The sequence below is a fragment of the Botryllus schlosseri genome, chromosome 1, assembly GCF_051294905.1.
Source record: "Botryllus schlosseri isolate E-star chromosome 1, Bs_hap1, whole genome shotgun sequence".
NCBI classification, from domain to species: domain Eukaryota; kingdom Metazoa; phylum Chordata; class Ascidiacea; order Stolidobranchia; family Styelidae; genus Botryllus; species Botryllus schlosseri.
In genome coordinates this window covers 19,219,693-19,291,781 of record NC_137236.1, presented here as the reverse complement: position 1 = coordinate 19,291,781, position 72,089 = coordinate 19,219,693, and the positions used below count along the sequence as shown (strand labels likewise).

Genomic DNA, 72,089 nt, shown 5'->3' with positions numbered 1-72,089 from the left:
GTCTTTGACAAATGATTTACATTTTAGGGGGTGAAAAGTGAATTTGGATCGACATATATATTTTTCTATATCACCTTCCAGACTAACAAACCCGCAATAATTTTTGATGAGAATTATAGGGCTTGTATCTGGGTATATAATGATACATATTAAAGATCTACTTGAGTAAGTATCAGAAGTAGAGGAAAACTACTTGAGTGTTTGGAAAAAGTAGAAGTACTTCGTTACTGACCACCTCTGAGTATATCATACTGGGAATTGAAAGCGAAATATAAATACTACTTCTGAAAGCGGAAAATGTATTCCATGTCTTTAGACCAGAAAGTTTCAAAGGTGGTATGCTAAAACAGCTCTGAAACTAAAAAAAAGTTGGAGTCCACCTTTCCAGATTAGGACGCGCCATGGTCTGCTAGATTATGATATGATAAGTAAATGCTAGATTGCGAAACATCAGTTTCAAATGTTATGATGAGCCATATATACTGTGATGAAATATTTCGTATGGGCGAAGGGCGACAATGCGGTGTGAACGGAACCACACCAACCCGTTACCTAAATTATATTCACCGATACTTTCGTGAAATCATACTGGTAACTCTGTATCCACTGAGCGCGATGCGCGACGAAAATTCTGGGCTTTACTCAACTTTTATGAAAATTAAATGTTGATACTCCATGAAAACAGCCCCGAAATTCCTCAGGCTGTCTTCCTGATTGGAGGATTAAAGTACTTCTACTTTACCAACTGAAAATAGCGAAAAGTAAGTAAGTAGATCACAAAATATTATGAAGTAGAAGTAGCGAAAGTACCAGAGTAGATGAAAACTACTTGAGTACTTCGAAAAAGTAGAAGTACTTCGTTACTGACCACCTCTGTTTGTAATGCAATATGGCTTGAAATGGCAGGTAACCGCAACACAATGGCCATAACAATTACCAGTTGCGACTCTCCGATTGTTCGAACAATGCCGATATTTCCGACTTGGAGGACTGATTCTAGGTGGATCAGTGCCTGATCATTATTTTAATTTATATCTCCGGAATCGGTGCAACTGTAGCTTTCGATCAAGACTAGATTCAATAATTTCTGTGCTCGGGAAGATAGCTTTTGGATTGCCAGAAATCCCACAGTCGCTTACGCAAAACAATTCTCTACTCCAGCCTCGGCGAAGCGGAACGAAGCTGCAAAATCGGTCGTTGCCGTTACATGTTTAATTTATATAGTTCCATACTATTACCGAGAATGCTATTACCTATAATGGACATTACCGAGAACGGACAATGCCAAGAATCTAGCTTACTGGGACGGATGTTGTCGAGAAATTTATACCTGAGAATCGATACCGAATGTGGCCACGCCGTGATGCACACACACGACCTGTTCATATGCATAACATGCCTGCATTGCATATATTGCATTCTCGGTAATGTCCATTCTCGGTGGTGTCCATTCTCGGTAATGTCCATTCTCGGTATTGTCCATTCTCGGTAATGTCCATTCTCGATATTGTCCTTCTCGGTAATAGCATTCTCGGTGTTGACCGGACACCACCGATGACGTGGGGTCTTTGGGGAGTATGGGGACCAGAGATGAGCATGGATTAAGATTAGGATTTTAAAAAACGGATTTGTGAGATTTTGTCGGATTCGGATTGGACTAGGATTAGAGATTTTCTCTGAACGGATTAGGATTTAGATTGGATTTACCGATTTTCCGAGAGATTGATATGTCGAGTGGCGAATGGCAACGAAATTTTATCAGATCAGTTAATAATGAACTTGTACACTACACTGAGTTACACTCGGTGCCAATGAACATAAGAGGTGCAGCCTATGCTAAGTTATCTTAAAGCAAGAGAATTGTTGGCTGAGAAAGAAAATTTCCAATTCCTTCCTTGCATTAATTATAATTTTTTCTAAATTTCAAGTTAGAATCGGATTAGGACAGTACGCGGATTTTAATATGCAAAAGTCATGGATTTGGATTGGATTAGCACAGTGGTTCCCAACCGGGGGGGATTTTGGAATTTTTAGGGGGGAATCTGGCTTAATTTTTTTAGGGGGAAACTGGCTAAGACATTGTATCGGAAGATACACTGGGTTTGCAAGGTTTTCAGATTTTTATGGTATAGAACTGTTAAGTAGAATTTAGTTCTTTACAATTGTATGTTTCTTTGGCGGATTTCAAGCCTTCCATAGATATTACACCCTCTGATAAAGTGAGACTCGCGAGACAATTTTGTTGGGTCCGAGACAGCCTCTCGACCAAATCGCTGCTAAGCAGGAATACGTCAAGCCGAATTCAGCACAAGGCCGCTAGTGAAATTGTTTAACTTTTTAAGCCAACATATGAGATGACGTGAAAAATATACCAAATTCATCGATTCAACTCAAGCCCATAGCAAGCAGACTTGGTGATTTATTTTTCGTAAGCGGCTACCCGACTGGTCAAAAACATGTCAAATTTGACTGTACTTCACCAAACTTTAGTGCGGTCCGCATTCGCCATGGTTCGGACATGTCTGAATATGTTCGGTCATTAATTGCTCAGTCAACAAATGGTTGCGCGTTAAAAATCACATGTTTTTAGTCGCAGGCAATTTTTTAATAGGGGTGGAATTTTAGCTCAAATATCGACCAAGGGGGGCACGAGACGAAAAAGGTTGGGAACCACTGGATTAGGACATATAAATTCCAAATCCACCAACACCAGCACCAACCAAAACTCTGTCAACAAAAGGAGTTCGTGTACCACCTAAAAATAGTACATTGAACGCTCTCTCATTCACGAAATTTCACGCTGATGACGTCATATTTTGTGATACGATTGTTGATATACAATGTTCTTTCCAATTCTCTACTAGTTGCTGACGATTACCCCTGACGAGTTTCAGCCGAAAGTATTCGGGTTTATTTCAATATGAATATACCATCCTGTACCTGCGAGATAGTGCAGGTTATGCGTCCGGCTTCTCGAGCGGTAGGTCGTGGGTTCGATCCCCGGCCGCATACCAAAGATTCGAAAAATGGTATCCGCAGCTATCCTGCTAGGCGCTCAGCAATCACGGATAGCATGGAGGAGAAAAAAAAACGGGGGCGCAGACTAGATGACCTCATGGGGCCGTATCGCAACTACGTCGCCAAAGCATCTCGATGGTGCAGGCGAGAAAGAATATCATATCTCTCTCTCCAAATTCCAAACCCGCTCATCTCTGCTTGGGGATTTCCCTACGAGGATACAAAAGCGAAAGCGCAGCTTATAAGAGGAGGTGTTCACGTGCTTTTCACAGTCAAAAAGGTGTTTGTATCACGTATTGTAGAGAAATTCATGTTCGTGTCAGCCAATCAGGTTTCAGATGAGTGATTTAGTTACATATTCATAATACAGCCAACGTTCACCGCGGAAACCGCGGCTATTTTAGACAATAAATTTCGCGTGACAGAAGGGTTTCTTTAATCATCATCATCATTGGTTTATTAGCAACTTTATCAGTTCAATACACCACAAAAATGCGATAGAACAGTTACTTGCTTGTTTGCTTATAGAACAGTTGAGTATTTGCTTGGAAAATTACTAATGACGTTGCCACTAATTCCACTCTGTGTCAAGCCGCCAAAGGTCCTAATGCGAACCTCATTTGTCAAAGTATTTGCTTGGTAGCCAGAGTGGAATGGTGGTAACGTCACGTGCAACTTTCCGTTTAATTATTCTATGCTAGAAACCATTCCGTCACGCGCAACTTATCGGTCCTAAACAACCACTATTTGTCGTCCAGCTTGAGTACCGTACATGCTTTCTAACAAATCGAAATCCATCATCGTGTATTAACAAAAAAAATATCAGTGCTAATTCTCGTTATGTCTTGGGTCTATAGTTGCAGCTGCGAGTCACCATTATCAAACATGATCTTTATACAGAATAAATTTCTGATCTGTATTAGTATAAAGTATTTTCAGTGAAACCTTCACTACTGCCTTCGACTCCATCCCACCAATTTATAACCAGGATTTAAAGAATTCGCAAGAAATAGAAAATGTCAATTCCCCCTTAGTTGAGACTATCAGAAGATTGGTTACGTTACATCAGGGTTCGCCAACTCAAAATGGGTCGTGGGCAACTTTTCAGAATTCGTCGAGGCCGCGGGCCGCATAACTTCAATATTGAGATAAAAATAGGCAACGCTGTATAACAGCCACGGTTTGATAACTATACGTCAGTACAATGCTAACATGGACGGCGGGCAAATCGTGAGTAGCCATGTTATGAAGTACCAGGATCCGTATCCATATTCTTGAGTGAATTTCGTCGTTAGTATTAGTATCGTATCACATATTACTATCAAATATTCATCCTTTCTCAGTCCATGTGATCATATTCATTGGTGGAATTGATGCAGGGGGCGTTTTCGAAACGTTAGGGAAGTTATTAGAATGCTGTGCTGCATCGTTGGGTTGGCCAATTGTTATTAGACCCCGTTGTTGCATGCTGTTGTTTCTCGACATCTCATCAGGATTGTCGATATAGTGGGAAGATATTGGATTCGCCCAAACAACTACCAGAAACAAATTTCCGTTGTGGTGAGGAGACCTAGATTACAAATTGGTATTTATTTATGGGGAGCATCATTTTCCTCTGCAGTTCGCATCTGTACTGTGGGGCTCAGATTACAAAGTACGCTACAATACAAATATCGAAAGTCAACTCGCACTGAATCGCGCGCGGCGCGAAGAAAATTTCAGGAATACTTCAAACTTCTGAATAATTAGGGAATCGATTCATAATTCAATTTGAATATTGACGGCCGCCAACACATCCTATTCAAAATAAGTGTCGATGGCCGCATAATTTTCCTTCTACTATCGCAGATTCGCCACCGCTGGACTAAAGAATCGATATGCTGGTTAGCTATACACACGGTACTTGCTGGAAAACTATCTCCTCGTAAAGCTTGGTCTTTTGGGGGTCCGTAGTAGTTTTTTCAGCGTCTTGGTCTGGGCAGTGGTCGGTGATTGCACGTCCAGGCAATATGCCAATTCATATCAGCAAATTTTCCCCCACGGAATGATATTACCATCGCCGAGGCCGTATCAGCTGGTAAGGAATAGTGACATTGGGCACAGGAATAACAACAACAATATGTTTGAACTGAAATCAATTTCACCATGTGTTTCAAAATGCTTTACTAAGCGCTCTTCAGAAATTTCAAATCAGGTCGCGGGCGGCATGCGGGCCGCGTGTTGGTGACCCCTGCGTTACATAGTATTATTCAGTTATTGCTTAATTGTTATGTTACCACGTTACTTGATTGAGTATATAGTTACACCGTTTCTCATTTGTATGAGTGTAAATTATTTCATGAGAATTATAACGGATCAAAGCAAATCTCAAACTTTTGTAACTAGACCGCTGCATAAATAGTTCAGTAGCCTGGCTGTAGGTGATTGTTGCTATCGTTGATGTGTGATTTCGTCTTCAAGGCATTCTAGGAACTGATTCTGACTCATACAAAGATATCTCTAATGCACTTTGATCCCTGACTGAATAATTTTGTTGTGCATTTGTGATTCATGAAAGAGTTTGTTGTGTACGCACTCCAGACTATGGGTAGTTACACTGGATATGAACAGGTGGGTTGCACAATGATTGAGGAAGGTCTATAAAATTTGGCTGATTGGTGCAATAGTTGGCTATAGGCTATAACACTGAATCAAAAATTTCTCTTGAAAATTCTCAAATCAGCTCGGAGTTATGAGGATTTCACTGCAGATATGATGAAAATTGCATAAGCGTGACAGGTAAAAACCACAATTTTGTGAGGATAACTCGTGAATTTTTTATAGTTTTCATGGTGATGCCAGAAGAATCAGTGTGTCAAGTACCATGGTGCTTATATGAAAATAAATATGCTCATTTGGCACGGAATCACGCTTTCTGAGACTGTGAACTCAGTGTGCATTATAAATATGAATTGTGATGGCGATCATAATTTAAATCACAGCATGTAGGCCTATGTGTAACATACAGCCTTAAAGTTACTATTGCATATACGGTGGTGGCTGAAGGTAGACCTCAACAAATATCTGCTATATGCACGAAATTGTTTGGGTTATGTTTGTGGTCGTATCTTATGCTCAGCATATTAGCAAACATGATTTATTTTGTGTTTTTAGATGTACATAGTATTTTGAGAAGTGTTCCCAATCACGACAGTACAGTAGGGACATGATTTGGTGCACATGGCTAACCAAAAATAGAAGGGTCGAGCGCTACAAATGCGTCAGCCAACTGTATGTGTAAATTTCTACATCGATATACAGCTATTTCACAGTCTGTGTATGTAGAACGAATGTCCCATGGGACTATATGGAAAGATATTGATGCACTGATATATTCGAAACCAAAATTACAGAAAAGAGTCCATCTTTGCGATAACGACGACCGTGAATGCTTTATGCTATATCACTCAAAAGTCTAATTTGTTCCTTGAATAGAAAATGGATCATGTTATATCACAAATGAACATTCTGTGTACCGGTACATAGTTTGTTGGCAATGCATCGCAATTTCATTCATATCTGCTTTATGATCCGTTTCCAATGACTATATTACTGCAAGATAGCTTAGCCGTCCGCTGAAGACAGAGCATCAGTCGTGTTCATTCAGCCGTGATAAGCCGGCATCGCCGTCGGATAACGCGCCTACTGAAATTCTGCACAGTTAGGTCAGCATTTCGTTCGTAATAACGAGATGAATAATGCTAGAGCATTGAGTAATGTTTTGTTGAAAAGATAATATCATAATCTTTGAAGTAGGTTATGTTCGAGAACGCAGAACGAGGCTACCAGAGTTCACACTAGGTCATAAACACAAAACTGCTGATCAAAACAGACAGTATTCTACCTTCAGCAGACCATGGCACTGTGATACCTCTAGTGGATAGCTGTTTCATAGGCGTTAAGCGCTAGAGGGCAATCTTCTCGTTACCATGATACCAAACACGCCTTGCTCCAGCGTATAGATGTATCTTAATCGCAATTTTAGCAAACCGATTCAAATTCGGTGAAAAGTGCCGATTTTAAAAGGGTTTAAAAGGGCGCATGATTTTCAAGGCGGGGCTGACATGTAATGCTGACTGCTTTGCTCCGCCTCATAGACTCATCTTATTTACCAGTTACTATCGAAATAACTTCCTCTCTAGGCAGCAAGCAATGGCATTCATAATCGTAGCTTAACCCTGACCAGAGTCAGCGACACACATGAATTAGGAGTCGAGAAGAATTGCAGACCAGCAGGCAATCCAGGCATAGGTGATCGTTGAATTGATTAATGGGTAATAATCTAGTCTGGTACAATATTGTTGCACTAATTGTGAATGTGAAATACAATTTTTAACTATGCAAGGATACCAGAACCCCCTTAAAAATCTTGAGATTCTGTGTAGTGCAGAATAGTTTCGGTACTTGCATTTACTGATATACGGTAGATGTTATTTGCCTTCCATACCTGCTTTTTTAAATTTCATAGCCATTTTCGTTATGCAGTACATGTTCGGCCAAACTATTTGGTAAATCGAAGGATTTCAACTAAGTCACAAGTCAATCTCACTTTCATTGTTTCGACTCGAGTCAAGTCAAGTCGTTTTCAATTCACCAAGGAGACGAGTATATGTCAGTGAGTAGAGGGCCGAGTCCGAGTCATAGTGTTTTGACTCGAGTCCAAGTCATTGTGTTCACTGTTGAGTTTTCAGTTCAATCCCGTTCAACCCACTTTTATCAACTCTGCTCGAGTTACCGGTATATAGACTGGCTCGCATTCATATTATGAAGAGCTTCTTGCAGGAAAGGAAAGGAAAGTACATAGTTTATTTTTGTCCTTGATGTTTTTGCGGCATATACACCGACTCATGATACACATACACACGATCTGCGCATATGCATACCATGAGTGCATGATGTGCATATGCCGCTGGACAAGGAAGTGCAGATATAGCCTTTACGGCTTTCTAAGTCGTGCACCACCCCTCCATGCTATCCCATTATTGCATGAGCGCCAAGCAGGGAAGCCATGGATACCCGTGTTACTAATCAGGTCTTTGGTCTGACCCGGCCGGGAATCGAACCCACGACCTACCGATCAAGAAGCCGGACGCTTAACTATTACGCTATCTTGTTAGTAAAGGTAGGAGGTACAGAACTTCAATATACAATTGATTAGTAGGCCTACGGTATATTCATATTGAAATGAACCCGAATACGATACTATTCTTCAAAATTACAATGAAATGTCTGTCTTGACCGTCCTTGTCTCTAGTCATATGACTTTGTTCGAGTCATGCACAATAACCCGAGTACAAGTCGAGTCAAAACGAAAACGGACTCGAGTAATCAAGAAGTCGCGACTCTAGTCGAGTCATGATTTTAGTCATTACAATCATGGTAAATCATCATAAAGTAGAATACGTAATGCAATTTACTGTCGCTACATCTATTTTTCTGTATTATGGACCCTGCCGAAATATGTCGCAAATTACAGACATAAGTCTGACTGTATTCACAATTATTGGGGAACAGAATATTGCTAATATCACTTGAGACTGTTCTGTTGTTTTAGTTCAGTGCTTTTCACCTGTGGGATGGTACGCACAAGCGCGGATGACAATTGTCGTGTGGATAAAAATTGTGCATGTATGTTACTTTTTTGACGTGGAATAATTCAGATAACGTAAGGCTGCGATGCATTTGTCAAAATTCGTGGTACTAGCGATGCTCTGCTAGTCGTAGCTTTTACGGTAAATTTGTCTCGTACCGGCCGTAGTGAATTAATATTTTAACCGGTGTTGAGACGACTCGATTCACCATTGTAGTATGACTTGACTTGAATTTACGAGTCAATTCCATGTCATGAAGTAAATCGGTGTCAATAAAAATCGCTGTATCTTTTATATGTTCGGATTGTTCTTGATACGCTGGTGTGAGCTGTGAGAGCGACTAATTTCATTTATTCAATGATTATGCATTTTACGGAACCTTCGTTTGTTTTATCGCAAATAAATTGACCACATACGAAGTGATTGGAACTTACGGCATACGTTGTCGTTAACTAGTACGAAAGCAATAAAATAGCACAGTATCCATCTGTGTTCCATATACTTGTGGTCAATGGTCATTGGTGCCCGGTGCTCACCGTAACCAAATTCGAATATAGTTTATATTACTTGTCAACCATTAGTGCAGGCCTAACTTTTATCCCATGGATATGTAATTGGGTGGTGCCTAGTGCATCATATCAATTTGTTTGAACTATAACTGCGGTTTCGTATTCTATTCTCTATTTTGGCGGATATCGACGAAGGTTATATATTTACTTACGTAGTTTAGCAATTCAGCAATTCTACACATGCGTCAACTATACAAGACCTTTTTGCATGGCTATTTAATTGTGTATTAGGTCCTAGATTTAAAATAGATGGCCGATGCAATGACTTGATCATACCTCGTACTTCGAAAAGACAACTTGACGTGAATTGCGACTTGAGTCGTGACTTGACTTGACTCAAGTTACCTTAAAAAAACGATTGACTTGACTTGACTCGATTTGTACACAGGGCCCTAATGCAATTAAAAGTTCTGCATTTGCAAAAATAGCATTGACGGTGGATAATCCCAGAATTATAAAACTCAACTCCGCTTCTACGGAATTGAGTCAATTTTGTTTTGCATCGTTGCAACTCAAAAATTTCATGGAGTTGACAGAAAATTTTTAAATTTTTTTATCAATTTTTCAGAATGAATTGAAAATTCAGATTGGCTCTGCGGCAGCTTATGCTGGTTATAATGAACCAAAGCTGGTGTGCATCGTTTTTAAGGGTAACCTGACAATTCAATCAGTGAATGGCTGGAATCCGGTGAAAAAAGTTATTTTTGAACAGCCCTGTCGGGGTTCTCAACTTCCCATGTATAATGGACCGCATTTTTACAGCAAAAGATGCTGCGGGCCGCAGAAAATTGTTACCATCCATGTATATGGGGGCTACTATTCAGGGTTGTAACCAAGTCACAAGGCTCCGAGTCACAAGTCAATTTCACTTTTATTGTTTTGACTCGAGTCAAGTCGAGGCATTTTCAATTCACCGTCGAGTCCGAGTCCAAGTCATTGAGCAGAGGGTCAAGTCCGAGTCATGGTATCATGACTCGAGTCCAAGTCGTTACATGTATTTCATACCTTAACATGTCATGAATTGATCTTAAATCATCACCTGTCAAACTACTAACAATGCGCACTCAGAATCCCCGCCGGTAGCAGACTTCTTGAACACCTAATCAGCAAGGTGCTGCTGCCGTGGTCATTGAAACATAGCCGATTAGCCAATCAAGAGCCGTGGGTATTTCATTACTAGTCTTCTCGCCGTTCTATGGTCAGTGGCACGCCCATTCTTGAGCCGCTACTTTCAAACGCTTTGTCCGAAATCTTAATGGCTTTCCTGTAAGCTTCTTTCAGGCTAATTGTTGTTTTTATCAATAATCTATAGAATGAGACACAATCACTGAGACTTTTTGAGATTTTCCAAATTTTGGACAACCCTAATGTCCATTCGGATAAAATGCATACAGATAATTATTGCTATTGAATGTTTGTGGAGTCGGTGGATTCTTCCTATGCTAGGCTAAAGTAGTCTACACCAGTGGTTCTCAACCTTTTTCACCTCGCGGACCGGTAAAATTTCAAAAAATGACTGGCGGACCGGTGAACTTTCAAAATTGAAATTAAGCCAAAATATAAAGCATGCAGCCGTTTTTTGCAATTATATGATGCCAGAGAGTGACATTTAGAGGGTTTTGATCGTAATTAATTATGTTCACGATGGCATCCATGTGATTTTATGGTAGTGAGTCTGCTGAGTCGATGTAAAATTGCCTTATCCAGATAGGCCTGCTACCGCCGAGAGTCGTTTACGTGCTACCGCCGAGAGTAGTTTATATTGTTTCGGGCCGAAGGCCGTGGGTTTAACCGACCACGCCAACTCGAATAATATTCTTGTTTTTGACAATATCGATACAAGAAGCGTTTCGGAGTCGAACCAAGCACCGTTGTGCAACGTTTCTCATTGCCCACTGCCACCGGACGCATTGGCTACTCTGGCAACTACGAATACAATGCGTGACACAGGAAAACACCTTACAGCAACTATACCGGCAATCCGTGCCGAAAAAGCACTTTGTCAGCCCACCCCCCAAAAGCGTTGATCTTGTGCCCCACAAGTCGATAAAGCCACAGTTTACCTGATGTTTTCACCTTTACTTGTGAGCACATTCATTCTACTTAGTATAAGCAAAGAGTGCAAGTACATTAATCGCGCCAATAGCGAAAATTTTCCATCATTCATGACTGAATCGGTTTTCTCGCTGCCGTATTTTTGGCACGTCTTCTGGAGTCCCGTGTCAGTCTAATCTTCATTGTTATGTGTTGGTAGCCTACGTCATGGCGCGGTAATGGCTGGCGCCCAAATGCCTATTTCTATAAATCATGCGTAGTTCTCGGAGAAGGGCACCTAATATGCAAGACATTTAGTGACACTAAATCGCGCAAAGAGCGAAAATAAATTGAAAAATGTTGGGAAAAGTTTCAATAAATACCCTATGATTTATGTTCATCACGGTTGTAATGACTCGAGTTGATTTGTGTATTGACTCGACTTGTACTCGAGTCATTGCGCATGACTTGGACCAATTAATATGACTCGAGACTGGGTCTACCAAGACAACTATTTCATTGCAATTTCGAAGAATAGTAATGTTATCACGCTGATATTATTTCGTCTATCAATACCGTTACTTGAAAATGCTACCCGAAACTGTTAAAAGTGTGGAAAATGAGGATATTATGAAGGTGAATTGAAAATGACTCGACATGACTCGAGTCAAAACAAAAAAAGTGAGATTGACTTGTGACTCGGAACCTTGTGACTTGGTTACAACCCATTGTTCATTTGCATAATAATTTCGGGTTCTTTTCAAGCTCAGCCCTTCTCCAATTGGGCGGTTTGGGGTGCCCCGGTTACGGTCCTGCACAAAATGAATGAATCGAAGACGAATGCTCGCGCAAACTACGCTGTTTAGCGATGAGTCAGCTCGTAGCTGTTCTGTACTTGTCGCTTGCATGTCGTCAAATGACTTGTCTTGAACTTTAAGTCAAATCGAACATATTTCTAGCCCTAGCGTTACCTCATGAAGTTCTGAATCAGTTTAAAATTTGAAGTTTTATTCATTTGATCAAATGACAGGCCTTTTACATCGCCTCTTGAATTTAAGGTATAAAATTGTATTATACCTGGCGGACCGGCAGGAATGTCGTCGCGGACCGGTGCCGGTCCGCGGACCAGCGGTTGAGAACCACTGGTCTACTACAGTAGCGTGTTTCAGTACATGCGATAAAAGATTGACTGACATTGCTGCAACTCTTCTGGTCACAGTAGAATCAGACTACTGTAGCTTCGAAATTTGTCAGGTTTAGCTAAGTTCCGGAAACAAAGAATATTGGTAGGATGAAGTTTTATTGAAATCAAACCTTCCCAAGCAGATTTCTTGGGTTTAGCGATATTCTAATGCTTATGCAAACGTCGGCAATTTCAAGACTCTTGTAATGCATTCCTGGATAATTTGATTGTAATTATATCTTGTCACTACCTGATAGTATTATTAAGATATAGCACCGCTACGTTAAGCTAAGATAACAGCTCCTAATTATTAAAAGCGATGTAGACTTGGTTTCTTATCATGTCAGATTTCACAAATCAAACTGTCCAATGAGGAAATTGTTACCGGTATGTAATGATAAAATTTGCGTTGAAGTAGCTCGTTTGCTAAAATGGTTTAGCATTTCTGTTGTTTTATTGTGGTATGGACCACTGGACCACGTCCGGTGTATGTGATACAATCGTCAATAACAGTAGCTCGGCTCGTGCCCAGGTGTAGACCTGTAATCGAAAAAGCATTTTTCAATAGGATTGCGGCGAAATAGTGACATGCGAATGGTCCCGCGACCAGATTTAATATTTTGGAAGAACGCTTAGTAAAGCAATTTGCAATGCTGAAATTAATATCAGTTTAACGATATTGTTGTTGTTGTTCAGAATAAGTTATTCTCCTCTTACTACTCCTCGCCAGAGTTGGATCAATTGTAATTTGTAATTGAGTGAGTGTAATAATTACATTTTTCAGTGTAATTGTAATGTAATTGTAATTGAAGCATTTTTATTTTGTGTAATTGTAATTTGACAAAAATTTTGCTCAATTACAATTTCAATTACATTAAATTGCTATTGAGACCTGACAAGCACAACATAAAATAATTGACTTAATGCATTCTCTTTAAATGTCGACAAGGAATTTGGTGGATCCATTCGCGGAAGCCCTTGACTGCGCCCTTGCGGGCGAAGTTTTTTATTTTTACCGCAATGCTGGCCTCGGCTGCCATTGTATACAATTTTTAGATTACTAACCAAAGGATGGATTCGCAACACGTGACTCACGATTGAATACGCCGAGAAGCGAACTGCTGAGCCGGCTAAAAGCAGCAGAATTGATAGTACCATAGCTGGCGATCCAAGCGTCGAAATTTGATACGTATTGTCCTAATCGAAAGCTAGTGTCGCACTGATCCCGCAATAAAAGTATATTTCCTGACAATGGTACCATCCCAAAATAGTCATGAAAGTCTGGGAATCGACATTGTTCTGAACAATCGCTGGGTGTAATTGGTCATTGTTGTGGTCATGCTGCTGCGGCGCTCTCACTTTTCGGAACAGTCGGCCTTAAACGGCTATTTTGGAGCAGTTACATTGCCCTGACGAGATTTTAACTTGTATTTTAGGAATTAGTGCATCAATAGCTTACGATAAAGACCCGATACATCTAATTTGGACGCTTAGATCGCCAGCTCTGGGACTACAAAGTTTGCTGCTTTTAGCCGGCTCTGCAGTACGTTTGTCGGTGCATTCATCCGCGACTCACATCTTGCGCATCTATCCGTGGGTTGGCAATCTACAATACGATTTCAGATCACGATGCTGCATCGTTACTTCGTCTGGCTAACTAACCAGACCACTTGATATTATATAACGCCTATCTGACAAAGCACTGTTTTGTTTTTACTCCTCATCCTAATTCCTACGTCCCTCGATAAAAATAATATTATTTCTTTAATTATATACTATATACGCAAATCCAACATGTGCATATATTATAATTCTTTTTTCAACGACATACTGCACCCTATCCTTAATCCTAACCCATAAAAAATTAGGTAAATAACATTTTACATTTCCAGTTACGTGAGCCATAATTACTGAGCATACAAAACACGCTTATATTACGTTACAATGACGTCTTACATATCATACTATGTACGCACATAAACGCATTTATTACTACACAATCTGAACTAGACTTGAATTGTTGTTAAATACAACGTTACGGTTGTCAAGGAGCATGGTTGAATTTATGATTATTGAATTACATGTTCAACAGCAGCAATTGTAATTGTAATGTAATTGAAGCATGCAAGGAGTACGGTAATTGTAATTGTAATTGTAATTTGATATTTTTAGCATGGAGTAATTGCAATTGTAATGTAATTGAAACATGCATGAAAGTAATTATAATTGTAATTGAACTGAAATAATGTAATTGATCCAACTCTGCTCCTCACTAGCTGATACGGCTTCCGCAGTGGAAACAGCATTCTATGGAGTAAGAATTAGCTGATTTGAGTTATCATTTTGCCTTTGACGTGCATTGACCCAGACACTGCCAAGACCGAGACGCCTAAAAAACGACTTGAGTTTTCCCCACATGATCAAGCTTTACACGATGACAGTTTTCCAGCTAGTACCCTGTCTAGCTAACCCCAAGATCGATTCTTTAGTCGCTGAAAAGTGTATTCAGGTATCGTGCCCAATGGAATGAAAGCGATGATAATAAAATTATTGTGTGTTTGTATTTCTTTGATAAAACAATATTTCTTTTGGGGAAACTATGCCAGTCGCCCATGATAGAGCGATCATTGTTGTACTGATTGAATCGTAGCTCCTACGAAATTTGAAAAGTAACCCGCGATTCGTCCAATTGTACTTATTGCTGGCTACGTGTGTGAAAACGGACAAGAGATACTAAAACCCTAAATAAAAGGCAGGCAGTCTTTACTGACACAACCAAATCGAAAATTGCATCGATACATGATAGATTCTGCTTTGGACATTTGATTTCTATAATATGCTAAGATATCAAGCAGAGCAACTTATTTGAAACGAGAAATGGTGAGATATCCCCGTGTGTTGTGAAATGATAGGCATCATACTCTCGTTGTGACAGATGAGAGAATAATTGGAGAAAAGGGATATCTTTGATTCACTGTTCAGTGGGAACGCTGATCGCGAATCAATCATGAGTCAGCGATTACGCCTAGAAATGTTAGCGCTAGATTTGAGATTTGAAAAGCTCGGAACGTGGGATGTTCGGCCATCCCAATCACTCCCTGTCCACGCCACTGGGCTACGCGCCAGGTTCCGCTGCAGGGAGTGTATCTGGGTTGTAATGTCTCGAGTTATGACTCAACTTGACTCACGATTTTCTGATGACTCAAGCTCGGAACGGGGGATATGCGGCGATCCCAATCCCCCTCTCCACGTTACTGGGCTACGCCTCAGGTTCCGCTGCAGGAAGTGTACCCGAGTTGTAATGACTCGAGTCATGACTCCACTCACGATTTTCTGATGACTAGATTTAGCTTGAGTCATTTTCTCGAAATACGGAAATGACTCGACCGACGTCATTGCACATGACTCGAACCAAGTCATATGACCCGACATCGAGACTCTAGACGACCAAGACCGACATTTCATTGTAATTTTGAAGAATAGTGAAGTAACCACACTATTGGGATTTGGTCTATTGATACTTGAAAATGCGACTAGAAACTGCTTCAAGTGAGAACCATTCGATATCACCTAATAGAGTTATAAAAATTGGTTTTAAAGAAGACTTCAACTGGAAACTGAGCAGTCAACACAATGACCCGGACTCGAGTCATAATACCATGACTCGGATTAAACTTCTGCTGGCTGACTTGGACTAGGATTTGACTCGGTGGTGAATTGAAAATGACTCGACTTGAATCGAATAAGACTATAAAAGTGAGATTGACTTATGACTCGGAGCCTTGTGACTTGGTTACAACCATGTAGTGTACTATCAATGAGGTTAAATATAGGATAAAGTGATGGTCAATATCTTGAAATTTTTGTTGACAATGTAGGTCTCACTAATATATGAGCTAGGCTTGTGGCTATGTTATCAACAATGCAATATGATACTTTCTTTTCTGGAGTTCTATGCTACATACCACTAGATATGGCTACACATATGCATGCTGCTGTCAAAAGGCATGAATGTGAAGTTTGTGATAAGGGATTTATGTCAAAATCTGACATGAAGCACCTTGATATTCCGGCTGGTGTTTGTAGAGAAGAATCCACGCAACAGAGTCACAACAAGACCCTAATCAGTATGCTATCTGGTGTCAAGAATCATAACTGTGATGTTTTTGGGAAGGAATTCGCTCAAAAGAACCAACTGAAGGATCACCTGGCTAGGCATGCAAGTGTCAAGGATCATAGCTGTGATGTTTGTGGGAAAGAATTTACTTTTAAATGTCACTTGGAGAGGCATCTTGATATTCATACTGGTATCAAAAGCCATGCATGTGCTGTCTGTGAAAAAAAATTCATGTGGAAGTCTGACCTCGAGAAACACCTAGTTAAACATACTGGTGTTAGGTGCCATAAATGTGATATTTGTGGGAAAGTATTCACACGTCATAGTGGCCTCAACGTACACATGGCTATTCATGCTGGTGTAAAAATCCATGAATGTAATGTGTGTGGTAAAGAATTCGGGCGAAAGGACACCCTGAAGACGCATGTTGCTATTCACTTTAATGAAAAAAGTCATAAATGCGATGTGTGTGGTAAAGAATTCGGGCAAAAGGGTGCCCTGACGACACATGTTGCTATTCACTTTGATGACAAAAGCCATAAATGCGATGTATGTGGTAAAGAATTTATGGTTAAGGGCACCCTGAGGAGACACATGGCTAATCACATCGGTGTAAAAAGCCATGCATGTGATATCTGTAGAAAAAAATTTGCAAGTAAGGATCGCCTCACGAGACACCTGGTCACACATTCTGGCGTCTGGTATAAATGTGATGTTTGTGGTAAAGGATTCCTCTCGAAGGAGGGCCTCGATTATCACATCAATGCTCATCTTGGTCTAAAGAGACACGAATGTGATATATGTGGGAAACAATTCACAACAAATAGCGGTATGAATCGTCATATGGATGTGCATCTTGGTTTCAAAAATCATGCATGTGAAATTTGTGGGAAACAGTTTTCTAGGAGGTATATCAAGGATCATATGAATGGGCATTTACGTGTCAAAAATCAATGTTGTAGCATTTGTGGAAAAGAATTTGCTGGGAAGTATCAGCTGAGGGCGCATGTTATTGGGCATGCAGGAGTCATGAATCATAGCTGTGGTGTTTGTGGGAAAAAATTTATTTTGAAAGCGGGATTGAAAGCCCATCTTCGTGTACATGCTGGCGTCAAGCGTCATCAATGTGAGGTGTGTGGTGAATTTTTGCAAAAGCATACCCTGAAGAGGCACGTGGCTATTCATTTTGGTGTCAAAAGCCATAAATGTGATGTGTGTGGTAAAGAATTTGTGCGTAAGGACATTCTGAAAAAACACACGGCTATTCATATTGGTGTAAAATGCCATCGATGTGATATTTGCGGAAAAGATTTTGCAAGAAAGGATAGCCTCAAATCCCACCTGTCCACACATTCAGGTATCAAAAGCTATAAATGTGATGTTTGAGGGAAAGGATTTACTCGAGCTGGTCCACTCAAGACACACATGGATAGGATATACATTAAGCATGCTGGAGTGAAGAATCATAAATGCGTTGTCTGTGGGAAAGATTTCGCGTGGAAGTGCAGCCTCAAGCAACACATGGCTCTTCATGTGGGTGTTAACACCATTAATCTGATACACATAATTTGCCACTGACATCCCTGCGCCGTTAAATATCGATAATGGTGTTTTTTCTGACAGGTGGAAGTGCTAATAATCCCGAGTCATGTCGTGAGCACCACCAACTTCACCGACTCGAAAAAGAAGCAACTGCAAATTCATGTGACCTAGAAGCACGCCAATGATTTTGCTTTCGACCACGCCCGTACCAAGGACTATACCTGTACAAATTATCTAGGCTATGCAGAGTCAGCTTGGTAATCGAGCCATGCCAGATCCAAGGTTGATGTGTTGGGACAATAACCGTTTTCTTTAATGGAACATCCATTCTGATGTGTGCTTTTGATAAATAATTTTGCATCCTATACTTTTGTGTTTTATAAGTTACTCGATGCTACCCAGTAAAATTTTTTGTTTGACTCAAGGGTTGGTGTGTTAGCCACACCGTTATTTACCATGTATAATGTGTGAAACTTTACCGATTTTTCCCCTAAAATAGTGGGCTCGTATTATACATGGGTACAACAAGCCTTGAAAGAAATCTCGATAAAAAAACTTGAAATCACACCTTTCTCCATATTTGTTTGCAATCGCACAACACTTTCAGCCATCGTGCCTAGTACTTTGTATTATCAGTGTGCTGTGCTGCCAATTAGCGAGAAGCGTGTTGCTAATTAACAGTTGTTTGTACAGCACGCGATTTCCTGCCATGTCTGCCGGTAGTACACGAGCAAAATGAGGTCATTTATTGCAGAACGCTCGCGCGGCATTCCCCGCTAATTCATCGCGTCAACGACAGGCTTGAACAATCACATATGCAACAGGCCATGTGCGCAAGATATAATCGCTTGCGTGATCAGTCGAATTTCCAACACACAGTTTTATGGGAAAATGGACCAAAAATTAGTTATTCACAGAAGTCGGCATATGCAGGGGGAAATATAACTGTTACACAATATTTTATTCAAATATCTGTGGTTGCACTCGTTTGTAGCTTAGGACTCGACAGCTCTATGGCCTCCAGAGAAACCGGAATAGCAATATAATGAATAACGAACCAAATTTAAACGCCTTCGCTTACCGGTTATTTTCTTGCTTTCCCCTCAGCCCATACCCTGGGCTATTGCTAGATAATGAATAAAACAGTGGTTCCCAACGCTCCTCCCCTTCCCCAGGGGGCAATTTTGAGTGATGGGATAAAAAATTTTTTTGGGGGGGGGGTGGGCGGGAATGTTGAAAGGTCCAGTGATATATACTCAATTGAAAAGGCAACCAGACACCGCCAAAAAATTCACGTGACAAACGACTCATTCTGTGACTGCCGCACGCAGTTGACAACGTTGTCACCCTCTCCAAAAAATTGAAGTTTTTTTCAGTCAATTCAATAACAACCTTAGCAGTGATACTCACCCAAACTGTGTGCCGTCACGCATTTTCTGGTGTGCCGCGATATTTTGCTTTGATTTTGAGAAAAAAACGGACAAGGTAAACGGAGCATTTTCAATTGCTGTTTCATGAGGTCTTGTAACCATTGCTATAAAACCAATCATGTGGCATGGCCGATAAGTAGCGCAATTGCAGCGTCATAATTGCGCCGGTATAACCCGAAAAAGTCTTTAGCGTGTTTCACGCTACCGATGAATTAAATCATAACAAAAAATCAATTGCATGGCAGCATTACTTCACATGATTTGCTGTTAAAATCTTGAATGCGTAGTTGATCCATGCGGAAGCAATGAATCAAGCGATTATTCTGCAGAAGAACGAGTCACTGATTTAGATAACGCTCTTTTTTGTTAATTCTGTTTCTGTGAAAAATAGACGAGTTTTGCTGACTTTTCCAATCGTATTCAATGATAGGTGTAGAAGAAATCAAAGTCTTGTTGCTACTTGCTTAGCCTTTTCTGTTTTGACTGAACTTTATATATGTAAATGAGAGAGACTGCTTGCAATTGACATCGACATCCGTGTGTGTTTATCTACCATACAACCTTGTTCCAGTCGTATATATTCGTTAAATGAGTGTAATCATCGTGCAATTTAGTGCAACTTTTTCAAGTGTGCCACAATCAGAAACAGTTTTTGAAGTCACTGGATCAGAGAGTTAGATGTATAAATTTCCCGTGTAGATTTTGGGGGGCAAAAATTTTTTTTGAGCTGTTTAAGGGGGCGATGAGTCTAGAAAGGTTGGGAACCACTGGATTAAAGCAAAGCAATCATAGCAAAATTCCAACGTATATCGTCGTTAAAGCCTGTGTTGTAGCAGTAAATATATCCATATTCAAACGGCCATTATCTTGATTCCATTGTTTGCGAATGCAGGTGTTGATAGAATAGAATCCGATGATCGGTGTTATGATGTAGGCAATTATTAAGAGGTGGTCAGTAACGAAGTACTTCTACTTTTTCTAAGTACTCAAGTAGTTTTCCTCTACTTCTACTTCATAATATTTTGTGATCTACTTACTTACTTCTCGCTAATTTCAGTTTGTCAAGTAGAAGTAGTTTAATCCCCCAATACGAACTATAGCCTGACGAATTTCGGGGCTGTTTTCACCGAGTACGAACATTTATTATCCATAAAAGTCAAGTAAAGCCCATAAATTTTGTTGCGCTTTACGCACAGTAGTTAGGGAGTGTTAAATATGTTTTCATGAAAGTATCAGTGAATATAATTAAGGATTGCTAATCGTTTAATGGTTCCGCTCACACCGCATTATTGTCGCCCATATCAAATATTTCGTCACAGTAAATATGGCCCACCATTACGTTTGAAACTACGGTTTCGCACCTATCCTATCGTTATCTAGCAGCCCATGACGTGTCCTGCTAATCTGGAAAATATGGCTTTTTGGAACGTTACATCTGTTTTAGCAGATCATCTTTGAAGCTTTATGTACAAAAGACATGAAATATATTTCCCGCTTTTTAAAAGTGAATTTGTATTTCACTTTCAATTCCCACTATCATTCTTTGAGCTCTAATTACTTTCATTTCTTTTGTCTGCAGAACATACATGAAGTGTAAAAGCAAGTGTAGTGATGCCTCTATTTTCCGAAAATAAAGCTACACTATATATAAATTTTACGATCCACAATATTTGTTATTAACGTATACTAATCGCGAAAAGTGTTGAAATCGTATCCGATACAACTTCTCCGTATTGCTCTTCGCCTAAACTTGGGGCCTTTTAATATGGGGTAGGGCGCCATGTCATGATATTCGGTAAAACGGGGTCTCCTAGTAAACAAAGGGTTAGTATCGCATTTTCATATCAATACTATAATTTGCATCCCATGATGCGCAAGAATGCTTATTCTGTAGAAAATTGATACCTCCTGGGATGCATCAATACGAATCAAGCTTGTCTGAACTTTCTGCATAGCTCAATTTGCAGCTTTTGACAGTTCGTACGAACGAATTAGGATTGTTTTCAAAACTAGTTACTTACTTGAGTAGATTTATATTCGGTCAATTCTACTTCTACTTCAAGAAGTTTTAGGTGGCTTATGGAAGAAGTACTTCTACTCGTACTGTCGTAGATATGTTCATCGCTACTTCTACTTCTACTTGAGTAGCTTTCTTGACTAGTTTGACCACCTCTGATTATTATGCTTATAGCCTTGATAAATGAATAAAATCAGGGGCATTGATCCCATGGATTTTGATGTAACATTTTTCGATCATTTGACTGGTTCGGTCTGCGAGCGATCTGAATGTTTGAATCCGGTCGGTGACGCAAGTTAAGTTTGACACCCCTGTACTAGAAAATCGTACTTAAACATACCATCTTCATATTCATATTGGTGTGAAATTCGTAAGAAGGTTTGATCTTCGAATTCATATTGACATGTGTACAAGAAGCTTTGGTCTTCGTTTCGAATTAATTTCGCCGCAACCAACAAATGAATATTTCAAAGTAAGAACTCGACCACAGACACTAACACAGTATAGAATTGTTTGGTAGCTAGCTAGCCGGTCATTGTCACGCGCAACCAATCGTTTTGTTGTGTGTTTTGTATTTAGCTCCATGGATTTTTTTGTACAACACTTGCCCCTGTAATGTGACTGATTTCGATTTGGTCCCTAAAAATGCTCTTCTGGCTTTCATGTTCTTCTCTTTTTCAATGCAGTGTTGGTTAGAGATAGGTGTACTAACCCACCCAATCTTGAAATTCCCATGACCAAATTATTGTACGATGGGGCCGTCAGGACACATTGGGGAAGAGGACAGAAACGATGTAACCTGTTGTTTTGAGGGTAAAATTGATGTGACGCATTAACAGGTCTACCTCTCATTGCTTGCTTGCTGACACTACGCGCAATTGATTTTTAAAATGCCAGACAACCATCCCTGACTCCCATACAACAATCGTGAGTGATCCAATACTTTTCAAATGTATTTTAACATTTTATTGTCTGAGGTGGTGATCAAAATTGTCAATGTTTGCACTGAAGAAGTAGAATTATATATCATGTTATTCGTCACAAGCACAAAGTTTGTACTTTCACGTCTTTTTTTTCACGGGCATTTTTACGGGATGTTGTTTGACACATCGGGGATTTATTTAATCAATATCGAATGACTAATTATGGTTTCTGCCGCATATGACCAATTTCAGTCTCGAAAATGGTGAAAGGTCCCATCTGGACGCTCTGTGGCACTCTCGACTTCCCGATTATCTGGAACCAGCTATCATTTGAAGTAAGGCCTCAAAACCTATATTGATAGCCGTTTTTAAAGCATCAACCTTAACCTCTTGTTGAAATTGTCACCAGCCCCTGCTTGCACTATGTCTTGCGCATATCATCACCCAAATCTGCGCTCACTTGGGTGCTGCGCCGACAGTACTCCAAATAAGAGATTTTTTAGGCTGAAACTTAACACCCTTCTTTCTTCCAGGTCTACAGCAAGGCAGTGGGTGTTGAGGGTGCTGACCTACGAGATGGACGTCGGGTAGCCATCCTATTCCGTGGACCAGCCTGTTCTTATTAACAGAAAGATTGTATCGAGGTAACTAAGAGGCTGTTTCTTGACTTGGACTCCTCTGTCAGGTGTATCTACGTTACACCAATGATTTCCAAACTCTGAACAGAGCTGCGCCAGAGGCAGCAGGCTGGGCGGGGGGTGGCGAAATGAGGATGCACATTTCACATAGATGTATAATCATAAGCTAATTGCTTAAGTTCTTAATAATTGTAACGATTTGAATGACAGTTTCAATTTATCAATTTATACAAGTGTTAATTTAGACTTGAAAATGAAACGTGTCCGTGTTTGAAACCATTGCTGTTTCAATTTCGAGCTGTGAGAGGAGTTTCTTAAAGAGCAGTATGGAAAAGTCGCATTCACATTCTACCATAAATGTTGATCGCTATCAACTACGTTCAAAACTTGATTTGGAAGATATTATCACAGATTTTGCATAGGCGGGAGCTGGTTAGTATTTTTTCTTCAGAACGATGGAAATTTAAGTAGTAGGTATACAGATAATACTGCTTCACTGAGTAATGCTGGAATAGGTGACCCACATGAAATAATGGTGACGTCTGGTTCCGGCTTGGCATGGCGTGCTTATGACTGGGTGATGAACCCCATCCGATGTCCCATTGTCGGTGCTAATTGTGTCCTGTTGTAACAGTTGGCCGATTTCGGCTTCGCAAAACAGGTGAATGTTTGCTCCTGGACTCTCAGCTGATCACTCAAGCATCGAACAAACAGGATCGTTTCAGGCAAGGTCAGTCGCTGACTGTTTTCATTTAACCTTTCCCTTGTGGCGGTTCCACATTTGGTCACTGATACCGCTACCCTTCCGGTTTCCCTTCCGGAAAAGGTTGGAAACAACTGCTTTAGAGCAAGGCCATTGCTCTGCGTGTGCTTACTGATAATTTAAAGCTTCGTAAATAGTGAGGTCAATGCAATGGCAATATAGTTTCGACGACATGCAAAATTCATTTAAAAAGTTGCTCGAGGTTCTGTGGTTCCGAGATATTGGGGTATCTAGGGAGGAGAAGCTGAACAGTGACATGGTAGCTCACAATTCTGAAATCGATGAAAAAACGCCCTTACTATTCAGGAAGAAGTGGTAAATTGGGCTATGGCGTGACTGTCACTTTATGATATAGCCAGGCCCGTAACAGCACTTCGTCAGGCCCCCCCCAAAACTTTGGTCTTGGGCCCCCCATAGGGTTATAGTCCTAACTTCTGGGGGGCTTTTGTCGCCTAAACGCGCGAAGCGCGCAAAATTTCTAGAATTCATGATTTCATCGGTCAGCATGATCGGGAATTGCACATATTGTTATCAATTTTTATCTTCTCTCTGCTCACGTAACCAGATTTGCCGGTAGAGCTGATTGAGGTGTGTTTGAAAAGGTAGGACCACTCAATAATAATTAAACATCTTCGGGCGTATACCCGTTGGCAGGAACGAATCAGCACCTCGTCAGGCCCCCAAAAACGTGGGTCTTGGGCTCTCATAGGGTGATAAAACGACCCCCCCCCCATCACGTTGTTCGCGTTTGTCACGAAATTATCTGTACTGCATTGTGAGCCAGCGCGAGGCGCGAAAATTTTCGGTAATTTATGATAAAATCGGTCAATCAGATCGGCGATTGCATATATAGTATGCTATCAATTTATTGTCCTCTCTACTCACGTAATTAGATTTACCGGTAGAGCTGAGTGAAGTGTCTTGAAAACGGGAGGGCCCGTAAATAATGAATAAACATCTTCGGGCGGACGGACCCGTTGATATGACTTCGTTACATGATGTTAATTCGTGACTTCCACTCTGCTATATCAAAAAATATAGAATCGCCCAAACGCAGGCTTCTAAACTAAGAGACGCACACGATTTCAAATTGGTATTTCTTCACTGGAATAAAATTTTTCCCAGCGGGATGGTATTTGTCTTGTGAGGTTCAGATTGCAAAGACAGGAACATTCGGTGCCAGTCATTTAGGCGCCTATGGACAATTAAACCTATAGGCATTTTGTATAGCCTATATAACGAGGTCTTCGGTCTGCATAAGGGCATAGACCTTTTCGGCCAAGCTTTTCTCGCTGCCGATCGTTCTGGCACACTTCTTGGAGTCGCATGTTATATGGCCTAAAACTTGATTGTATGTCATGATTGGTCGTGGCGCGGTAATGGCCCAATACCCTATAATATAGAGAAACGGCTACATGAAATCGCGCGCAGCGCGAAAAATTTTGAAAAAATTGCATAAATTTTCAAAAAATACTCTATGATTTATGCTAATTCACGAAATAATTTTGGGCCCCCTTCGAGCTCGGGCCCCCCCCAATTGGGGGGTTTGGGGTGCGGCAGTTACGGTGCTGGATATAGCCTACGTTGAGCGTTGCAGTGACGCGATGCTTCTGTCGGAAACAATAAGCTATGAACGTATGCATATTTTACATGCGAAGGTAATTTTTGCCGCTTGAATGTAAAGATATCTTTGCCGGAAATGTAGAAGACATTTGTCACTGAGCACTGGAGATGAGGAGATTTAAAATTTCAAAATCAAAATCCTGTAGCATATTTTAGATTATAATTCAACAGCTAACCTAGTGATTCAAGTCTTCAAAACTGTAAATCCGAAATTTCACGGCTTCAGAAAATCAATAATCCAAGTCCATGCTCAAATGCTCATCTCTGCCGACTAGGACTGGATTAAGTATGCAAATCCTAATCGAGAAATGCAAGATTACTTCTGATCAAGCGTGACTGGAATGTATGTATTCCCTTTGACCACCAATTAGATAATACTTTCTGCACCGTTACTGTCTCCACTGCCACAATAGGTGATGCTCGAATCGACTCGCAATGAAATCATCCCGTTACATGATATGTCCAGTCCTAGTAGACGAAGTCAAGCCAGTTTAGGGTAATGACTTAGGTCGAATAAAGTCATTCCAGAAGGCGAATCGAGTCAAATATTCCAACACCTAATTCGAATCACCCGAGTACTCGATCTCGGCCAGCAATGGTAGTGACCCAAATGAAGTCAGTGTGGGTTACTGATTCGAGTCAAGTGATTTAAAAATCGTGACTTGATTTTGGTTGAGCTTTTCAACAATGACATGCAGTCTTGAATCGAAGCCCAGGTTTTGCCCAGCCCTTGTAGTGACTCAAATCAAGTCAGTTTGGAGTGGTGACTCGACCCGACTTGACACTCAAATACTCGATTCGAGGCTTAGTATTAATATTTTCATCATTTCAAAACACCACAAAACTGCGATACAATGAAAAGATAGGAAGGTGTCGAAACGACTTGGAGTAGTCTTTGAAATCAGACACCCACGTTGGCCTAGGGCCTAGGCGAAGTAGAGAAGAGGCATGCACACTGAATGAAAAGTAAAGCAGAGAATATAAAAGGCAAACGACAAAATGAGGGGACATATGGCGAGAGGCGAGATCGATATGTTAGGTCGTGGTCCGGTAATCGTAGTAGTGGATAAAATCAGGTGAGTTTTGGCAGGGATATCTAGTTCTAGATATCCCTGAGTTTTGGCTACTGACTCATGACTCAACTTATCCCAGTCATGACTTTGATACTCAACTCGAAATCGAATCACCCGAGTAAGTACTCAATTTTAGATAATTGCCTGATACGCCTAGACATCACATTACCGACCTTTCCGGTCAGAAAATTTAAGACATCAACATCTATAAAAAGATAGACGAAAAATTCCAATGACATCCCTGCGCCGTTAAATATCGTCCACGGTGTGTTCTATGACAGGTGGAAGCGCTATTCATCCCGGGATCGAAACACGTGAGCACCACCAACTATAACGACTCGAAGAATGGACAACTGCGAATTTTTGCGACCTAGAAGCACGCCAATTATTTGGCTTACGACCAAGCCCTGACCAATGACTATACCTTTACCTTATATAAATATCTTATCTGTGCGGGGTTAGATTGGTAATCGAGCGTACGCTACCGTGAAACGTGCCAGATCCAAGGTCGAGGTGTTATGGCATCATAGCCGTTTTCGTTATAACGACGTCTATGCTGATGTGAGCTTTTCGCCAATAATTTTGCGTCCTATACTTTTGTGTCATATTAGTTTCTTGATGCTAGATACTTGAATGCTTGTTTGACACAAGGGTCAGTATGTTGGCCTTCATGAAGGCTATGTTAATAGTACACTTATTTTTAATATAATAATACTATGACCTAACTTAACTTGAAAAATATGTATATAGACTCCCAGAAGATGTGTTAATCATCCAATAAAGGCACACGACTCTCGTTTTTTACTATATTTTCCATATCTGCAAGGGGGTCTATCATTTCATCAAAAATTTGCCCCTCCCCGAATCTTTTTTTCTCGCTAGTGGCTACACTCTTGGACCGAATTTGGTGTTCGTTTGATGGACCACACTTAATGGTACCGACATCCTACTATACGATCATTACATCGCATTGTGGATGGCGCTTGCATTGTACATTGTGCGTCTTGATCGGATAAAAATAATATAGAACTTCTGAATGTATTGTATTGTACGTCGTAGGAACAAACAGACAGACATTTATTGCTTCGTCAAACTTAAGGAATTTGACTGGAGGTGACGATATGGCCTATCATCATCATCAACATTGGTTTATTAGCAATTTTATCAGTTCAATACACCACAAGAAATGCGATACAATTAAAAGTAAGAAAGATTTCGAAGCGACTAGGAGTTGTCTATGGAATCAGACACCCACCTTGGCCTAGGGCCTAGGCGATGTGAAGAGGAGGCATGCACACTGAATGAAAGTAAAGAATATAGTATAGAAAAAGGAAGCGACAAGAAAAGGGCGGCATGTCATGGAAGCGCGATCGATAGGTCAGTCGTGGTCCGGTAATCTTGAGGATGGACTGTATTTATTTAGTACCAATTGCTTGTATTTCGACTTGAATGTGGACATGCTCGACTGCCGGATGGCCGGCGGGATACTGTTCCCCAGTAAACACAGTACAGACCAAAGATGTAGAAAGGCCGAGCCGATATAGTAGATATTAGATCTCGGCAGGTCGTTGAAAGGGGGATTTTGTGTCGACTCAATTCAACGTCTTTTCCATGTCCTTCAATAATGTAAATATTATGCAGATGCTACAGCCTTTAAACATGGTGAGTAGAATGTAGATCCTACGTTAGAAGAAGAAGATCCTGATATAATAACCTGTTTTCTACCACTATGGGCTTAACCTGATCACGGCTGCGTACACACACCACATTATTTACTACATATTAATCACATTTGTGATAATTTAATTTCAAACGAATTGGCAATAATGCCGTTGTAAAAAATAAAACGAACAAACGAACGAATGCCTTTAGAAAGAAAGTGAAAACAGTCCTTATCATCAGGTTTCATCTTCTGATGAGCCAGTTAAATAACCAGCATGCGGCCTTTTCTTTTCAACACCCTGCAGAAATAAAATGAAAATGGTGATTAATAGCTAAGACATTCGTACTGCGAAAATGGCAGAGGTAGCGACTAACGAATGACTCCTACATTTTTTTCGCCCATACTTACTAAAATGGATTCGATTCTGAACTATTTCCACTCAAGTTTTCAAGTTTTATTATTATATTTTTTAATATTATATGACTAGAGAACTGACTTCAATCGTCACTTCTACTTGATTATCAAGATCAACGATGACTACTTCAGCACTCTTTGAAAACAGCCACTAACACAAAAAGAATTCTTGACTAGAGAACTGACTTCAATCGCCACTTCTACTTGATTATCAAGATCAACGATGACTACTTCAGCACTCTTTGAAAACAGCCACTAACACAAAAAGAATTCTTGACTAGAGAACTGACTTCAATCGCCACTTCTACTTGTTTATCAAGATCAACGATGACTACTTCAGCAATCTTTGAAAACAGCCACTAACACAAAAAAGAATTTTTGACTAAAATTTCTTCACATTCTGTCAAAAATGATCAATTCAATAATCCACATAAATCAGTTATTTGGCAGCTAACTGATTGAGAGAAAGGGCATCCGAGTACCAGGCATAGCTTTATAAATATATAAAAGTGTTTAATTACAGCAGTCGATTGATGATGTCAAGAGCATAAATTGAAATCAAACCTTCTATCGAGATCCCCCTTTTTGGCTGGGAAAATGCCGCAGTGCCTCACCCACTACACGAATGTAATCTTTTTCAGAGAAACTCCTGCCATGGATCTTTTTGCAAGCTCCTAAAGGTATTATCATTAACATTTGGTTTGGCAGTCATTCAACTTCATGAAACATTTTTGATAAAATAACAAACAAAAATCATATTCAAGTTCAGTTAAAACGCTCAGTATATCTAGCACAGTTGTCCCCAGTCGTTTCTACACAGCATGTTTCCTAGTGGCGTGTTATAGACTTCGTGATTCACCCTCCATTCTATGGTAAACACAAAGCATGGAACAAGATATTTCAAATGCTGCATATTTCTCATGACTGCTCCGTTTATAAAATTATAATGCCTGCACTGGCTAAAGCCAGATTCCCTCTTCACATAGTGGGGAATTCCCCCAGTTGGAAACCACTGATCCAGCCTCATTAGGGACATGGGCGTATAAAACAAAGGTCGAACAATGACATGTTCTCGGATTATCATAAATGCTCCTCACTATATATGATCTTGTCCAAAGCCAAGTTGCTGAAAGCCTCTTTTGCATTTTTGCCAACGCGGCTGTAGCAACTCCATACTCCAGCGCTGGCGACCTTTTTCAAGATGAATCGAACAGTTTGCCCTATATTGTCGCCTCCGACTGAGCTGAATCCAATTATCTGAAATCAAGATATGAAAACAGATTTAGTTAACTATCCTAGACCCTATAATCCTGGTAAAGATCTTCACAATCTTCTTAGATTAAGAATAAGATATATAGAAGCACTGCGTAAAATCCAAAATTCCACATGCATATTTCAATGAAAAATAAATAACAAATTTATTCACGCTGCCAAATGAATAATTCACAATACGTCAGTAGTGTCAGTAGTTTACAACCACTTGCCCATACCGGTCCTAATAAAACTTCCAATGTAATTGCAAAGTTTTCGCAAATTCAGTAATTTTAATTATAATCTAATACCATATAATTCTAACATCATTTGGAAAAAACTGTAGCTGCAAATCTAATCATAGTATGATTTGACATAAACTGTAAGAACAACTCTAATTCCAATTTAATTTTTAAACACAGGAAGTTTTATGGTTGCTTAACTTTCGTGTGGAGGCAGGCTCACATCTTTATGCTGATTAATTAATGTTTTTATCATATAAAAACACCACAAGTTCAGTCGCCAGTCACCATGTTTAATGGTTTATCCAAGCATGTTGCGTGAACTATACAAATAAAAAATGAATCTGTATGGGCAGCTGATTCTCGGTGAATGAAATAACACAATCATATTGGTACTCCAAGCAATACGATCAAGTTCTTCTACTTCCATAATTTATACAATAAAATCATGAGCTCAACATACCGCATCGCTTGCGAATTCTTTATTTTGTTGTAATTTCTTATCAAATGCTTTCAAATCCTCATTAGTAGTCATGGTTACTGGGATTATATCTTGCACAATCAAATCTGATGGCTTCTTGCTGTTTTTTCTGCCTTTGACACTGTGGCTTATTTCCATTATGATAGGCTCCAGACTGGACAAAGTGGCTTGCATTTGTCCAATGCCATCTTGCATTTGTCCAATGGCATCTTGCATTTGTCCGACAGCATCACGAACATCATATTCCAAGTTTCCTTCAACTATAGTACCTGCATATACCCAATACCCAATGATTCTTCAGATTCCAGTACCGGAACCGCAGCGATCACACTTGAGCTACCTTCCATGCTGTCTGCGAATGAAGATTCTTCTTCGTGGCTATCAGTATTATCAGATGTTGAAAATGTGCCTTGTTTGAGCTTCAAACGCTTAGCCTTCACCCAACGTCTCTGATAGGATCGGCGCTTCCGCATTGTGTCCTCCATATATTCTGATTTCAAGTCACCGTGCAGTCACTTGAGATTCCGCAGAAACAGCAATGACCAAAACAATATTATTAATCTGCAGACCTATATAAGTAAAGTTTCATTTTAGGCGATTAAAGTCGACTGTTGTGACAGGTATCTATCAATCACATCAGTTTTTGCAAAATCGGGTCTGGTTTACCTTGTTGGCCACATCAAGAAGTGCTCACTGAGTGATGTGACGACCACCGGTTAGTGAGTGTGAGTGGTCCCCATCAGACATGGGGTGATTACTTCATGAATGTAATCGATTGCGATTACGATTACTTATGAATCACGCGATTACGATTACGATTACAGCAAAATCCGCGAGTAGTCGATTACGATTACTTCGGATTTTTTTCGAATGTAATCGATTGCGATTACTTGGAAATGCTGTAATCGTCGTAATCGATTACGATTACTAATCACGATTACCCCATGTCTGGTCCCCATGAGCATGCCCAACGATTGCTGTTTCACGTGATCAACAACTGTGCTCCCAACGAAACCCAATCATGACCTGTCCTAGTCTGAGATGCAATCTCAGAGTATATCAAATTGATGCATTGTGCAAACCACTAAACCAGTTTACTTAATTGCTGATACATGCTCATCTTATCAATACATTATATACCATGTGATGAGCACGCTTATAATTTGGATTGGTTTTTGAGTTACTTAACACATCAATGACTATTGACTATACTTTCAAAGTCATTACAAACAACATCAATAACAACTTCAAAATTGCAGATTATCAAAGGATGTGATAAAATGTTTCCGCGTCAATTTCGGTTATGACTATGCACTATTGCAGACCTTCATTCACTGCTAGTTTAATTGCCGACAAAAGCAAGATAAAGCAGAAGTCAGCCCGCGTACGCATACAGATTCCAGAGCGAACTTCTATATTAGCACTGTAAATGTCCTAATACGTTTGCTAAAGCACCAGCTACCCCAAGACAGTAAGCTAGTCGTACCGTTCTAAACTTCCGACGGCCTGCTCTCAATATCTAGGAATATTCACTAACGTTACACACAAAAGACAACCCAATTAGTCTATGAATATTTACTTCCTCTTTTCCGACATCAGCAATCTGCTTCAGTCCGGCAGCAACCAGAACCAGCACGCTACTATACGCATGACTGGTCTTTTCAACCGAAGGCTCCGGAGTTATTATGCTTCCGGAGCAGGGTAAGTTGCACTTCACGCAACATAATGAAGGGTTAATGATGTTTTCTAATGGATATATCGAAGCTTTCGCATGAGATCGAAGAACACCGGATAGGAATATATATCGTTTTTGAATGTAACACCGAAGTATCCTTTCTACGTATTTTAGACATACCTGCAAGCGATAGAAAATTAGCATTATTAGGTTAACAACGGGATATAACGAAGTCTAACGCATGTCATGGAACAACACCGAGTAGGAATTTATTTTGATTGAATATAACCTCTAGACCATCCTACTACGTATTTTAGACATTCCCCCGACACTTAGAAAATCAGAACCTAATCGAGATGATCCGAGATGATCCCGGATGATCCTTTTACGGTTTCGTGTTTGCTGGGTCCACACATCAGGTCCGGCATATTTGATAAAGCGATGATCTTTTCGGTCGATCATATGACATTTGCACGACGTGGACGCGCGTGTGTTGTACTTGTGCGCTTTTGATTCAGAGGTAAAGAAGTCATCGAAATATTCGGGGCAACGACCGCAGTGAAACTGATACACAGGGCCGTAACAGCACTTCGCCAGGCCCCCCCGAAAACTTTGGTGTTGGGCCCCCCATATGATGATAAACCGAACTTCTGGGGGGCTTCGCCCCCCAGACCCCCCTCACGCTGTATCCTGTACGCCGTTAACCGCTACTTATCATCTTTCATGGGGCTCCGTTGACTGGGTACGCTTTTCTCGCCTAAACGCGCGAAGCGCGAAAAATTCTGTAATTCGTGATTGAATCGGTAAATATGATCGGGAATTGCATACGTATTGCTATCAATTTTTACTGTCTCTCTGCTCACCTAATCAGATTTACAGGTAGAGCTGAGTGAGGCGTGTTTGAATAGGTAGGACCCCTCAATAATAATTAAACATCTTCGGGCGTATACCCATTGACACGAACGAAACAGCACTTCGTCAGACCCCTAAAAAAATCTTGGGTCTTGGGCTCCCATAGGGTGATAAACCGACCCCCAATGACGTTCGCTTTGCCACGAAATTAGTCGTACTGTTTAGTGAGCCAGCGCCAAGCGCGAAAATTTTCGATAATTCATGATAAAATCGGTCAATAAGATCGGGAATTGCATATATATTGCTATCAATTTCTTGTCCTCTCTGCTCACGTAATCAGATTTACCGGCAGAGCTGAGTGAGGTGTCTTGGAAACTGCAGGGCCCGTTGGTATGACTCCGTAACATAATGTTATTTCGTGACTTCCTGTCTGCTATATCAAAAAATATAGAATCGCCCAAACGTAGGCTACTAAACTAAAAGACACACACGATTTCAAATTGGTATTTCTTCACTGGTATATAATTTTCCCCTGCGGGATGGTATTTGTCTTGTGTGGTTCAGATTGCCAAGACAGGAACATTCGGCGTCAGTCATTTAGGCGCTTTTGGACAATTAAACCTACATGTATTTTGTATATATAACGAAGTTTTCGGTCAGCATAAGGACGGTCCTTTTCGGCCAAGGTTTTCTCACTGCCGATCGTTCTAGCACATTTCTTGGAGTCGCATGTCACATGGCCTGAAACTTTATATGTCTTGGTATATCGTGGCGCGATAATGACCAACGCAAATACGCCCATTTCGATAATCTTTTGTTTTGCTTGTTTTTTTGGGGGGGGGAGCAAGAGTACTCCAAAATCAAGATATGTGGCAACTTCAAGTCGCGCGCAGCGCGAAAAAATTTTGAAAAAGTTGCATAAATTTTCAAAAAATACTCTATAATTTATGCTAATCCACGAAATAATTTTGGGCCCCCTTCGAGCTCGGGCCCCCCCCAATTGGGGGGTTTGGGGTGCGGCAGTTACGGTGCTGCTGATACATAAACTTGGCAGTTTCTAGTTTCCGCATATATATCTTCTATGTTTAGGACGCCGAATCTCTTCAGCAGCGACTTATTGGATGGGCAGCCTGGCCCCTTTGGGGCCCTAGCTATGATTCGGAGTATTTTATGCTGTAGTTTCTGCAGTGGCTTGAGTGCAGTTTTACTGGCAGCTCCCCAACAGAGGATGCCATAATGTAACTTCGATTGGATTAAGGATTTAAAGAGTATCAGAAGAACATATGCTGGCATATAAAGCGCCCAAAGCTGTAGAACAGGCCGCACTTCGGTGATAATATAGCCTTGTTTCTCGACAGCACCACGGTAGTGAAGTAGGCTAATCGAGTGTATTCATTTATATATATATAACAGTGGACACTGGACAGTCTGCAACATTGAAGAAAATAATAAACACAAAATATAACAAAGACAGTAATCATAAACCTACTAGTTAAAGCAATATGGAATCAATAAATAGATGTATAATTTATAAATTAACGGGTACATTCTCTCATATCCTATTGTAATTTGAAAAAAGGTAATCCAGGTATTATGGGTTTTAAATTCATGTTGAGGTAGTTGTTTGACAGCGTATGTTATCGAGTTGTAGGTCTAGGACTAGGTACTAGGTAGGGAGTGGAAAGGTGAACGATTCAAATCATTTTTTTCGTGAGTTTTATTGATTCAAAATACTTGTAACGATCATGTAAATCATGTAACTTTTCCTGCAAACGGAATTTGTGATTACGGTTTGCAGAGTAGACGTTCCTAGTTCATGAATCTATAGGTGTCCCGCCGGCCATCCGACAGTCGACGAGCATGTCCACATTCAAGTCGAAATACAAGCAATTACTATTAAATAAATACAGTCCATCCTCAAGATTACAGGACCACGACTGACCTATCGACCTCGCTTCCCATGACATGCCGCCCTATTCTTGTCGCTTTCTTTTTCTATACTGTCTTCTTTACTTTCATTCAGTGTGCATGCCTCCTCTTGACATCGCCTAGGGCAGGTGCGGGCAACTTCTCTAGTCAGCGGGCCGGATATAGGAAAATTAAGTAGCCTACTTGGCGGGCCGGATTGCTGAATCGATGCATTATTCGCCCATTTATCCATGTATACAAGAAATAAATCGTATTTAATTAATGTGTTTTACCGACAGCAATATCACTTCAAAGCCATTTATCGCCGATAAGGACGAAGACAATGTGGACTTGAAAATAGCATTGTCATACAGGCGTCGTCATGTCTGCTTCCAGCTGATCGATGAACACACGGCGCAATTCCTAATTAAGATTTCAACGCGTTCGATAATCCCGGTACCCCAAATTTGCCAAGATATTAATCCAATACGGTTTAGTAGGTGACGAGATAGCTTGGCTGTTCTACTGTGTGGCCTATTTTATCCCGATATTGAATTCATGCGGCCCGCGGCCTCTATGAAATTTGAAAGTGCCCCGCGACCTGTTTTGAGTTTGCGACCCCTGGCATAAGCGGCGTCTTACAAAAGCCTAGAAATGTGCCGTGCTACAAGTCGACGCTTACGGAATCAAAAATAAGAAATATCGGCCTGGTGTAAATGATAATTGTAGTCGAAAAACACAATGATTACCACAAATGACATTAGGGTTGAGTACATCGTAAATGCCGATGATACAAGCATAGTGTCCTATATGGTGTCGACACAGGCAAATCTCACGGTTCAATGAAATTGTATCACGTCACAATTTCCATTTGGCTACAGGCAATTTGACGGTCATTTTTGACCGGCTTGCCGAGCATTAAATTTGATGAATCGGGTATCAATCGAAAGCTGACTCTGCACTGATTACGAAAATATAAATTTTATTCCACTCATGGCCCTGGAACCCCCACAATCAGCCCCAAATTATTCATTGTTAAGTAGATTGGCAGTGTGACGCAACATTGCTGTCTGGCGAAACGAGAGTGAGCTCAAGAGCAAGGATGCGGCCGAGCGGCGAGAGTGGGACCAGCTGACGTCGTCATCATCCAATTCTTTACAGTTTGGTCCCCATACGGAGTGAAGGTTATGTCATTTATTCCTAAAGCAATCAGCAAATTCGCAACATCTGCGTTGGTTACCGTTGCTATAGACCCGACTGATAGCCGGGAAGATACTCTCGGTGCCTCATCCTCGTCACTAATCGCCAGTAATTCCTGTATTATTTCCGGACTAAGCCAGTCGACCTCATGATCTGACACTGACATATTTAATGTTTATAGCTACATAGACGGAAAGATCTATAAGTTGCAGAAGAATGCGTGAAGGTTCATAAGGCCCTAATGCATTCTGTGTACCACTATCCTTACAGGTAAACGAAAGGCTCGTAATGTGTGCGACTATAGGAAGTATCGACATCGACACCCGCCACCAACAGCGCAACCTGCCTGTGGGGACCGACACTACAAGCGGGCTAATACAATATTTAATGTATATAGCTATGCCTAGACGGAAGGATCTCTATAAGTTGAAGGAAATTGCAGTAAAATTTGTAGGTCCCAAATACATTCTGTGGACCCAGTTCTACCCTTACAAGTCGAGGAAAGGCTGGTGTGTGCTCGCTTTTAGCGAAGCGCCTATAGAAAGTATCAACAGCGCCACGCGTCTCTGGAGCCCTACGCAACTAGCGGGCCAAGGCAATCGATATCATAATAATGTGACATATCCATTCCAACGTAGACTATTTAGACGTAGCCTACATATCTCTATCAGTTGAAGGATAATGCGCGAAAATTGGTAGGGCCCTAATACATTCTGTGGACCCAGTTCTACCGTTAAAAGTCAAGGAAAGGCTGATAAGGCGTGCTCGCTTGTGCCGAAGCGCATAGAAAAAGTATCAACAGCGCAGCGTTTCTCTGCGACGCGATTGCTCATTGCTATTGCCGCGACGTCAGCTGATCCCACTCTCGCCGCTCAGCCGCATCCTTGCTCTTGAGCTACACTCTCGTTTCGCCAGACAGCATTGTTGCGTCACACTGCCAATCTACTTAACAATGAATAATTTGGGGCTGATTGTGGGGGTTCCAGGGCCATGAGTGGAATAAAATTTATATTTTCGTAATCAGTGCAGAGTCAGCTTTCGATTGATACCCGGTTCATCAAATTTAATGCTCGGCAAGCCGGTCAAAAATGACCGTCAAATTGCCTGTAGCCAAATGGAAATTGTGACGTGATACAATTTCATTGAACCGTGAGATTTGCTTGTGTCGACACCATATAGGACAATATGATGCAAGTCTTCTCGCATCGACGAACTTACGCGTAAGCTCCACCCTCGCTCGCTGCGCATACACATATAGTAACATACAGTCACTAAAAGTTGACGTATGTAAGCAAGTAGTGGGGAATCTCGCAAGACTGGGGCTACGGGCCACAGTATCATTTAAGACGGGAAACTGTCCGCGGGCCGGATCCGGCCCGCCCCTGGCCTAGGCCAAGGTGGGTGTCTGATTCCATAGACTAATCCAATTCGCTTCGAAATCTTCCTGTCTATTCATTGTATCGCATTTCTTGTGGTGTATTGAACTGATAAAATTACTAATAAATCAATGATGATGACGATAATGATTATGGAACGGTAGATGGCGTACACGCGACATGGCTGGGTTCAGGGTTTTCCCCACGAGAGATGCGCTTTCGAAAGCGACACAAAAGCTGTCGAAGCGTGTAGTAACAGCTTTAGCACAGTCAGATTCATCCAAAATGTGTTCACAGTCAAAGCTTAGAGCGTCTGTGCTTGGTGAGTTACGTACTAGATATTTTAGATCAAATGAGGATTAGAGATGCGTAGGAGCGTAGCCCTAATAAGAGACTGAACCGTGTAATCTGACGGGTGCTATCGACCTGCCAGAGTGGAATTGGTGGCAACGTCGCGCCGAACCTTCTCTTTAATTATTTAATTATTCTATATGCAGAAAATCTCTCATCACGCAGGATTTATTTCCAAAAATGAACCGAGATTCCATAGGGGCCGACCAGTCGTTGAAATGTGATTTCGTGTTGTATAATTATAGCAGCTGATTCCGATTTTTAAAAACATATCTCAGTAGACTTCCCCAACTGAACAGTGATGCTCATTGTCCAGTCCAGTGAGTGGATGATATCTACAGCTAAAATCTGTTGTACCGGATAGCTTCAACATTAGATTTCCTTATAGTTATGGCAGTACCATAGATCGATAGTCACGGAGAATGATTCGATATTATTCAAGTTTAATGTATAATGGATACTGTATTCAATGTGATCAAAATGATGTAAAGATTTGCTTCAAAGTCACCTGAAAGATGTGCCAATTGTTAAATAATATTGCAGCTAAGCTAACACGTCCATTTCAATGTTTATTTATCTTGTAGCTTACATCCAATTGAACATGAACATACTTTGAAACCGAACTACTAACGTTTTACTTACTGTCAAGTAGGAAATAAATTTTTGTTACATCACTTTCAACCTTGCGAGAGAAATTTTCATAACAATTTGTTGTACAAATTCCAGCAACGTGTATTACAACTAAATCAGTAAAGAAGAATGATGACGTAATTCATCCATGGGACCACTAGTTAGCAAGCGACACTTTCCCAGACGTCCAAGGTTTCTCAGTATAAATTGAGTACAATGTAAGATAGTTACCCCCCGTGTCATAATTGTCTGTCTAATACATCAAGACCACCTCAAGTTGAAGTAGGAAATGGAAACTGTGAAAACTGCTCAAGTAAGAGTTGCTTTTTTTGCCATATCTTTTTAGTTCTAGGATCCAGAGTTTCAGGTGTCTCAAGCATTGGTGTCCAACTGTCTGTCTGCTGTTAGGAGCTTTGGGTAATGGGTAGTCTCATTGTCAAGGAAGTACGAGCGATTAATGCTTAAGAAATGGAATTGTTAACAGGCATGTTTTGAAATGATTGTAATTTTTCACGAATTTAATTCGATTCAAAATACTTAGTAGTGGAATATTTAAGTAGGTATTCCTGGAAACAATATATATGTTTGGTTTGCAGTTCATTGAACCATAGGACGATAGTTGGCAGAAATTCAATAGGCTACAGGTGACCTTTGGGAATTCTAGACTCAAATTTAAACGACAATGAAATAATCGAGCGATCTATTTATATATAGTGCTAAATATTTCCAGTAAAAAGGTACTTGTGTAAAAAATTTAAAAAAAACTTGCAAAAAGTTAATGAAAAATCGAAAAGAGGGGCAAAAAGTTGCATGAAAAAAATGAAGAAAAGTCGCAGAAAGTTGCGATACCGAAAACAGCTTAAAACACCATACTACATAACTTCTGAGTTTTTAGGAAGCTGAAGTTGAAAAAATTGCCCTAGTAATAATTAAATGGGTATAGTGCAAATATCTGACTTTGCGGTTATGCCTATGAATTTGGAATTGCAAGTATGAGCTCGTACGTAAATAGCAATCGCCTTCGTGTATAATTTGCACGTTCATTGCAGACAAAAATCCAGAAAATTTAAAGAGATACCGGTAAAAAACACAATTTCTGAGAATCGCCTTGCTTCAAGGGCAATGCATACATAATCTACACAAACAGTTGTTGGTAATTTCTTTCGAGACAGCTGCAATATCCTATTAAATTATCTTTGGATGTACATATTGTGCATCAAAGCCAAGCCATTCGACACAATAAGGTCCCTCAGCCAGTTTTTCTGGCGGTCAAGATCTACTTTCAATTCATGCATAGGATTTGTGATGATACGCCCATCTTCGCCATTGTTGGTAGCAGATGTAGGCTAATCAGTCGAATCGTAACTGCAGATTAGCGTAAGTATTCCGCAAGTTGGTAATGGTTAAGAACGACAGGTCTAGGCTAATTTTTGGTTGCTGAATCCGATTCTGATCCCGGAATTTCTCTATCATGCCAGATTTTTTTCCTTGACATTTGCCTAATTACTTGAATTGATCAAATTTCAACTTGTTTATTTAAGTTACAATAAGCGTATGAAAACAACAGTTCTAGTATTGTTTTGGGTAAACTTAAATCCGGTGGTTATCAATAGGACGATTTTTGACCCGTCGCAAAAGTCAAAATTTTGTGAAATTTGTAGCGATAGGTCTAAAAATATTTGAAACCTGCATTTTGTTTGTATCGTAGATGTTTGCACTGTCGGTGTACTTACCATTTGACATTTTACAGCTTGTAGCCTACGGTATTTTATAGGTGTACCGTTGTAGACGGCGCATTGTCTGCTCATTGTGAATCGTACGGGCAAATGAAACAAATACCGGTAGGTTGATATGGTAAACGTACTACAATATCTTATCTGAAGTAAGACTGCATCCGAACATTGGTTCTTGTATCGAGAAGCGGGTGATGAAAAATTGTTATTTAGGCAACATTGAATGAGCAGAGTGCAGAATGCAGCAAGAGTTGTGTCACCACCAGTGTTGCCAGCCAAAGCTGCCGTTCTCCATTATTGGCATGCTATTTTGTAAGGACAAAAACTTGCAACTCGAGAATGTAGGAAAGTATCTTTCGTTGTAATACAACGAGTTTTAATGATATCTATGATAATGCCTGATGTAACTACTGGAGTTCTTCATAGGTCCAGATATCATTCAAATAGAATTTTTTCATGTAAAAATTTGTCAGTTTCTAAGTCAGGGCAAGCTATTTCGTAAGTACAGACAGTTCCAACCAGAAATGAAGATTAGTAGTACAATTCTAACATTATGTGCGAAAACAACTAATTTATATACACGGGGGCAGGATCTTGTCAAAATTGAATATTTCAAGGTAAATAAATGTCAAGATTTTCACTTTTTAGGACAAAATATTCTGTTTTTACATAGAAAAAGTCCCCCTAGTTATCAATCTTTTTTAATCAGAATATCTCGACTTTCCAAAATATATGTGGGTGAAATGAAATATATGTGGATGAATTCGTTTTTAGTTGGTAGCAGTTACCATCTCTTCACATTGTGCTTGGGTTGTACCGAGAATGGACGTTATCAAGAAAATAGTAATTCATAATTCGTTGGCCCGGATGTTCAAACCGGAGGATAAGTGTAAAAGAAAAAACATTAGAAAGTCGGGCAGGGGTCAATCTTCCAAGCAGACTTGCAAATACTACCAATCTAATTGGTTGCCAGTCAACTATGGTAACTGATGTGGTTTCAAGCGCAGATTAAAAAAAAATTGGCCGCAGACATTCTCTTCAGAAGGCCGCCGTAATGGAGCTGCAATTAAATGAATTTCGGATAAGCCCTGTTCCACTTAGGCGGCTACATGTCATCGTTTCTTAACCTGTTGCAAAATTTCTGCCGTGATATCACCGTCGCACTTGCTCGACGCGATCTCCATATTGTAGCTTGATTGCTTTATGTAGTATGTTGCGAACATATATGCTGCGTCACTTACTTTGCATCCACATGATACAACAACAGCACTGACTCTCAATGCCACTTGCAACATATGCATAATCGCCATACTGTGGAGGCTTAGTTGTACACCACCGGTACCCTGCTGTGCAAATGCCATCTTGATCTAATGGGGAATTAATGCACATGTATAATTTGGATATTAACGAATGTACAATTCACAGGAATGATGTAACGAAGGTGCTGTCGGTTGTGCCTCATTATTATTGATGTTGAATGATTGTAATTTTGTGCATATGGTACAGTACTGCGGCAATATCCATTGGATTATTTAACAAAAGCTAAACATATGCAACTTTTTGTTATTCATGAATGAATTGTGACTAAAGTCTGTAAATGAGTTTGTACCTAACTGCACATATGCATGACGCATCCATTTAAAGCACACGCGAATCGGTGTTTTCAAGTACAACGCCGATAATAATAAATTTGCTGGAGTCGCCAATCCAAAATCCCACGCACATGATCCGATTTAAGACGTTTCCGGATTTGACTTTCTAGATGTTTAGCAACCAAAACCTTTTGAAATTCGTAGGCCGCGAGGTCCCGGTATTGCGTTAGCCAGAAAAGACGAAATACGATAGTAAGACTACTGCCTATCAATATCATGATGAAATATATTAGGAGGAAGCTTGCTCGAATCGCTGCAGTAATTTAATTCTTGCTATGCATTTTATTACTGTCTTTTATAGCTTTATTAGGGCTTTCGCTATCTGCAAAAATGCTGTAACGGGGCACATGCGGCCTGCGGGATGTAGTTCGCCTCCGTCTGGTATAGACCAATGCGCAGGCATTCACATTGATTTTAGGTTGGTGAAATAGCAAGATACTGCACTAGGCTTTAGAATTTAACATGCATGTACTCAACAAAAAGCAGCCCATATTATATAACATAAGATACATGAGGTGGTGACATGTTGACCCAATCGCTAAATTAAATTTGTGAGAATTGGTTTGTCTGAGCACTAGCTTGTTAAAAAAGGAATAACTCAAATGTATAGTTTTCAACAACATGTGGACTATATATGAGACTGAGCTAACAATGTTAGGAGCCGGCATTCTTGTGTGGTTAATGATATGCGACAATGTTATTCTAATCATGCAAATACTAGCACAGTTTTCTTTATGTAAGGAATGTGGGCTTCAATTTTGTTGACATCAAATGCATGTCTACATTTCTCAGTTGAAAATGTTAACGATGATTTTCTAATCCAATCTTCTATAACACAAAATATTATTAGCCTATTCAGCAACACATCAGTAATCAACGATTTGCACTTCGTCATTTGATTGAGCTCGTTTGTGGCCTCCTCTGTTACTAAACAGCCGGCATCGAGATGTATGGGGAATCACTCTCAATTGATTCTAACACGAATTTGAAAGCTCCGTGTGAAAATAGTCAAGCAAAATATCACCAATGCAACATTCATCGTGATAAAGGCATTGGAAAGTGCAGCCTCATTATTAATAAGAGTATGCATGCCGGAATGACAAGCTATAACTGTGATGTTCGTGGAAAAGAATATACTCGAAGGGGTGACCTCAATTTACACACGGAGATGCGTTCTTGTGTCATGGATGAGGATGATAAATGTCATAGTTTTGAGAAAGACATCACACAAAACCATGGCCTCGAGCTACATAAGGCTCAGCGTGCTGGCGGTGAAAGGTATAAATGTGATGTTTGTGGGAAAGAATTTGTGCGAAAAAGAAACTTGACGAGGCACATGGCTATGCATGTTGGTGTCAAGAATCATAGTTGTGAAGTTTGCGGGAAAGGATGTACTAACAGGAGTACGCTAAACAATCACATGAATATTCATTGTGATGTCAAGAATTATAAATGTGATGTTTGTGGGGAAGAATTTGCGCAAAGGGAGGGCCTCCGTCTACATATTTCGGTGCATTCTACTGTTATAAGCTGCAAATGTGATGTTTGTGGGAAAGAATTTGTGCTAAAACGTAACCTGAGAAGTCACATGGCTATTCATGTCAGTGTCAAGAATCATAGCTGTGACGTTTGCGGGAAAGAGTTTCTTCGTAGGGATAATCTAAAAAAGCACATGCATATTCACAATGATGTCAAGAATCATAAATGTGATGTTTGTGGGAAAGAATTCGTGCAAAGCAGTGGCCTCCATTCACATATGGAGGTGCATTCGGATGGCAGCAAATGTGACGTTTGTGGAAAAAAATTCATGACAAAGGTTTATCTCAAGTTACACATGGCTCTGCACTCGGGCATCAAAAACCATAAATGCGATGTTTGTGGGATAGAATTCAGACAAAATATGGGCCTAAGGGAACATATGGCTGTGCATGCTAGTGGTAAAAGCTATGAATGTGATGTTTGTGGAAAAGACTTCGTCCGAAGAACGAGCCTCAATTCTCATTTGAAGATGCATTTCAATGTCAAAAAGTATGAATGCAAAGTTTGTGGGAAAGATTTCAAGCATATAAGTAATCTCAATCATCATATGGGTATTCATGCTGGTGTCGAAAACCACACTTGTGGTGTTTGTGGAAAGAAATTTATGCGAAAAGGTGGACTCAAATCACACATTGCTGTGCATGGTAGTGTCAAAAACCATGAATGCGGTGTTTGCGGGAAAAGATATACTTCGAAATGCAACTTGAATAGGCATCTTCGCTCGCATGCTGGTATCGACATCCATTACTGTGAAGTATGTGGAAAAAAATTCCCTGCAAAGGAGAACCTTAGACAACACATGGCTATTCATGTTGGTGCCAAAATCCATAGCTGCGATGTTTGTGGAAGAAGATTTATTTTCAAATCGAAATTGAACAGGCATCTTGGTGTTCATGTTGCTGTCAAAAATTGAGAATGAGATATCGAACGATGTTTGGATATGATTTGTCACTCTCAAGTGCGTTTTCTACATTAATTGCTGACTATGTGAAAAACTTCGAATGTTTCTTTTTTCTGATGCGTTTGAATCTTTTTCTCAATGCAGTGACGTTTGTCTGTAGTCTCAAAAACCATGAATGCTGTGTTTGTCGAGAAGATTTACTCTGAGAGATAACTTAATAGACATCTTCGTTCTCATGCGGGCATCAGAATCCATAAATGCGATATATTTGGGAAAGAATTCACATCAGAGGACTGCCGTAGAAAGCACCTGGCTATTGGCTATGCATGTTGGTGTCAAAAGCCATAAATGCGATGTTTGTGGAAAAGCATTCATTTGGAAATCTGAACTGAATAGGCATCTTGGTGTTGATGTGGTGTATAAATTGAGATATCGAACTATGATTGGATATAATTAGGGCTGGGCACAATGATTCGAGTACTCGAATCTGAATCGAGTATTAATTTTAATGATTCGAGTCGAGTAGTAAAATACGATTTTTTCGAGTACTGAAATTATACGCTCCTCGCAACTGAAAGTCAATTTACAAACGAGGATTATAGATTTGATACTATTTTCCACTGAGGAAGCCTTGAAACCTTGATTGGGCGTGTCGCAGCATAATAGACATAGTACAAAGCTACGAACGTTACTGAACATTTCCGAAGTCATGATCGTTCCACAACATTTTCATGAAGTGCAATGAAGTCGGTACGGTCGAAAAAATACCGAATTATCATTAATGTGACGAGTAACATGCATTATGTTCTTCGTGGTGGCATAAAATGTACATATTTGAACTTTGACATAGTACATTCTGTTGTGACGTCATAATTGGTGATACTCGAATACTCGACTCGAATCATTTTACGTGATTCAGAATCGAATCACTCAGGTACTCGATTTTGCCCAGCCCTAGATATAATATGCTGTTCGTCAATTCATATGCGTTGACTGCAATAATCACTGACTTTTTGGAGAACTAGATGTTTTTTTCGTATTTTAATATTGTGCTCAATGCCATGGTGTTAGTGCGCCGTGTGCTAATCCCGCAGAGTGTGTTACATATCAGGCGGGGGAAAATCGAGTACTTGAGTGATTCGAATCTGAATGCGTATTTTGCTTCGAGTCGAGTCGAGAATTCGAGTATCAAATATTATGGCGTCATAACCGAATGTAATATGTCAAAGTTCAAATATGTGCCTTTTATGCCACAACAAGAATACAATGTCTGGTATACATCACTTTAAAGATACTTTGGTTATTTTTCGACCATACCGATTTCATTGAACTTTGTGACAATGGTTTGGGATGAGCAGTAGTTCGGAAATGTGTTATTTCCAGCAACCTTCGTAACTTTGTACTATATGTTTCGCATGCTGGGACGCAGCTGTTCAAGGTTTCAAGGCTTCTTCAGTGAAAAATACTATCGAAACTACAGTCCTCGTTGATAAATTAACTTTCACCCGAAAATAATCGTATTTTACTACTCGACTCGAATCATTAAAATTGGTACTCGATTCAGATTCCAGTACTTGAATCATTGTGCCCAGCCCTAGTTACATATTAAAACATGCAGCAACGCTACTCTACTTTGAATTCACCCAATAAATCGTTGATTTTGAAAGGGATCGCTATAAATACAGTGCCGTGTAGGATACGAAATCAATCCATTGATATACTCGAGTAGATAGAGAAGTAGCAACTTACAGGGCATGTTCAAACTACTTCCGGTAGATATCAAGTCAAGGGATTGAGGGGAGATAATGAATGTAGTTAGCCAAGTAAATTTTGGTTGACGTGAACCACAACCTAACATTGCCTGACGCTTCTTTTCCAATGGTATCGCCGCATAATCAGTTTTACTCCTAAACTCAGATGTCAGGGCTAGACAAGGAAGGAAAGGAAAGGAAAAGACGTCGTTTATTTTTGTCCTTGATGTTTTTGTGGCATATACACCGATTCATGATATACATACACACGATCAGCGTATATGCATACCATGAGTGAATTGGATTCGCGACCCATTGAACTAACAGTCCGTACTGCAATCTCCCGACACACCTTCGATAACACATACTAGTTTTACCATATGCCATGGAGGCATTTGGCACAGGAAGTGTTAAGTTTATCCAAAAATAGCTTTATTTTGGCATTTTTCAAATTTTATTTTGGGCAGTTTTGACACGACAGCGTTTCGTATTTGTATACTCGAATTAACGATGTGAAACGCTGTTTCATATCAAGCAAAAGTCATAAAACGTTGAGTACCCACTTTGTGTCATCAAACAGCGAGAGTAAAAACTAATTGACAAGGATGTCTTTCAAGTTTGAATGCGTCCATTCATTGATTGAAATACTTTTCATCATTTTGCTAGATTATATATGGATGCACTTATCGCGTATTAACAAATATGCGTATTGTCTTCGTGTTTTTTCATTCCTTATGGCTTACGCAAGACATCAGAGATGAGCAATGAGCTTGGATTAGGTCATTAGGATTACGATTTCGAAAAACCGGATTTAGGAAATTTCGCCGGATTAGGATTTGAGATTTTATTTTCAAAGGATTAGGATTGGATTTACTGTTTGGCGAATGGCAACAAAGATTTTCGTCCTACAACGATTTAACGTTAAAGTTAGTACTTCATGTCTGTTTAACACTCATTGAGCGATTTATATATTGACCACCCAGTCACATTGTCCGTTACCTGTTCATGCCGCTTATTTGAATGTTTCAAATTCTCCTGGTGAGGCGAATCTAATAAATTATGTATCTATATAGGCGTATGATGTAGGCAGGGCCGTAACAGCACTTCGTCAGCCCCCCCCAAACGTTGGTCTTGGGCTCCCCAATTGGGGGGGGGGTTGGAATGCGGCAGTTACGTCCCTGGATGTAGGCTATAGCCTGTATCAGACGAGGCGATGTCGGCGGAGCGTTAGTGTTTGTTTTATCATCGCTGCCATCGGCCGAATCGCCGCCGATTTTCATTGACAGTGTCAATTAACTCGGCGACATCGCCGGCGATGAGAGAAGTGAGAGATGCGCTCATGCGTATCCATATATAAACCAGTGTCGAGACTTGAATAGCGTCACTTCTGCTCAAGCCGTATGGCGGACAGACCTCCTGGCGAGACTTGGCGAAATGAACGACCTCTTTCGTTTATTATAGATCTTATGATAAAATGGAGACTGACTTTCTCGAATTGTTAATTAGCGAGGTGGCGAAACGTCCGATCATTTATGACACGAGACGGCGGGATTATTACAACCAGATTATAAAGAATTTTGCATGGCGCCAAATCGCTGAAAGTTTGAAACGTTCAGGTAAAATCTATATACTTTTTATCATCAAACACAAATAATTGAACTAGGCAGTCCAATATGATATGTTTTGATGTACGAGACGAAGCATCAGTTCATCTAATTTATAATTATTAAACTGTGTTTGAGGATTAGCATGCCACATCAGTGATATCTTTTACGACACTTTATGAGCGTTATGAAGTGATTAGGTTGAAAGAATGAGCCTCTCTGCATACGAGTACATGTAGTAGTTAGTAACGTCATGAATGACAGTGCAATATTATTATATATTAGTATGCTAAGGTGAATGATAAATTGGTTTGTGGAAGAAGCAGCTCAAGTCACATTGACAGTAAGTTCAGCAAGTTGAATTGTAATCATGAGGGTGACATTTTCAGAGCAACAGGTGCGTATCAAATGGAAATCTTTGAGAACCAGATTTACAAGAGAACAGAATAAAATGAAGAACTCCAGCAAGTCTGGTGCAGCGGCCAGCACATCATCAACGTGGCAATATTATCAGCAACTGCAGTTCTTAGTGGCGCCAACCATGCCTAGGCAGTAGGTGACAAAATCTGTATCATAGAAGCTACTAACTGTGTTTGGTGTCTCATTTTTGTAGCACAAATTCGAACATGGACACAATTAACATGTCTGATTTCGGTTGCATTGATTCCGACGAGGACTATCAGCCATCGTCAGATTCTCATCTCGAAGTTGCACATGACGGTGGTATCACGCCGGTTACTGAACACGGAGATGTGAATGGTCGTGGTAACAAACTTACATATCACTCCAAATGCTTTGCACTACAAATGTGTAAAATGGACATCAGTCACTTTGATTCCACTGCGACAAAATGAGATATTATGTGATAAGATTGCTCTTCATTAAACAACGGCCAATTCCCGATCTCCTCTGTACAACCCAGTGACAGGAAGAGTCGATTAATTTCAAACCTTATGAAGTGCTCAATACCGAATGCTGTAAGAATGATTTTCTTTTTCCAGGTTGCACACCATTGAATAGGAAAAAACAGAAGAGAGGTCATAAAAGAGGGATTTCTTCAGATGTGGCTAGTCTTATTGCAGATCTGAAGGAACCATCACCAGGTGACTATTTATTTAAGCATAAAATACTTGAGCTTTATCTGATATCCCGAATTTGCTTCAGAATATGACGAAGATGAACTCTTCATGGCAGCTATGTGCAAGAAGTTGAAAAGACTGACGGATTATGTACATAAAAGCAAAGTCCAAATGAAAATTCATTCTCTTATTGAAGAAGCATTAGCTGTGCAGACCGATGCAGATATTCCGTTGTCATCATCTATGTGTCAATGAACTCAAAAAACTGATTTTCTGATGGTTCGACTTGACTCTTCTCATATTCTCCAAATGCGGAAATGACTTGTCTCGCCTTGGGCTTTTGAACTCGCGATTTCGGTGCGGTACCTATATAGTAATCCTGCGGATACTGATAAAATTAAAAACGTTTTATACGCAAAGTATGTCTCAAGACATCGGTGATGGGAAAGAACACCAAAAGGGCTTGTCACGGTGCGAAGTTTCCGGTAGCCAATTTAACACGGGTATGAGTACGACCGTGAATAGCAAAATGCTTGAAAACCCCTGGATTAGGCTTATAAGAAATCAGTGTGTTACAGTGTTGGGATGACTCGACTTGACTCGAGTCACCTTTTTCGTATGACTTGACTTGACTCGACGTATCTAAAATGTGGATTGACTCGTGACTCGGAACAAAATTCACGAGTCAATTTCAAGTCATCAACTAATCGGTGTCGATAAAAATCATTGTATCTTGCATACGGTCGGATTGCTCGCGATACGCTCGTGTAACCCGTGAGAGCGACTAATTCAATGAACGGGCGTTTGACTTGACTCGAGTCAAAATGTGCAATCTTGACTCGAGTCAAAATGTGCAATGACTCGTGACTCGAAGGTAGTGACTTGATCCCAACACGGGTGTGTTATGTGGTCAGGACCAGACTTGGACATTTCTAGAAAATTTTCAGCTTTTCCGACTTGATTAGAATTAGAGCTACCCAAGATTTTCAAAATTGGACTAGGATTATAATTAGAGCTACACAGCTTTTTCCAAATTCGATTAGAATTACACAAGTTTCTTCAAATTAGATTAGAATTAGGGCTACACAGTTGATTTCCAAATTAGATCGTAATTACTGACTTCGCAAAAATCGGATATTGAATAAAGTGAACACATTCATGTAACGGCAAGTTATATTGTATTACCAGAATACAAAACATTGTTCTGCCAAGGCAATGACCCACTTTCGCTGGTAAAGTAGGTCTTGAAGGTGTCTCTGACGTCTTCTGCCCGCCTGCTAATTCTGCCACCAGAACCAATGATCGGAGCATGTACTTGTGGCTCTGATCTCCATTGACCAGGGTAAAATTCTCCCATCTCATCTTCCCGATCCACTAACCCCGAATCCCAGTAAAGGGTGTGTTCTCGCAAGTAGTTGTGCAACACAGTGCATGCCTGCACAACTGCATCAGCACGTTCAGGAGCCAGGATTATAGGTCGCCGAAAAATTCTAAATCTCGATGACATGATACCAAAAGCATTTTCAACCGTTCTCCTCGCTCTTGACAGTCTATAGTTGAAAATTCTCCGGCTGTCGTTCAGATTTCTGCCAGGAAAAGGTCTCATCAAATGTGTTTGAAGAGAGAACGCTTCATCCCCAACATAAACAAATGGTGTTGGCGATACATTGTTGGGCAGGGGCTCATCAGAAGGGATATTCAGTTGATTCTGCTCGAGCCTCTGTCCAAAAATAGATCTTCGAAATATGGTCGAATCGGATTCCTTCCCATATGAGCCACAATCAACCGCAATGAAACGATAATTTGCATCAACCACTGCCATAAGGACAGTGCTGAATGTTTTTTTGTAGTTAAAAAATTGTGAGCCGGAATGTATCGGTTTCTGCATGAGCACATGCTTCCCGTCGATGCTACCAATGCAGTTGGGAAAATTCCAAAGGTTGAAAAATTCCCGAGCAATTCTTCGCCACATGGCTTCATCGGGCACCTTCATTACCATCGGATGCAAGATGTGCCATAAAGCTTTGCACGTGTCAAGGACGATAATCCCGACAGTATTGCTTCCGCAACGGTACGAGAAGCCTATTGTCTGGTAAGAGTCACCAGTCACCAGAAATCTGTAAGTGATACAAGTATATCAAAAACAGTTTTGAAAAGTACCAAAAAGGCAGTATTTGTTCATACCGTAGTGTGATGGCCAACCTTTCGGCTGGTGGAATAGGTCTTCTCATAACAGTAGTCTGTTTCCTGATGTGAGGTGCAACCAGACGGAGTATCTCCTCAAAACGAGTCGGTGTCATCCTAAAATATACCTGGAAGGATGACTGCCTTTCCAGTCTCAATTCCTGTACCAGTCTGTGAAACTCCCCTAAAAATAATCATAGTATTTTACAACGAGAAAAAAAACTATTGAGCTACTTCACTTACCCAGTATAGGCCGGCGTTGCAAAATCGGATGTACCCACCACCTTCGAGTAGCACCAATACGCGCACATTCTTCGCCAGCTATCACGGCAGTCAATACTCGTGCTACTTTCAATTTTTTTGACCTACCCTTACAAATGCCAATACTACCATGGTTCCGAGAAGGTTTCATTCGACAAGACATTGCAGCATGAACACATTCAACAGGCATCAGAATATGGTAGTGTACTGTACAGTGTACATTTTACATTGTACAACGACAAAAAAAAACCGATTCGCATATGTCAATCATCCCGAGAAGGTTCAAATGCAACGGGTCAACGCTTTCTGAAACTAATCAAGTGCAACGATCTCTCACATGATGGTAGAGAAATTATCGGCCGACATCGCCGACATCGCCTCGTCTGATACAGGCTTATAGCTTTCTGAGTGGAATCTCAAGTTCGAATTTTTGTCGGTTTGTTTTTCTATACTATATTCTTTTGCTTTACATTTAGTGTGCATTAGGACATTGAATAACGACAAATGACCTGAAACTTCAATAAAAATGAATTTAGGGTAGGGGTTCTCAACTTCCCTTGTATAACGGGCCGCATTTTAAGGCAAAAAACGCTGCGGGCGGCAGAACATTATTACCATGTATTTGTTGGCTACTATAGCCTATTTACCAGTGGTATGCGGGCCTTCCACCCTTCCACCAGAGAACCGAACTCTCTGCTTCAAAGCGTGAGCGAGCAATCGAGCATGTATGAAATTACGGTCACTTTTTCGTAAGAGGCCATTATCACATTGATTTCTCAGTGATAGAAGAAGAAGTCTGGCGTTCGGGGTCATTTCTTCTGAGCAAACCGATCAACCCTTCTCTTTTCATTCCATAGCGGGGGCCATGCACCATTAGTCACATAAGTTAGCTTTGTCAAGTTGATGTTTTTATGCTGGTCAGCCTCCCACGTTTGTCCAGCCAGCATTTCATCTGCAAATATGTCCACTCTGATAAAATGCACCCAGATAATTAGCTATGCAATGTCTGTGGAGTTGGTGAATTCGTCCAATGCTAGGCAAAAGTAGTCTACGCGGCAATGTGTTTCAGAACATGCGATAAAAGATCGACTGACATCGCTGTTACTCATTTGGTCGTTATGGAGGTTGGCATTTGGACGCAACAATGCTTTTTGGACCTTTTTCTCTTGAGCTACACTCTCGTTTCGCCAGACAGCATTGTTGCGTCCCAATGCCAATCTCCATAACAATGAAAAATCGAGGCTGATTGTGGGAGTTCCAGGGCCACGAGCGGAATAAAATTTATATTTTCGTAATCAGTGCAGAGTCAGCTTTCGATTGATACCCGTTTTACCAAATTTCATGCTCGGTAAGCCGGTCAAAAATGACCGTCAAATTGCCTGTAGCCAAATGGAAATTGTGACGTGATACAATTTCACTGAGCCGTGAGATTTGCTTGTGTCGACACCATATAGGACACTATGGTTGAATCAGACAACAGTTTCTTCGAAATATGTTAGGTGATGTTGTCATTGCTGCCAAATTCCGGAAACAGCGAATAATCGCTCAGTTTTATTGAAATCACACCTTATCTAGCAGATTTCTTGGGTTTTGCGATATTCCCAGCAATTTTGAACGAAGTGTCTGCAACGTCGTCGGCAATTTTACAATGCTTCGAAATATGGATTGCTGGGCTTGACACCTAGCTGGCTACGTTTTTTTAAGATCAGGCGATAGGTATAACTCCAGACGAAACTGTCGTGGTATAATTTTAAGCTTCATTGCTTCGTTACGACTTACGAAAACTGTTTTTCGACAAATATGACACATCAGTTTTCCATTATATCTGAGAAAGCACATTCATTGTTCCACGCAGAGTTACAAACTCAATGTTCACCGTTTATTTTACCATTCCTTGTTCATGTTTCTGTTCAAACCATTCGCGGTGAGTGAAACACTCTTTAAAAAACGTACTACGTAGCGGGATTCTCTTGAACCAGAGTCAATCGAATACAGATTCAAAACAAGAACAATCTAAACTCGAGCATATTTCAAGAAACCAGAACACATCAAAAATGAGTAATCAAACGAAACCAATGATATATATACAATGATTGGAAACTCCAGTGAGCTCTGCGTTTGAGCGTGTCGCGAGTCATGCTTCACCAGCTGTATGAAATCGATGTAAACGAACGGTTCGCCAGCAATCTTTCTTCAGTAACTGGCGTTAACGTAGTGAAAAGTTTTTTTATCGAGACCTCTTTTGCACGTGAAATGTGTGCATACTGCACAGGTTTTGGCCAATACCAGTAGCATGGCTTAATATTCAGACGAAACTGATGTACCAGTGTGCCTATCTGATGAACGATCGGAGGTGGTCTCGCAATATCAAATACAGGTGGATACTTCACAGTACGAGCTAGAGTTGGGATCAGGTCACTATCTTCAAGTCATTGCAAATTTTTAATCAAGTCACGAAGTCATTTCTGAATTTTTCAAGTCAATTCAGGCAGGTTCTAAAACTGACTCTGAAGTCAGGCCTTCTGAAGTTGTGAAAGTAGGCAAAACCTACTTGAGGATATCGCAAAAAGCATCACGTTTTTGAAGTAATAATAGTCATTATTCCTTTGTTACGGAGATTCATCTTGTGATCCGAATGCTCATATATACAATTGAATAAAAATAAAAATATTTTTGTTTGATACTTATCAGGAGTAATCGTCAGCAGCTTGTAGATACAGTATACAATTGACTAACAGATGTATACAAAGTAAAGTCCAACTCATTTCTTCATACTACTCTAATACTTTTCAGACCGTTCATTTTCTGCTACAACAAGTAGATTTCAATATCCAATTGACTAAGAAACGTCTGCAAAACCTGGTCTTAACCTACTTTTTCAAATTACTTCATGAGTACAATTTGCAATGATATGATGGTATATCTTATAAGTGTATGTGTGCGCAAGAGCGACCCACAATAGGTAGAAAGTTCCTGCCACTGTCCAAGTCAGGTTTGATAGACTTGTGCACAGCCAATGATCTATAAATTATTGTTCACAGCATATACTTTGTATAGTCATTAAATTGTAATGTTGTCCATGTCCAGTCCAGTTTGTCAACTCTTACAATCATAGTTGACTTGCAAGATGGTGACTTCGAAGAATGGGACGGAATAGAGACTATCCAACAATCCCCTTCACTAAACAAATTTCCGAACTTACACATCACCATCTATTCCCTCAACGGTCGAGGTGATCATGGAACGAATCCGAGCATCATAACAATGTCTCATCGCATGGGTGTTACAGAAGCAGGAATTTGAACAGCTTAAATACCTCACCTCTTCATGGACTCCTAAATGCTCTGATACTAGTCGTGTCTAAATGTTAATGAGGATACCAACACCATAGTATCATTGAGACTTTTATACAGGGTATGGATATTTCATTTACTATAGCACTTGAAATCTGCGTAAACAACTTCTGTTATCATGTCAGACTTGTTGTCATCTAAATTCAGAATAACAAGAACCAAAATCCTAGTCAACGGAAAGCATTTAAGTCAAGTCAATATGTAGCAAAAAGGGATTTTCATGTTTATGCAAATTACAATATCAGATATACCTATGTTTAAGCCATTCGATAAATGTACTGTCTGCATCTATTTTTGTTGTAATTTATGAAACTGCATGTGCTGTGCTATTATGAACAATCGAATAACTGTGCCTAGTAGTTGATAACGTCAATGTTTCTTGTCACGTAACAAAAATATATATTCTCAAATGTTATTTTTTCGAGCTTTCTTATCCTCTCATAATGACAATAACAGGACAGCAGTTGGATGGTAGAGCAGCGATCTCACATGACGTTGAACATCGGAGGGCATTGAAGCATCAAGTACCATGGCATTTGAACACTAGTATGTTTCAAGCCTCTTCATATCGCAGGTGCGGCCATTATTTCCTGATCAGGATAAAAATGATTCCAATAACGGATCAAGACTCAAATCTCTTGGTGATAATGAGGTAGTCTGCTCAATGGATTGGCAAAAATGTCCGTATCAAATTTATCATTGTTGTTGTTTTCTTGTCTCTTTGATAAGCTTTCCTGCTCACGAATTTCGTTGCTGTTTCTGCGGCATAAGAATATCTCCAGTTTTGCAGTAGCGGCATATCTTTTTCCAGCTAGTACAAGTGAAGCAATATTATCTGGAATGCAATATGGCTTTAAATGGCAGTTGTAGCTGAACTTGGTTGTCATATTCACAAGGCACACGAAATTATCCACAGATTGCATTGCTCTCGTACTCAAATAATATGCATAGTCTTTCAGCAAGACTATTTTTCTCTGCATCATCGATCCAATGAGTATCAATCCAATCCGGCACCATTCGTCAAAGTATTATTCATTTTGACTACAATCTTTGGAAATATCTCAATGTCTGAAGCAAAGTGGAACATGACATGGTTGCTTCTCATGGACGGCCCGGCGTGCCAGAATCCCATAAGATAATGATTTGCACTTTTATTAAGATCCCTGAATTATTTTCAATTTCCTCGCGGCTGTGGGTTGCTTTGCGGCTGTTTCAATACATGAACAATCTTTTCTTGAAAGTTAGAATGGACTATAATTTATAAAAAATGTTAACGGTCCTGTAAAAAAATTATGTATTAGACATTTACAGAATGGGAATTTGTTATGTCACAGTTTTGCCAGTCAACTACAATTGAAATCAAGTTATTTATTCAATCCGTCAAGTATTTTCCGTACTACCGATATGCAATATATATGAGCAATGTGCATATTCAAGGGAGAGATTTCGCATTGGAGGATTGTGGAGTTACGTTGCTGGAAATATAACCTGGGTATTTGAGGCAGCAGCACATACAATGCAAGTTGATGCTCATTGCTCATGCTCAGCATTCATAAAGTGTGATGCAAATGGCGAAAAGTTATGAAGGTTATACATAAAATACCATAGACGTACACACTATACAATGAAGAAGGTTAAAAAATCATTTCCTAACCTTTCAATGAATAAGACGCCATAGAATGTTGCTCGCAAATGCATAAATCATCTATTTTGTACAATCCTTCCAGCTATCAATCTTAACGAGTACTCCTTGTTACTATTCAAGGTTTACAGGCAATTCATGGGGAACACTTCACAACGGGTAGTTCATATCAAAGAAGTCCCACAACGTTTACCAGGTATATTTTTAATAAATGGGCATTGGTAGACGCTTTCGGACACCCCAGTGTGAAAGATTCAACTATTGAGAGGAGTACGACATATCACGCCTGGTCGATGTGCACAATACCAACTATGGAGTGATTATCCTCAATGTCATTCTAGTGCATTGTTTTGCCGATGGAATATTGTTTGGAACAATGCCGATTCTCATCATTGATGTGGATTCAACGGCCTGACCCGGTAAAAAGTTATATCTGTTAGCAGTTTACCAATCAGTGCAATGATAGTTTCCGGTTAGTTCCGATTTTATATTATGAAGGTACAATCGCTATACTGATACTATGGTTGCCAGTGAACTCGGCCCTTGGTGAATTCGGCCCTACAATATTACAATATATACTATATAAAACAACTTAGTTGCTCACACAATTATCGTAATAAACCCTTTTCTTTTAAAAAATCAGGTGACATAAATGCTGCCAGAATATTTTAAAATCCTCTTTTAACAATCCTTCTAGGTTCTGCACATCTATATTGACGCTCACCCACAGTATCTATCAATTTTTTTGGCTGTGTCGTACATGCATGGTTGCAACCGATGCTAAAATGCCTCACAGCCAATGTTCCCTCTAATTTTCGGGGAGTCTGCGCACACTCGACAATTTACTGCGCAGACCCGTGGACACTGGACAACAGTGCGTAACGACTAAAAAAAGTCATCACTTCGGATTTTTTGTGCGCAACATAGATTTTCTGTGCGCAGAGAGCGCGTCAGCACCACTGAGCTATATAAACACTGGAGTGCGCTACTCGCGATATTTACGTTGTCACTAGAAACAGTTGCATTGTGGGGGATATACTGGACGATTTAGTGCAGGAGCTTATGGAAAAACGTCCAGTTCTAAAATATATTTGATTCGTATTGGGTTTGTAGTATTTTATACGAATGGAGCTTTGAATGAATAATCATCGTAACATTCAGGATTTGTTTCAGCCCAATATCTCGTGTTTATATCTGTGTTATCTGTGTATTTCGACATGTCGAAGATATAAGTGGTTTCGACTGTTCGTGGTAAAATAAGGTTGTCTATGTGTCATCGTATGTATTTTTTTGTGGTTATATTCCTGATGTAGATTGCTTTACTCGTTGTATCCAGCATATTTTACGTGTACAGAAATAACCAAGCTGTCAAAAGATGTATAATGCCAGTTCAGTTATCTTTCAGATATATGTATCTATAGGAAGTAAAAGCATCTACGATTGTCAGCTTGAAGTTATTATCGGAGCGTGCCTCGGAATTACCTATCCTGGATTCAAAATCTTCATACTTCAATGGAGCTGATGTGAATGCTATAACTGCCAGCTGTGAATATTGCTGATGGAGAAAATTCAGCATCATGGGACATATCAAAAGGCACTGCTGAAATCAACTGAATGCCATTGTGGTTATTCTACGTATTTATTGGTTCAGAGTATTTAAATAAATCCAAAAAAGAGAAAGTAAAGATATGTCTGCTATGTGTGGCGATGGGGTAGTGATTTCTGTAGAAGTGACTGAATGAGTTCATTGAATGAGAGAAACAAGAAATGCATGGGTCCTTATTCAGATGTAGCTAGAATTGCCCAATTCACAGTGAAATTGGGGCTATGTTGGTTGTAACAGCAATCTGTGCACTTTGGGAGTTCATAATAAATATTAATTTTATCGAATCAAAACGGCACAAGATACAATCTAAATGGCGTACATGTATTTTATCATAATTACACCTATAGCTACCCATATACGTGTGTACATGAAGCTTTGGCTCGTTTTGCACTTTCATGAAACCAGAAATTAGTTTAGATTCAAAACTAACTGGAGATGTGAACATTCCAACTCAGTTTTTTTGCCCACGATACTTGCCTACCCTACTAGATGAAGCACTCGAACCTTGCTTTAGATCAACCATTTCTGTGGTCACAACCAATAACGCGCTGTACTGCCTCGTCACACGAAATACCGCGCTGTACTGTCTCGTACCAAAATGCTGAACTCTCGTTTTCAGAAACACCAGCTTCGGTTATGAGAAACGAATTTTTCTATTAAAATAACAACATAAAAAATAAAAACAGAAATAAATTAATTGTTATCGACTTTACGTCGCCTTCGGCGTAATTAACGGTGATCTGAAAGTCAAATGTGGGATAAGTTAGGGCTTAATATCTGCGAACGAGGTATAATAAACGAAGCGATTCTGATCTTAGTTCCAATTTAATGGAATTTCTTCTCTTCTTACGCGGCACAGGCACAGTCACATTGAAGGCCACCCCACTACGGGTCCTACGACGACGACGTCGTTTTGGGGCACTGTTCAAGATAAATGAACTAACATATGAGAAATTGTTCACTTGAAGACACATTGATCGACATACCTTGATGTCACGACAACGTTTTTATATCAAAATGCGTATAAAATAGTAAAGAAAGTGTGTTAGCCGGTGTCTTCTACGGGTTTGAAGTATGTGTTGGCTAGACTTGCTCCCTTCTTTGTTTTCTTATTATCTGTAAAGATACCAAAAACTGTGAGTACAGAATTACAATAATGAAAAGTCTACGGCATACGAAGAAAGTGGCCTCACCTCATTCAGTGGGTTAGCCGGTGTCTTCCGTGGGTTCGAAGTAAGAGTTGGGTATGTAAATATTCTCTCTGGCGACGCAGGGTTGGCTTTACAGCTTAACGATAGTCGATTCCAGAACCTTTGAATGGAAAAGAAAACAGCCACGAGCAAGTATGGAATAAAGCGATAGTTACATCTGTGTACCAGAGCACATATCATATAAATTATATATTGACAGTTAACCGCTAAAGGTATTGGACACTGAATGCAGCCTAATGATAAAAGGATGACAGATCCCAGCAAACACTCGATATCCCATGGATTTACTGGTATGTCCACAATTGTTCCAACTCGTCCCACCTCCCAAGGTTAGTTACTGAGGACTTGCTCAGTTTGTCACAAATTGGACATCCAGTTATGTAACTCCAGGTGAATTCCAGTGGAAGAAATTTTTAGAATCTTCCTATTCCCGTCACCAATGAATATTCCAGAGGATGTCATGGTAGTCAGTCACCTGGATGCCACGTACATGGGAGTTCATCAGGATGCCCCTACTTGGATATCGTTTTCATGGAGTCCAGCTGGCTTGTTTAAAATAAAGACTCTCTCTCTCTCTGTGTTCAAAATGGCATATTATCATTATTCATCCCCACGTGGGATGCACATGCACATCTCGCGGACGAAATCGTAAGACATATAGGCTATAATTTATAGCCATTTATTGGTGTACTGTTTTTTTTTAAATATATCGCAATCCTGCTTTGTATTGATTTAATGAAATTGTTAATAAGCTGAACTATAGGCCTAAAGAGGCATATAGCAGGACCCAGGCGTGCACCTGCACCTGCACAACTGCACAGTGCACATCATGGCGAAATACGTGTTCTGAATATGTATACTATCCCAATATGGTGAAATACAAGTACAAATGTGAGCATCAAGGTGAAATTGTGATGCATGTGGCGGCATCACAACGTGATTCAGTAAGCATGATACGCCATGACCAATTGACCATTCGTAGCACACAACACGTCAAGTCTGGTATCTCAACAATCGCGGCCCAGACAGCCTTCTTCCTTCTCCGTCACGTGATACCTGCTCAGTGCAGCGCGACGGCGCGTGCTTCTGGCATTTGAATCTGAGTTGATGTCTGTGTGACTGATGCGACGAGTTTCTTAGAGATAATGGACGCAGACAAAACAGTCATTAGTCATTGATTAGATTGAGAAGCTGTACGAAGCGAAAGCTGAAGACTTGCTCTCTGTTGTTAGTGTTGTTGATTCAGAAACTCTACCCGAACCGCTCCAACAGTGAAACAGTTTGAAATGGTAAGAGTTCTAATTAATAATGATATAGAATGATGCGTAAATAGACTTAACCACCGTATACACTTCTTGTGAGCGTAATTTAGCTTCTCCTTTTTCGTTGATAGTTTGTGTTCAATATCGATATATGGTAGAACACTCATTGTTTGTTACGCCTCGTTATTTCTTGGAATGCAGATACGCCATACTGTGAAGTGTGAACACGCTGCAGTATGATTGAAACGCCATAAACACCTATTTGCTGATTCATTCCAATAGCAATGTTTTGCTGGTCGGTAGACTGAATGTTCCTCAAGATAGTGATAAAAATATCTCATGTATTTGCGCGGTCATACCATAGTAATTTATGTAATAAGGCATTTATATATTGCTTGATCACTGGCTAACTCTATATGGATTGTACCAGTTAGGTTGCGCCTGAGACTGATTGCCGCCATTGTGGATTATTCCCAATTAACAACTCTTGCTGAAAGTATTCTGCTGACTTTTCCTTCAAAAACCTGATAAAATGAGTACATTTGCTGAAAAGTATGTCCCATGGCCATATACAACCTAAATGAGTAATTGATTATGAACAAGTGCAAGTTATACTTTGATAGGATACCATGATTGATTATTATGTATAGTTCATTATTAATGACTATGCCCCTTTGTAGTACATGATACGCTCTTGCCGTGGCCAAATTCACCCTGTATATATAGCCGCACCCCAGACTGGAATCGGTGGTTGTTTTCGACAACATGTTGTGCGTGACAGACACATTTCTCGCGTGATTGAAAACTTTCATTCGCGTGGCGGAAATATTTTTCGCTCCGATTCGATACTTAATTACTTTTGAACGACAATATGTGCTGAAACAGACCTGGTATACACCGGACTAAAGTTACACCGTATATTCGCTGTTGCGCAAATGCCACGGTTGCTTGCGTTCATTGTAAAGCGCAAGCGCCTTATTCTGCATCTGGACTATGATATCGCTTTGTGATGTCAGCATAATCCATTAATCGGCGTGATCAGATATAAATGCTCGCGTGACAACTGATGTTAATATACAAGCATATTGTCTAAACGTGATAGAAGGCATTATTTAAGATTATGTTGACTCCCTCTTCAAGTTGAGGAAATGCATGTGCCGCAATCAAACCCTCAACTCAGAGCCGCGGTTTGGCCTTTATCGCCCAGCGACTCTCGGCTATCAAAATGAATTATCGAATTACCATTGATGACGTAATCATATTCTGGGTGATTCACAGTAGCCAATATTCTCGCCAACAGTAACCTGATAACTGATTAGTGTGTAAATGTACTATAGGCAGCATGATTGCACCCGCATCGGTTTGTTTTTGTTTTTCGTACTGTCAGATGACTTGAATACAACCATTCTGATTTTTTACCTAGATATCAGCAATGTCCGCCGTTGGTGATGACCACGTCAAGCAGACTGCACGAAGAATGCATTATAAATTGTGTAGTGTACCGTCAACATAATGAAGTACTTAAATACATCATGGGCTTCAACTTGACAAAAAAGAGCACAGAACAAGTGGTGCCCGTATAATATCATTTTCTGTAAGTAAATTTGGTCAAGGTTTTACCATCATCTTGCCACGAAATCGTGACTATTTCTGAATATAGGCAGTCAACGTATATCCATGTTGACTAGCGCGTATCTTTATGTTGAAGATGATCAGCATTGGAACCCAAGCAAAGCATCAAATTTCTAATCGAGTGTATGTAGAGATCTATAAGGCATGTAAAAGCTGCTTCCAGTACAAGCAGAAAATTGAGTTAGAAAGAAATCTTGTAATTTGTTTCATAGAGTAGATTTGATCTCGGTCAGGAGTAGCCAACCCGTGGCTCGCGAGAAGGTTTTCAGTGGCCCGCGAGTTAATTATCGAAATAAATTGCAATATCAAGAAATAAATTAGGCAGGTAATTTATTGTGAGCTTGCAAGACCAACGAAAATTTGATTATCCTGACCGCAAACTTTGAGATGTTGATGACGAAAATATTAGTTCCGACGCATTGGCGTAGCCAGGGGCCATCCACATTTTCGTATATGAACATAAAGTAGAATATTTTGTCGCAGATTTATTTGACTTGATATTTTTCTTAGCTCTTCGCACGATTTATTGTCACTCGATTTGTAGCTTTTATAGTATTGTTTCCCTCTCATGAAAATTAAATATGCGCCCAATCTACGGAATTGAGCTCAACTATATTCGCAATTATGTGAGAACTTGTCCTACATGCGACTTCGCGCCTGCACTCGCTGAAAAATAGTCGTTGATGAAACCTTTGCGCAAAATGATAGACACATGTTCACTGAAATCTTCGATTATTCGTGTCTTGGTCAATTATGCCCTGCGGTACACAGATCTGGTCAATTGAGCCCAGCGGTATACAGAGGTGACCCACAATATATGCAACATTATTATTGCCAGAATTCATTCATTAACTTTGAAAAAATTTCGCGATTTCGGATCATATAGGTTCTATTCTAGCTGCACCTATATTCGCAAACAATGGAATTGTCAATAATATGGTGATTTGGCGGCAAAATACAGTTAAAATCAATAAAACAGTAGCTCTTCTAACAATGATGTAAGTCGGTATTTTTCTATGCTACCTATAATTTACTCGAACACTGCGGCAAACCTGGGTATGCGTTGAGGTAGACAAAGTATGTTACTGTAAACGCGGACGTTGAAATTTTCTTCATCGTCTTAAATAGTGATTCAGGTTTCCCTCAAGGCCAGGTATCATTTGAGTCTTTTGTGATGCACTGGTGCAGGGTTGGCCAACCCATGGCCCGGGAAGGTTTTGAGTGGCCCGCGAGGTAATTTCCGAACTTGGTAATGTTATAAAAAAAAATGAATTGCACAGATTGTGAACTTGCAAGGCCAACCAAATATTTGATTAGTCTCGCCGCAACACTTGAGATGTGATGACTAAAATATCAGTTACGACGCATTGGCATTTCCATGAGCCAGTCACACTTTGGTAGATCTTCGTACACTACAAAGCAGAATAATTTGCGATAAATTTATGAAAAGTAAATATTTTCTACACGCTTCGCGCAACATGTAGTCATTCGATTTCTTGCTTTTAATATTGTTACCCCTTTTTGAAAATGAATTAACGCCTAATGTATCAGATTGAGTCTAACTATATTCTCGATTACGAGACAAAGTGTCGTTCAACATATGCGACCTAGCGTTTGCGCTCGCAGAAAGACCGTCGACTATGAAACCTAGGCACAAAATGATTGATGCATGTTGGTCGAAGCTTTCGAAATTGATATGTCCAGGCGCTGAATAGTCCAGTCCTGGCAAACTGAGCCCAGCGATATACTGCAGGTCCGCAATATAGTCAAGTGACAATATTATTGAGCTATGAACTTCGAAAACTTTTCGCGCGGCTAGTGGCCCGCGCAATATTTCGGCGTTCGAATGTGGCCCTTTGGCTGAAAAGGTAGGCCAGCCCTGCACTAGTGCGACCACAGATATTGTAATTATATTTTTGTGAAACTATTGTCTTCACCACGTAACTTGCATGTATCAGTTCCGTTTTGGCGTTTGTGCTTCTGTTTTTGGTAATTTTTTCATAGAACTCGGAACGCAATATGCATTTTTTCCGCACTCGATATATGCAGTGTTGAGGGATTATTTAATGGAAGTATTTATTACGGAAATTTCAAACGTTGCATTGCATCAAACAAGCATTGTTCAATCTATGCAGAATTGCTGGGCGGTCTGTATGTTTGACAGCCCTGATGTAATGGAATTTGGCTTCTTGCCAACATGGGTAGTCGAGGTAAAAGTAGTCAGTGCTGCTCAAGTAGTACATAATTTCTAGTGAAATATATGTGGTGGTTTACAAGACATGTTAAACCTACCTCAAGGAAGCCGTTAGGGTGATGTCGTAAATTTGGTCGAGGTGTCGCTTGATTTTTGCATATAACCGTAAGTGGCATTTAACAAATTGAAGTATTCAACGTTGGGACTCTAGTGGAAGTAGAAGTAACAGGAATTTATACTGGAGTATGTAATGATTTACGAAGTATGTTAAAACTACTCCAAGTTGAAATTGAAGTTGAAAGGTACTCGAGTTGTTTGAAAATGGTAGATTTGGTTGTAATGTTTCATTCTTTTACCATGTAATGGTCCGAACATGGGTAGCCGAAGTAAAAGTAGTCATTTTTGATACTTAAGCTGAAGTAGAAGTAACATCATAAATTTCAACTGAAGTCGAAGTAGCAATTTTCAAGGTATGTCAAGATTATTTCAAGTGGAAGTAGAAATATAAGTTGATAAGTACTCAAGAAGTGGTCTTCGTCGAACAGGAGTTAGTTCTCAAGCGGACATGTACCGGAAAGTAACGTAAATATGTAGTGAAGCATATGTAGCACTTTCCAAGGCGTTGTATAACTACTTCGAGCAGAAATAGGCAACATACGGAATTCACTGACATTGCTGTATATATTTCAGCCACAAGCGCAGAGAAAAAACGTTTTGGTGCAGCCACTTGTGATTGACGAAGAAAAAGAATAGGCAATCAGGCACTCGACATCCGCAAACGGTGCATAGATTTAATTCTTGGAGAGTGAATTTTTACTGAACGCTTTTTGTAATGCTCGTTTTAAATTGTTGCGGTTACTTTATTCCTGCGATACCATTCTTTCATTTCATCAATCTTTTGCACATGGACTGTTCCATTAGCTTCAAGTTGTCCCAACAGTTGCAGTGTCTTATATTCCTGTGACACCTTTTTTATGTAATTAATGCTTTTTTACTTTGACTATTTGTCATTAGTTTGAGTGGTATTAGCAGTTGCTGTTTGCTAAACTCCTGTGACACATTTTCTGTGATTGCTTGTCGCAATATGATTTTTTACTTTAGCCTTGACTGTGTTAAGTGGTAGTAGTTCTCGCATTATTTCACATTTTGTGTTTCGTAAATTAGATGTAGTTTCGTTGATAATAACCAATATCGTATTTGTATTTTGCCAGTTTCATTCCCCACTCACCCAATATACGCTGTGTGTGAGCTGATATGATGTTGTATCCCATGTTGTTAGTCGTGAGGCGTTGAACCAGATATGGAGTGGAGATGATAAAGGGGGCGAATGACACTTCCATAGGGAGTGGCGTCATGTCCACAGTACGTCAGGCGTGTCCATAGGGAGTGACGTCATATCCACAGTACGTCAAGCGTGTCCATAGGAAGTGGCGTCATGTCCACAGTACGTCAGGCGCGTCCATAGGGAACCACGTGACGTCCAGGCTAGGTCAGACGCGTCCATGACGAGTCTCTCCATGTCCACAGCACGTCATTGCGGACGTACTCAGCGAGTGGACAGGACATCTCTAGTTGTCGACAAACCCACTCCAGGGAGGTAACGGCCGGAAGTAACCGGATGTCCTGCCAGCTATTCCACCGGAAGTCAACTGGACATCGAGTGTTTGCTGGGATGTAACAAAATTGTTATCCACCTTCTCAACGACAACATCGGAAAGCGGTAACGAATTGTCATTTTCTTTTTCAACGGAAGGGTGAAGGTAATTCAACAATTGAATCACCTTGAGCCTCATTATTGAACATATGGCAAAGGTGTCAATCGCCGTAACAGAACCAGCTTAATGAAATAACATTAATGCCCAATCTGTGCTAGTAGAGAATATATTTTAATGGAAGCCTATAAAATACGCATGATCGAAAAAACACCTAAATATGTTCTATAGATAGAACCAACTCTTGGAATTTTTTCAAACATAAAGATTTGAGCTTTCCACATAATTTATATTATCATGACATTACGACTCTGGAGACACAACTTGGTAGACCACTGAATTTTTGTGACATTACCTCCACACACGAATCGCTTATCAAATTGTTCTTCTTAAGAGATGCAATGACCTCATCCAGAGATTTCACTTTTTTTTGCAGACGGTATGTTCTCATTCTGGCTGCAACCAACCTCTTTTTAATTTCTGCGACCCTACGGCGTTGCTGTTGAACGACTTTTCGAGGAGACGTGGGCGCACAGTAGCTGTGGTCGTGAAGAACTACTTCAGGTTCAGCGGTTTGTGCTTCATAATGCCGTTTCTTATCTGGAACTGCAGAAGGTCTCACTCGTCGGTTGTTTGAAGCCTGAAATTTGTGAATTTTATGTTAACTAGGGCTAAAATAAAGGTATAGTAATTGGAACTCAAACTTCATAAATATATAGTCACTGTCTAGTGTCTACCGTACCTTTGGCCTCATATATTTTGGAAAATTCAGAAATCTTGTCGGCACCGCATTCGTCCTTAAACGAATTCTCCCGCCAACACGGTAAATATCACTTTTTGAAAAATGATCAGAGCAGATGACCGACGATCTTGCTGGCTCCCAGTCTTTTCTTCTAATACATTCTATCCATCTTTCTTTCAGGGAATCATTGGTAGGAAAGCTGCGTTGTAGAGAACATTGTATCAGTTCACAAGTAATTCTATCATACGAAGCACACCAAATTGACCATTCTTTGTTATGAACGATGATAAAAGTAGCAGGAACATATGAGAAATTATCTTGTTTGATTTAGATATATCTGTTACTTTCTACCCCAGAAGGATAAACTATTAGGTAACCTTTTAAATCTAAAGCCAAAGGTAAACCTAAAAAGAACATCTTACGAGACAAATCGAACGTCTCGCACGCACAAAGCTATAATGAACTCGACCACGGAATTAGCAATTTGAACTTTAGTGTGAGCATCTGGCACCAGAAATATAGAATTATTACTCAACTATGCTGGACAAAACCGTGTGGCCCTCAATTATACCTTTCCTTCTAGTCCTACCTTCACGACAATTTTAGGCAAGGATTGAGTACTAAGCTAGTTATTGGCTGAACTGCCCATACAGAATACAAACAGTGACCTGGCTGGTCATGCTATTACAGGTATACTGATGAACTGACATGGTGCTGAGACTGCTGATAGAGTCTGCTCTGATCATACCAACATCCATATACTTGTGACAAAATGTTCTGGTATAATGACACTTTAACATGGCCTATTCATTAATGCTGTGGCTTATCTGGACATTGATTAACTGTGATGGTCAGGAAATATTAAATATAGAAACTGATTCTTCAAAGATAGTCTTGTTGCCCTGCATATTCTGCCATTCACTCACCGGTGAAATGTTCTTGGATGCCGACGCTTTACCAAAGACTCTTCATCGCTACTACCATCGCTATTACTTCTCATATATGACTCCGTGGATATCTTTTTCTGCCTTTTACTGCACCCATAGGCGCAACAAACGCTACCACCAAAACGAGATGTCTTCGACATGTCGAAATACACAGATAACACAGATATAAACACGAGATATTGGGCTGAAACAAATCCTGAATGTTATGATGATTATTCATTCAAAGCTCCATTCGTATAAAATACTACAAACCCAATACGAATCAAATATATTTTAAAACTGGACGTTTTTCCATAAGCGCCTGTACTAAGTCGTCCAGCCTATCCCCCACAATGCAACTGTAACATGGTGACAACGCAAATTTGCTTAGCCGGAGATGGCAGTAGTTCGGGGCTTGGTCAGCACTGCGCATTTGCGCACGTGCGCAGCTTAGAGGGAACATTGCTCACAGCTAGTTGGTACTTTGATAAATGTGCATTGTTAAAAGTTATATTAGACCCTAGTACGCAGCACTGCCTCACTATGCTCAAGAATCCAACAAAAACTAAACCAATTGGGGAAAATCAGTAAATTAGTACGCCAGAATGGTCGATTGCAGCACTCCCCACAGTCGACATACGCAATTCCGTACCTCTACTCAAGCATATCCCGCGACGGACTGATTTCGCCGGGAATCTATCTTGGGCCCTTTTCATACCGGGGTTCCGGGAATAACATTTCTCGAAAATGTTTACCGGAACCCCTCTATGTGAACATAACACTGGTTTTTCGGGGCGGTATGAACGCGCTTATTTTCGGAGATTTTTACGGGACCAACTGGGTATGAACACGAATGGCGCAGCTGGGTTCCCGGAACGCCGTCAATCAAACATTTAGTTACGGTAACGCGCTGTTCATTCAGGCTGCTTCCTATTTCGAGGCCAGCTACCTGCGGCATTTGATCTTCTTGTGTAATGGTGTTGGGAATGCATTATTCTTGGATTTATATTATGTATGCCCACAATACGTAGTCACTGACTACTAGTCAACTTCTTTTTTCTGTAGTTTTGTAAACAGAGCACGGCTAAAAAGGTAGAACACCATCTCCAAATGATGCAGCATTGGGTGAGTTGCCTGAAAACTTTAGTACTTCAACACTAATTTGGTAGGTGATCTTAACCGTTACCAAATTTGTTACATCAAAGGCAAGTTTCTAACCACGGATATGCTGTGCGTAGGTTAGTCACCGTCATATACGCCAACTGAATAGGGGATTTAGTAACATCTGCTTTGATAGTGGCAGCGCAACAGAGAATGATGTCCTTAGCTCTGAATCACTAACCAAAATTGAAATTGTACCAACGGGCTGGTAAACCATCACACATCATCCAAGCCATAATTAGGTTTTCACCTTTGCCTTCATTATCTTGTTACAACCAAGTCATTCCTTTGTTATGCAATGTTAGGCAAGTATAACTTAATTTGATCTTTTCGCAGGTCTAGATGGAGGATACTGATGAAAAAGGTGGAACTGTGCAAGTGTGCATTAAGTTATAGTTTCTCTCACGAATAAAATGAAACAGCACAAACACATCTGGTTAAGCAAGAGCATTGTTTATTGAGAAAGTCACACAGAGCATTTCCGACGTCTGGGCCAGCGATACTTGGATCACCACCAGGTCTTGTCTTCATTGCGTATACCATACTCTGTATCATTCTGGCCTTAGCGGATTGCAGTTTCTGAGCAAAGTCGAACACCGCGCCTTCAGTCGACCAAAATCTTTCAACCTTCATGTGTGCTTTGCTAAGTTTCTGAAAAAGCAATTGTGAATTTTAAGGGCAGCAGAAAGGAAATTTATATTACATATTTGAAATTAGCTTTAGCTTATGCTCTGTTTGTTTTCGCGAGCCGGGGCTGAAAGGGATAGGCTGCGTCATCAGTTATGTAGGCTAGTACGGAACCCTCTGGCTCCCAATCATGAAGTCATCCTGAACAACTTGAATGCAGCAAATGCATGTTTGGTACAAATGTTGCTGTGGTAATTTTTTTAACCAGCCACAACACTCAGACTTGTGCAAGTACTGGAATTTCAAAATGCGCAATTTTTTAAACTAGCAACTAGAACAGGGGTGGCCAACCTTTTCAGCCAAATCGCCACATTCGATTGACGAACTATTCTGCGGGCCACTAACCGCACGAAGCGCGAAAATTCTTTGAAGTTGATAAATTATTAATATTGTCACTTGACTATATTGCAAGCCTGCTGTATATCGCTGGGCTCAGTTTGCAAGGACTGGACTATTCTGCACCTGGACACATCGATATCGAAAGCTTCGTCCAACATGCGGCAATCAATTTGTGCCTAGGTTTCATAGTCGACTGTCTTTCTGCGAGCGCTAACGGGAGGTCGCAAATATATATATAGTTAGAGTCAATCTGATACATTAGGCGTTCTTTCATTTTCACAAAGGGGCAGCAATATTAAAAGCAAGAAATCGGGTGACAAGATGTTGCGCTAAGCGTGTAGAAAACTTTTGATAAATCTATCATGAAGTATTCTGCTTTATTGTAATGTACGAAGATCTACCAAAATGTGACTGGCTCATAGATCTACCAATGCGTCGGAACTGATATTTCAGTCATCACATCTCAAGTGTTGCGGCCAGACTAATCAAATTTTTGATTGGCCATGCAAGTTCACAATCTGTGCAATCCATTTTTGATAATACTACTAATTTCGGAAATTAACTCGCGGGCCACGGGTTGGCCGGTCCAGAACAAGAACTATCAACTTTTCAAAATCTGAAATTAGAACTACTCACTTTCAAACATCCGCAACTAGAACCAAAAACTATTCCCTTTTTCAAATCCACAACTAGAACTACTTAGTTTTAGTAACTAAAAGTACCTAAATGAGTAAGTTGAAGTACATGTCTGACTACACTACAAAAACATATAAATTTGGTCTCATTTTCAGCAATTTCAATAGTTTTGACTAGATTCAGGCCGAGTTATTTTCAATTTACCACCGAGTCAAATCCGAGTCCAACTCATCGAGCAGAGCGTCGAGTTCGAGTCATGGTTTTATGACTCGAGTCCACGTCATTGTGTTGACTGCTCAGTTTCCAGTTTAAGCTAATTTTCCATCAATTTGGGTCTTACTTTTGAGACAGAAAGTAGCCTAATTGGCAAGAACAATTGGTCTTTCAGACTTCTTTTTCTGACATAATGATTCAATGCCAAATTTGTCCGACCTTTTTGTAGTGGTATGCTATGCAAAAACTGGCTGACATTCCGCCATGACAAATGTAGAAATATTACTATGCACTATAGGGCTGGGCAAAATCGAGTACCTGAGTGATTCGATTCTGAATCACTTATTACGCTTCGAGTCGAGTATCATCATGATGACATCACAACACAATGTACTATGTCAAAATTCAAATGTGTAGGCTACGTTTTATGCCACCATAAAGAACATAACGCCTATTGTCCGTCACATTAAAAATACTTTGGTGTTTTTTCGACCATACCGTTTTCATTGCACTGCTTTACAGTGTTATGGAATGGTCATGACTTCGGAAATGTGTTATTTCCAGCAACGTGCCAACGTTCGTAGCTTTGTACTATATCTCGTATGTTGCGACATGGCCAATCAAGGTTTCAAGGCTTACTCAGTGGAAAATAGTATCAAAACTACGGTATAATTCTCGTTAGAAAATAAATCAACTTTCAGTATAATTTCAGTACTCGAAAAATATTATTTTACTACTCGACTCGAATCATCAAAGTTGATACTCGATTTAGATTCGAGTACTCGAATCATTGTGGCTAGCCCTACTAGGCACCAGCAATTATTTTCAATAAAATCAACTTGTGACAGTTGCCTTCTTAAAATACATCTGATGTTTACCTGGATCCAGTGGCGGCTCGTCCTATAGGGCAACTGGGGCATTGCCCCACCTAAAATTCTGTTCAATAACAATTCAACCATTTATAGACGCACAGCAATCAATATATACCGAGATCACAGCGAAACCCGCGTTCTTCATGTGCTTTCGCTTGCAAACGCCCATACATAGCGAAGTCTCTGCGAAAATCGAATTCTCTTCTGTGTTTTCGCTTTGTGAATGCCTAGCCGGGGCTTGCCCCGGTAGCGCTCATAACAAGCTTTCACTATCTATTCTCTCAAAGCCGCGCACAATAAAGAAACGGTGATTTACTCTCTCCTATTCGTAAAATGGCCGAGCAACCGGGGCAAATATGCCTACTCGAGCTTAAGGTGTGATGTAACAATCGTATCTATATCTGAACTCGGTTACCGTAATATGCGTTGAGTCGACCTTTGCTGGTATAGGTCGATTTTGACGGTGTTTCGCACCATGATAATTCTTGAAACTTGGTATGATATGTCGTGAAGGTAGTATTTAACACTGCTCCAAGTTTCAGGCTTACTACTTAAAGATAATCGTAGTAATTCCGTTTCGGAAGTTCAGTGTGT

The 72,089-nt window shown here is 40.2% G+C and overlaps 5 protein-coding genes and 1 long non-coding RNA gene across 10 annotated transcripts; 4 read left to right on the top strand and 2 right to left on the bottom strand.

The window, feature by feature from the left end:
• Positions 1–15,173: 15,173 nt before the first annotated feature.
• Positions 15,174–27,601, top strand: LOC145444498 (uncharacterized). Of its 4 annotated transcripts, XM_080322500.1 has the most exons (5): positions 15,174–22,353; positions 22,997–23,107; positions 23,347–23,533; positions 23,763–23,831; positions 26,842–27,601. In XM_080322500.1, the coding sequence occupies exon 1, from the start codon at positions 16,345–16,347 to the stop codon at positions 17,935–17,937; it is 1,593 nt and encodes a 530-aa protein (XP_080178626.1). In that variant the 5' UTR covers positions 15,174–16,344; the 3' UTR covers positions 17,938–22,353; positions 22,997–23,107; positions 23,347–23,533; positions 23,763–23,831; positions 26,842–27,601. The 4 variants fall into 4 exon arrangements, with proteins under 4 accessions (XP_080178626.1, XP_080178621.1, XP_080178625.1 ...); XM_080322495.1 differs by having other exon boundaries at positions 15,174–23,107; XM_080322499.1 differs by having other exon boundaries at positions 15,174–23,107; positions 23,736–23,831.
• A 727-nt stretch (positions 27,602–28,328) lies between these two features.
• LOC145437856 (uncharacterized) lies at positions 28,329–31,084 on the bottom strand. Its single transcript, XM_080315208.1, has 4 exons — positions 30,952–31,084; positions 30,594–30,880; positions 29,735–29,894; positions 28,329–28,521 (listed from the first exon to the last, which is right to left on the bottom strand). The coding sequence occupies exons 1-4, from the start codon at positions 31,082–31,084 to the stop codon at positions 28,514–28,516; spliced, it is 588 nt and encodes a 195-aa protein (XP_080171334.1). The 3' UTR covers positions 28,329–28,513.
• Positions 31,085–38,911: 7,827 nt separating this feature from the next.
• LOC145444221 (uncharacterized) lies at positions 38,912–46,359 on the top strand. Its single transcript, XM_080322169.1, has one exon. It carries the CDS (start codon positions 42,935–42,937, stop codon positions 44,438–44,440), a length of 1,506 nt encoding a protein of 501 aa, XP_080178295.1. The 5' UTR covers positions 38,912–42,934; the 3' UTR covers positions 44,441–46,359.
• Positions 46,360–47,384: 1,025 nt separating this feature from the next.
• LOC145444208 (uncharacterized) lies at positions 47,385–49,145 on the top strand. Of its 2 annotated transcripts, none has more exons than XM_080322146.1 (3): positions 47,385–47,795; positions 48,785–48,886; positions 48,948–49,145. In XM_080322146.1, exons 1-3 carry the CDS (start codon positions 47,654–47,656, stop codon positions 49,115–49,117), a joined length of 414 nt encoding a protein of 137 aa, XP_080178272.1. In that variant the 5' UTR covers positions 47,385–47,653; the 3' UTR covers positions 49,118–49,145. The 2 variants fall into 2 exon arrangements, with proteins under 2 accessions (XP_080178272.1, XP_080178281.1); XM_080322155.1 differs by lacking the exon at positions 47,385–47,795 and adding an exon at positions 47,991–48,542.
• A 9,569-nt stretch (positions 49,146–58,714) lies between these two features.
• On the bottom strand, positions 58,715–68,008 carry LOC145444229 (THAP domain-containing protein 1-like). Its single transcript, XM_080322180.1, has 6 exons — positions 67,588–68,008; positions 66,662–66,860; positions 66,253–66,559; positions 59,102–59,219; positions 58,895–59,024; positions 58,715–58,829 (listed from the first exon to the last, which is right to left on the bottom strand). Exons 1-4 carry the CDS (start codon positions 67,746–67,748, stop codon positions 59,197–59,199), a joined length of 690 nt encoding a protein of 229 aa, XP_080178306.1. The 5' UTR covers positions 67,749–68,008; the 3' UTR covers positions 58,715–58,829; positions 58,895–59,024; positions 59,102–59,196.
• A 516-nt stretch (positions 68,009–68,524) lies between these two features.
• On the top strand, positions 68,525–69,176 carry LOC145438140 (uncharacterized). The gene is made up of 2 exons (XR_013914849.1): positions 68,525–68,712; positions 69,085–69,176. It is a non-coding gene; the product is annotated as an uncharacterized LOC145438140 (long non-coding RNA).
• Positions 69,177–72,089: the final 2,913 nt, after the last annotated feature.

Coding starts and splice junctions, on each gene's coding strand:
- LOC145444498 (XM_080322500.1), top strand. CDS start 16,345: ATGTTATCAACAATGCAATATGATACTTTCTTTTCTGGAGTTCTATGC.
- LOC145437856 (XM_080315208.1), bottom strand. CDS start 31,084: ATGCGGAAGCGCCGATCCTATCAGAGACGTTGGGTGAAGGCTAAGCGT. Junction 30,881..30,951: donor ATTCGCAGACAGCATGGAAG/GTAGCTCAAGTG, acceptor GGGTATATGCAG/GTACTATAGTTGAAGGAAAC. Junction 29,895..30,593: donor AAGAATTCGCAAGCGATGCG/GTATGTTGAGCT, acceptor TCTTGATTTCAG/ATAATTGGATTCAGCTCAGT.
- LOC145444221 (XM_080322169.1), top strand. CDS start 42,935: ATGTATGGGGAATCACTCTCAATTGATTCTAACACGAATTTGAAAGCT.
- LOC145444208 (XM_080322146.1), top strand. CDS start 47,654: ATGGAGACTGACTTTCTCGAATTGTTAATTAGCGAGGTGGCGAAACGT. Junction 47,796..48,784: donor TGAAAGTTTGAAACGTTCAG/GTAAAATCTATA, acceptor TTCTTTTTCCAG/GTTGCACACCATTGAATAGG. Junction 48,887..48,947: donor TCTGAAGGAACCATCACCAG/GTGACTATTTAT, acceptor AATTTGCTTCAG/AATATGACGAAGATGAACTC.
- LOC145444229 (XM_080322180.1), bottom strand. CDS start 67,748: ATGTCGAAGACATCTCGTTTTGGTGGTAGCGTTTGTTGCGCCTATGGG. Junction 66,861..67,587: donor CATCCAAGAACATTTCACCG/GTGAGTGAATGG, acceptor TCTACAACGCAG/CTTTCCTACCAATGATTCCC. Junction 66,560..66,661: donor CAAAATATATGAGGCCAAAG/GTACGGTAGACA, acceptor CACAAATTTCAG/GCTTCAAACAACCGACGAGT.